The 72,089-nt window shown below is 47.8% G+C and overlaps 3 pseudogenes; 2 read left to right on the top strand and 1 right to left on the bottom strand.

Annotated features, from left to right (window-relative positions):
• The first annotated feature begins 33,348 nt into the window (after positions 1-33,348).
• LOC144108683 (uncharacterized) lies at positions 33,349-39,386 on the top strand (annotated as a pseudogene).
• A 2,045-nt stretch (positions 39,387-41,431) lies between these two features.
• On the bottom strand, positions 41,432-44,837 carry LOC144108682 (uncharacterized; annotated as a pseudogene).
• Positions 44,838-65,598: 20,761 nt separating this feature from the next.
• Positions 65,599-67,417, top strand: LOC144108889 (uncharacterized; annotated as a pseudogene).
• Positions 67,418-72,089: the final 4,672 nt, after the last annotated feature.

The following is a 72,089-nucleotide window of genomic DNA, read 5'->3' as shown; positions in this document are numbered from 1 at the left end:
TTGCTACATCAAAAGTGACAAAAGCTGAAACTTCTCTTCTGCGTAGCGAGAGCCGGATTCTGCTCTCTAGATCCACATGCGCGGACCATATAGAGCATCTACGGCGAAAGCCAATCTGGGCTGAGCTGAGACCGTTGATGTCATGAACATGTTTTGTGAGGCGACTGTGCACTATTCTTTCTATTAATTTCACTAAATTTGAAGTCAGAGCAATTGGCCGAATATTATCTAAGACGTATCCTTTTCCTACATCTTTCATTAATAAAATAATTTTCTCCGTCTTCCAAATGCTTGGAATCCATGCAATTTCCAGAGCAGCATTGACCATATCTAAGGGGGCGCTTGCAAACTCCTGGGCTAAAATTTTAATCATACCAACAGTGACACCATCTGGTCCAGGAGCTGCAGGATGCAACATTGCCAGGACTGAGAGAAGCTCTGATGCGTAAACCTCGGTATAATCCGAAGAGGGTGAAATTGTGCACAAAGGGACGTTTCTCTGCGTCTGGAAGAGTAACGCCAATCCCTGAGCAATACCCTGCAAGCTCTCCTGAGCCTTTTGTGGTGATAACACTGTTGAACTAGTGAGAAGAGGGACAGCAGAACTCTTGTTACGTTCCATGAATCTATACAGGGCATTCCAATGACGAGGATTTGAAAGATGTGTTTAAGTTTTGGTTGTACTCCTCCTTGGCTTTTGCAAGTGTTCTTTTGAAAAATGCAGAGAAGAATTTGTAATTTAACCAATTAGCTCTAGTTGCAGGACAGCCTCTTCCAGGCCGCTTTTCTGCGACGATAGGCCTTCTCACATTCTACTGTCTACCAAGGAGACGGCTGTTTATTAGAGGCTGCTGAGGGCACAGCGAATATTGAGTGGCCTATTGCATTTTGCAAAAATGAAACCGTCTACTGAGCTCTGTCATCCCGGCTTGTATTAACTATAGAGGCAAGTGTGGCGGACATCAGATTTTTATAAATTTTCTGGTTGACAAATTTATGGATTACACAACTAGTTTTAAGAGGAGATAAGCGGATAGTGAAAGTTATAGGAAAGTGATCACTAGACGTACCCTAATACTCTGTCGACCAATCAGTCACATCTAGCCTACCTGCTGATAATGTTAAGTCAATGGCTGAGCGAGCAACCCCTCTCATAAAGGTTATTTCTCTAGAATTGCAGCAGTGTACAGCATTTGCAGACAGCCACGACCACAGAAGCTGGCCGCAGGAATCAGTACGACTTCCCCAGTCACTATGGTGAGAATTAAAATCTCCTGCGATGACTGCACTGTTTGTGCCAGTCACCAAGCTGTCTAAACAGTCTGTGCTGTGTACACCTAAAGGAAAATAGACATTAGCAATTGTAATATCAGCACAATGCGAAAATGAAATTTTGATCGCTAAAAGCTCACAGTCAGGGAGAAGAATTTTCTTAGAGATAGATGCCTGATGACAGAAATTTTTAGATAGCATGGTTACCAATGCACCTCCCCTGCCAACATTTCGATCTGACCTGAAAACTCGAAAGTTTCTCATTGAAAATGATTTATACTGTGATAACCACGTTTCTTTTAAAAGTACAATATCAGGCTTATGCTTGTGAATAAGTATGTCTAGATCTGGAAGAGAAGACAAGACGGAACGGCAATTCCATTGTAGCACTTTGATACCTGCCATAATTATTGACCGATTGAAGAGGCCGAAACCGCCTCTTTACGGATATCAACATGGGGATGAAGTTTGGGTGGTCCCTTTTTAGCTTTCATCTGTCGAGAACTATAATTAGATGGTGATGACGAAGCCTGGCGCTTCTGCGTAGGGCATGACATTTCGACATCTGTTGTGCAGATGTCACTGCGACATTCACTGCTAGGAACAGAGATGTTAGGTGGGACCTGGGGAGCATCAGAAGGTGATGTAGAGCGGCTAGCGCTAGCTGCAGAAGTTGAAACAGATGCAGACGTTGGTGCTTGGACGGGTGTTGATGGTGACGCAGACTGAACTGCAACAAACTGAGCCAACGCCTCAGAGAAAGTGTTTAGCATTCGCTCAACCACATTATTAAGAGCTTTTTCTACTGTGGTCACAATTGAGGCAGTCAAGTTGGACTCAATGTCCCCAACAGAATTGCGCACACGACTAGCATATGAATCTTTTTTCCTGTTAAGAACAGCGTAAGCATCGGCTCTTGAGCACCGCTTCTCTTTGATAATGTCCAACAAGCTACGCTCTTCACTACGTTTTGCGCAGTTGGCATCATCAGCTGAGTGAATGTTGCTGCAGAGGCAACAATGAGGCTGCTCTGAGGTGCAGTTATCAGCAGAATGACCGTTTTCACATAAACGGCAGCGAGTCTCCGACTTGCATGCTTTGCCGCTATGCCCGAACCGCCAACAGTTGGTGCATTGAAAAGGGCGGGGTTCTAGAGGGTCAACACGGTATACAATCGGCCAGATTTTTAGTTCAGCAGGGCAGGAAGAGCCAGCAAAAGTTGTTATTACAGACTCAGTAGCAACACGCGAGCCGTTTACCTCTCTACTGCAGCGGTAGACTGAAAGGACCCCAACGTCTGCATCCTGAAATTCCTGTAGAATTTCTTGCGGGGACGATGCTGGGTCGACACCTCTTACGATACCCTTGACACATGCAAGCTGTTCGGGAATGAATGCTTTCACCGGCAGCGAGCTGAAAATTTTGCACTTAAGCAAGTCTGCAACACAAGCGATGTCCGAGGACTTGCACACAATTCCTCGACGGCCAAATGGACGCACTTCAGAGATCTGCAGGTATTGGGCAGTCAATGATCTTAGCTCCTTTTGAATTAGTTTGGGGGTTTTCATTTTGATCGCACCCACACCGGTTGGGACGATAGCCACGGGAGCCGCATCAATGCCATTTTTGTGGAAGGACTCAAGTGGCAGGCTTTGCGCTGGAAAGCTGGGAAACCAAGCTGCCGACCCTCCACCTGGGGATGTCAACGACATCTCTCAGCAAAACGCACTATCAGGTTCACATGAACTGCGTCTTAAACCACGCCTTGGCCAAAACCCCCCAACGTAGTACGGGCTCACCAAGGATGAACAAACCGGAACCACCAGAAGATGCAGAAAACAGCAGCGGCCAGCAAGAACACGTCAGCACGTCCGCTTCTCAGGCTCAAAGCGCAGTTTCAAAGCGTGGTCTTCATCTTCCATCCGTGCGCGTGGAAGCGTTATCAGACGAGCATGTTGCAAATCGCACGAAATGGCGGAAGATTAGAAGCAGTAAAATTCAGAAGACAGTGCAATCGCAATGTCATTGGGTAATGGTAATTAAGCGACCTACAAAATTTCCTTGTTCCGAGTCTGCTCTGTGCTTATATGGCACTTATTGTAATTGTCCTGGTAAGCGCTACTGAACAGTTCTCTAAATAATCTTGGCATAGATTAATTTTTGTACACAGACACAAGAACGCACTGAGTGATTTTAGCAGTCCATTTTAGCACAGCGGCCATGGCAGCAGCAAACGAGGCAGCATGCTAAGCAATCCTTTTCGAAAATAGAGCAGCGCGTAACAAAACAGGACACAAAGGAGTGACTCAGAACGACACGAGCGCTAACTGTCAACTGTTTATTTCTTGCTGTCGCTACGTATAAATAAGTGAGCCACAACGAGAAACGAAAACCAAAAAAGTTTGATAAGTCAGCCTTTCGCTGGTTGCCATCGATCTAGATAGGAGAGCTCTTTCGCTGACAGTGCCACTGATGCCACGCTCACACACTTGTTACCTGCACGCGAAATACTACGAGCCTCAATAATCTCTCGAACAATCTTATCATCGTGGCGGGTTATGATTTGGCTCTTCTTAAAAAGTGGCATGCACGAATTTGGACGGTCCCGTTTCTCATACTCGACCTTGCAGCGACGGCAGTGTTGGCTTAGGTGGTCCGATTTGTTTTCATTAACATTGTAGTCATGTTCTTTTAACCTGCTGTTCCCACATCTCCCTGTTTGCCCAATATACTCATGGCCACAAGACAACGGTACGCGATAAACACCCTCCTCACAAGTGACAAATTGTTTCTGATGGTCTATTACACATCTTTTTTTCTCCTAGATACCGCACGGATTGGTCTTTTAGCAAAGCATAGACAGTTCTACGGGTGCTGAAAATACAACTTCAACGCCTGCTCGTTTTCCTATTTTCTTTAGGTTGTGGGATGTATGATGAATGTAAGGGATGACAGCTACTTTCTTGCGATCCTGCTGATCATTGGTACCTTCCTGCTTGTTGAACAATTGGGCTTTTTTTATTTTTTTGGAGCAGGCCTTTAGCCAAAGAAACAATTAGTGGCCCAGGATACCCAGAATCAGGCAGTCGTCTAATCTGTGATGCCAAGCATTCTTGCATCAGGTGCTCACATGAGCTTTTGAGCGCATTTGCCAGGCAGTACTTGATAATGCCTCTCTTTACCAGTTTCCAATGCGCCGATACCGTTGGCAGTAGGCCATTTTTGCACGAGGTTCATAACAGTTAGTGTGAAAGTTAAGTCTAAGATCTAAGAACTTGATAGAGTTCTTGTCAGGAAGCTCATGCGTCAGAATTAATGAGTTTAAATGTTTTTTTAAAGGAGTCGAGCACGTTTGCAGCGTCAGTATAAAAATCTGCCTTAGAGTTGTCAATGATGATCAAAAAATCATCCACAAATCTAAAAATCTTTACAACTTTGGAGCTACTTAAGCTTTTCCCTAGGATCATATCATGCTTTGCAAGAAAGAGGTCGCTGAGAACAGGCGCAATACATGGACCAATACATATTCCACACTTTTGCAGGTGAACACCTTTGTCCCAGGTAGCCAACTCGCCCAACAAGCAACACTTCTGGCAGTCCTTTTTGCTTTGCTATCCAGGTTAGTGATTCCAGATCTGCACATCGCTACAGGAGGGACGATCGCTTTCTAGCGCTGCTGCCCTGCCCACTGTGTGTTCAGCATTTCCCTTTTTGCGTGACTGCATTATCAAAAATTCATTGGAGGCATTAGTTATCTCTTAACTGCGGAAGACGAAAGCCTTTGGCGACTCATTGCACTCATTTGAATTTGCCGCGCTTGAATTCATTTCACGACAGAGGAGAACGGCAGCTGGCGCGAGTGTGCCAGAAAATCGCGATACATCACAAGGTCACATGACCCCACAAGGTCACGTGACCTAGGTGGCGTGGTCACGTGACCTAAAATGTAACGAACGGACGTGAGCATGAGACATTAAAGGCCATCGCCTTAAAAGATCTGTTGTCTTGTGGCGGTGTTAAAACAAATCCTTGCCCGGTTGAAAAAAAAACAAATGCTATCGGAATTGCTAGAAGGCCAGAGCAAGATTAATTCATCAACTGCGGGGGGGGGGGGGGGGGGGGGGGCGCAGGCGTCTCAAAACATAACTGAGAATACATTTTCCTGTTTAGCTCAGCGAATTGATGGCACTGAAAAATAGTTATCGGGCCTAAATGTCTTACCCACGAAGGTAAAAGACACGAAATCGGCGATATTGGGACTTCAAGGGCAGCTTAGTACAGTCAGGAACCAGATAGACGATTTAGAAAACACAGGCAGGAGAAAGAACCTGATCATTTACGGAATAAAAGAGCTTAGCCAGGAGACAGCGAGGAACTGTAAAAAGATGTAATTGATGGTATTTTTCAGGGACAACTAAGTTTAACAGTGAGTGGTGTCGAAAGATGCCACAGGGCGCATAAAAAGGAAATAATGCGCGGCCAGTCGTTTTTAAACTCCTCGACTTCAGTGAAAAAATTCATTATTACGATCATGCTGTTAACTCAAAAACGCTAAAATCAGCTCAAAATCCAAAAACGAAAAACGTCAAGATCATTAGCTGAGGACTTTTCTAAACGAGTTAGGGAAATACGGAAACAACAGTGGAAAAGCTCTGAAGAGGGGAAAGAATTTTACCAGTCCCTGATGTACCCAATGTAAAGTGCATTTTTTTGTGCAACGTACTATGGAAGCGTTAGATATATTATTGGAGCAATGTACAGGCCCCCCAACTCTACCGTTTCCGTATTATAGGAACTGAAACAATATTTGTGCACGAATGGTAAACCAGATAATCGTATTATACTCTAAGGATATTTAAATTTGCTTGAAGTATACTGCTCAAATTTTTCAGTTAGAAACCACGACTATCAAGGTGAAGCAATGTTGGCCATTGCTTTTGGCTTCGACTTATTGCTGATTGTAGAACAAAATACCCCATTTCAGGGCAATTCTCAATCAGTGCTCGACCACTTTTTTTGTTAACGGACCAATTACTGCCAAAACAAACAGCCATAGTGTAGATATAATATCGAACCACAAAGCTGTACTGCTCACTACTGCAGACGCCGCATTAGATAAGAAACCTAAACATTCATCCTATCCAAACTTTTATCGAGCTTTTCTCGAGGTGCGTTATAAGTATCTCGGACTCTTGATCACTAATGACTTCACTTGGTCTAAGTACATCTGACTACATAATGGCTAATGTTAATCGCAATTTGTTCTTTCTGAGGAGAGCTTTGAGGCTTCCTACTTCTTCAGTACGACTGCTCGCATACAAAACATAATTCTGCCGATACTAAACTATGCATGCGTTATTTGGGGCACGGTCACTAAAACTTACACTAATACGATATAAATGGTGCAACGAAGAGCATCTCGCTTCATTTATAATAGATTTGGACGTACGTCAGTCAGCGAATTGTTAACTAAAGCGGACTTGAGCCCATTAACGCAAAGAAGCCGTGTGTCGCGACTAAAATTCCTTTTTCAACTTATTTCAGGGCATGTTAAAGAACACCAGGTGGCCAAAATTTCCGGAGCCCTGCACTACAGTGTCCCTCATAGCCAGAGTCGCTTTGGGACGTGAAGCCCCCAATACCAAACCATCTTTCAAGTTGTTAACAGCCAATATAAAACAGATCTCATGAGAATAATTCCTTTTTCAACTGGTTACGCCACTAGCCAAAAACATAGCCCCAGAGTAACGCCATTTACCGCGCTCAATAAGCGTTTTAAGCATTCTTTCTTTTCACGAGCAGTAATTGAAGAGACCTAACCAATGACCATGTTTCAAAATCATCTACGTTATTCTACTTTGTTCTTGTGTTCATTACCTGTGTTGTTACGTTGTGTTTACTTATCTGTATCCCACCCTGCAGTCCACAGAGGCGATTGCAGTGTAAGCAAAATAAATGTAGATAACAATGAAATTTATAAGTGCAGAGCACATGTATGCATGCAGTGCGTGCCAAAAGTAAAGGCCGAGTAATATTTTAGGGCCCAACTCGTAAATGTCTCGGTTTTGTCTCACGTATTAGCTCAAACAGCTCACACACACGTGCCCGCACACACACAACAGTATAAGCATCTGTCACATATATTAAGGAGCCGAAATTAAATTTTAAACGAAAGAGGTGTGAAGACGACGTGGATTAACCGAAGAATAAAAAGATGAAGAACCATTCTGTGAGGTGGAGAGAGATTATTGGTGGAGAAGAGAGGAAGGAGAAGACGACAAGGATTACGTAGACAAAGGCCAAGGCTATAAAAGGGGGAGGGAGAGCGAGGCACGTGGTTAACGGCAGAGAAGCGGAGGCTCCGGCGGGTCAGGGACACATCGGCTGGAAGAGAGCGACGCCGGCTACTGCTCCGGTGAGCTCGCGTTCTACGGCTTCGCACCGCGAACTTCGTGCCGTTCCTGAGCCCCGTTCCGGGGAGTCAACGGAGGACGCTACCACCTGCTACGGCCAGGGGTGTATCCAGCGCTGTTGCCACCCATCCGGGTGGTGCCCCCAACGCCATCAACACCGGCATCACCTCCACGGGCGCTTGGACCGGGAGCTTATACGACGCAGCCAGCGACGCCAGCCCAAGCACGTCGAACGCCGCCTCGACGTCGGCTACTGGATCTATACAACACCGCAGCCGCACCGAACCAACCATGAGCATGAACGCCGACAACTAATAGTAGAACGCCAGTAGTAGACGCTGGTAGCAGTGTGCCCGGGTCGTGTGTATTTATAGTCTTTGTGTTAGTTTTGTGTTCTAGTGGGTGTCACATAGGTGGCATTAAATGTGCGTCTGTGTGTGTACACCTGTCGCCTAGTCTATTCTTTCGCTCCGAGTGTTCTCCGGAGACATCCGTGACACTCACATATCTCGGTGGACACCCGAACCGCGCCGTAAGAGAAGGGATAAAGAAGGGAATGAGAGCGAACTCTGCAGCGCCTGCAGAAAGGAACTCTTTCGCGTCTTGCCGTAGTGAAACACTTTGATCCCAACAAGATTAGCGTTGCCTGCACATTCTTTCGGTACGAGTGTTATTCGGGGAGGTCCGTGACAAAGATAAATGGCGAGCCGGTGCCAGGATTCATTTCCTTTTTTTCCTTTTGCTTTGTCTCGGATCTTTCCGATCTCTTGACGGCAGAAATTATGGATTTGGCAAGAACGTTAGAACTGGCGCTCAAGCTAGGGTTAAGCAAGGAAGAGGCGATGCATCTCTATGAGGAGGAGGGAAAGAGGCAGAAAGAAGAAAGGGCGCAAGCACGCGCAGACGCTCGCGAGGCAGAAAAGCCAGAAAAGAAGAACTCGCGAAGCAAAAGAGCGCGAGGCGAAAAGAGTTCGTGAGGCAGAAGAGCGAGAAGAGAAAAGAGCTCGCGAGGCAGAAGAACAGGAGAAAAGAATGATAGAACATGAGGAGTTTATTTTGTGGAAACAGGCGCATGTCGCGGGAGGATATGAGTAGATCATGGACAATTATCAGCGTTCCTTAGCGCGAACAGAATCTCCTAGACCGGTCAGAGTTTGCCCAAGAAAGCTGATGGCTCCTTCCAATGACAAAACAGATGATCTGGACGCATATCTGCAAAGATTCGAGCGGATAGCTTTGGGGCAAGGCTGGGAGCGCAGTGAATGGGCCACGGCATTGATCATGTGCTTAGTCGGAAAGGCGCTGAATGTGTTTGGAAGGATGCCTGCTGCTGATTCCATGGACTACGAGAAAGTCCAAAAGGCGCTCCTTCAAAGATTCAGGCTTACGGCAGAGGATTTTCGTGAGAGATTTCGCACCGCGAAACCGGAGGATTCGGAAGCCGCTAAGAAGTTTTCCTGCAGGTTGACCAACTATTTTGATAGCTAGCTTGACTTTTCAAGCACAGAAGAGTTTTGAGGGGGTGCGTGGCAAGCTGTTCACAGAGCAATTTTTAGCGTGTTGAAGCTCAAAGCTAGTGCTATTCCTGAAAGAAAGTTGTGTTCATTGGAAGAGGTCGCCGACACTGCACTTCAATTCCTCAAGGCTCAGGGGCTAAGAAATTTGAGTAAGGCAAAGGAGGAAACCCAAACGATCCTAGAGACAGATGCGGCAAAACCAAGAGCATATGTCGGTGCATCTAAGGCACTAGTAAGGTGTTTTCTCTGCGGCAAGGTGGGACACCGTGCAGTTGACTGTCGGACTAGTAGCGCTGCCCAAAAAACACAGGTTATGTGTCAAGGTTGTAAGAGGAGGGGTCATACTCTGGATGAGTGCCGATACAGAACGCAAGACCGAGCTCAATGCGTTGTCGACTCTAGGGTAGAACTTGTCACGCCACCTGAAGTTCCACAGCTGAAAAAAGAGAAAACGCCGCTGCAAAATGAGGCAGTGAGTGGAACGCCCAAGTCGAAAGCAGCAATGCCGTTGGTGGTTGGGCAAATAGGGGACCGTCCTATATTGGTGCTTAGAGACAGCGGAGCCAACACAGCCTTGGTTCGGAGAAGCCTGGTGAAGGACGAGGATCTTACAGGGGCAGCGTCGGCCGTCACTCTTGTAGATAGCACAGTGAGGTACCTTCCTGAAGCCAGGATTCTAGTGTCCACGCAATATTATACTGGGCAGGTAGTGGCAAAATGCGTAGACCAACCCATCTACGATCTCATCTTGGCAAACATTACGGGTGCAAGAAGTGTCGAAGACCCCGATCCCGATTGGAGGATGCTCGACGTTGAAGAACATCCAAGGGAGGAAAAGCCCGCGAAAGCTCAGACGGGTGCAGTCAATTTCTCGTCGGCAGTGGAGACAAGAGGTCAAGCGACAGCCCGAGCAACGCAGCGTCCGCTCTCTACTCCCGTTACGATGTGCCTTAGCGTAACACCGGGCGAAATTGCAATTAGGCAAAATGAAGACCTGAGCCTGAAGGCCTGCTTGGAAAGAGTCTGGGAAAAAGTGAAAATGAAGAAGAGTAGTACGCCATTCAAATATCAATTGATAAATGGTCTTCTGCACAGGGAGTGCATATTTAGTTCAATAAGGCGGGTTCAACAGCTGGTTTTACCAAGAGATATGCGAGAGACCGTGCTACGCTGCGTTGCTCGGGCTGTCGGTTGAGCTCTTGTCTCCACTGCCGACCAGAAACTGACTGCACCCGCCTGAGCTTTCGCGGGCCTTTCCTCCTTTGGATGTTCTTGTACGTCTTTTACTCGGTAATATCGCGAGAAGTTGCAGACTAGAAAATATAACAGGAATTTTAAAATGACTTAGTAAGGGTTAGGGGGAGGGCCGACGATGTGAGGGTGAGGGCGAGGGAGGGCCACCAAACTTTTCCACGTGATTGTGAAGAAGGGCCGGATAACTTTTCAAATTGAGGGCGAGGGTGAGGGAGGGACATGGATTCAAAAGTGAGGGTGAGGGAGGAAAAGTAAAAATGGAGGCATTTGCCCACCTTTGTTAGCATCTTGATAATGCACTCTTCAGAGAGAAGCTTGTACGTGCGTCAGTGAACATCCTGCGTAGTACCTTGGGATTTGTCAGTACCAATAAACGAGCAGTTGGTTGTGATCGGCTAGGCTGACAACGGGTAGCTTGAAAAAGGGCATGACTGCACAGGGGCGAAAACAATTATAAGGATAAAAAAGAAAGTCAAGGTAAAATAAACAACAAAAACATTGGGCGAAACCCCCCACGAGTGGAGCTTCCGAATGGCCAGCCGCGCAAAAAATTGGTCTAAGCAGGGAAACATCAAGAAACATCGAAGGCGTGGAGAGCAAAAGCTATCTCTGAGCACAGCGGAGTGAGGCCGCCAACCAAGGCGCTCCAAGCAGAGCGCACTGAGTGTAGGGAAGCGGGTATGCGGGGGAGGAAAAAATTCCGGGGAAAATTTGTGGGCATGGTAGTTCTGTTCCAAATTTATCCGGAAAGGGGATTGATGATGCGGAAACAAACCCTGAAAAACAAACGACCAAAGTACCGGCGGGGGGTGAAGGGCTACCCCAAAAGAAGACAACCATACAAAGGAAAAAACACTGATAACTGAAGAAGGAAAAATACTCCCCGAAAGACCATGTTGCAGCGAAAGAAAAGCCTCCGTTCGATGGCACTCTCGCGAGCGGGAGGTGCGCCTTTTCTCTTTCAGTGACGCCGATCAAAGAGACGATCACGCAGCTGCCAATGATTTCTCAGGTAAGTCGATTACAGTTTTTTGTGCTTATGGACCAGTTTTCGAAGCACGGCAGGCCGCCGAAGTTCATGCAATGTACACCGATGTTCCCAGAAATCACTTTTTCCACGTTATGTTGGTATTAGTTCGAAAGCACTACATTGATGGGTAAACTCCAAGCAAGATCTTGCGATGTTTGTGGATCTGTGCCAAGCGAAATAAATAAATATAAATCAAATAAATATCCGCGACAGGGATTCTAACCCGCAGCGCCGCGACGAGATCAGCTCCTCTGGCCATTGCGCGAGAACACTAGACTATAGCCGCGGCCGAACACACCTCATGCGAAACTGCAACATACTCTCGCGCTATGCATTGCATATCGTCTTCTTCATCTACTAATACTACTGTCGAACTAATTCGCGCTTTGCGCCATACATGCTTGGCGTTAGTGACAGACGTACGCCGTATGCGTTGTGGCAGAAACGTGTTGGCGTTGACAACATTGCAACAGAAACGCGCCACTGCAGCATAGACCCTCAGCGAGCGTTGGGTAAATTAGCACTGACGATGAAACAGTTGAAGACGCGCATAGCTGAAACCGTGGGTCAGTGGACACCTCAATCGCTCTTTAAGGTACGTGGCGGTGGGGACCACCTGGAAACAGCTGTCTTGTGACGTGCATTTCATGTCATCTTCACCAACTTCCATCCATCCGCAATGAATCCAGAACACACCGCTATCGTCTACTGCCCTCTTAAAATCCGTCGGGGGGAGGGGGGGGCAAAATTTTACAGTGCTCTACCACTGAGTTCCGCAGTCACTGATTTCGCCGATCTTCGCATGAAGCCTGATCTTAAAACCATAGCCTCGAGCCGATAGCGAAATTAAACACGACGTGCTAGATCGTGAATGTACTGTTGCTGACGTGTAACGCTACTATAAAAGGGAACAGCGCAAAAACAGGACCCGCCGCTGTGGCTCAGTGGTTAGCGCGCTCGGCTATTCATCCGGAGTACCCGGGTTCGAACCCGACCGCTGCGGCCGCGTTTCGATGCAGGCGAAACGCAAAGGCACCCGTGTGCTCTGCGATGTCAGTGCACGTTAAAGATCCCCAGGTGGTCGAAATTATTCCGGAGCTCTCCCCACTACGGCACCTCTTCTTTCACTTCCTACTTTATCCCTTCCCTTACGGCGCGGTTCAGGTGTCCGCCAATAAGTGAGGCAGACACTGCGCCATTTCCTTTCCCCGAAAACAAATTTTCAATTTGAAACACACGACGAGGTAGAGACGAGGGAGAGATGAAGGACGCAGCGCTTGTGTCGTTTAGCCCTCATAATTCGCATTTGGCCGAATAAGCTAAACCGGCTGCATTTTTTCTTCTTTCTCTTTTCTTGTAGGAGCACCCTTCAACGAATACTTGCAAGCGAGCTGGTCACCTAACTGAGCTTTCATGTCCAGTACCATGGGAGGAAACCCGGCTGAGATGAATCGCTCAACGTGTTAACTTAAGCGAGACTCCATAGAATAAATGCAGGATCTGCTGTAGACATTCAGACGTCACCCTTTTACAGTGCTTCTTTTCGCTGGTTTGGAGTTAGCCAGCCGAATGGTACGATAAAACAGGTTTCGCCTACCTTGGTTCATAGGCCCAGAAATCATTGGCGGAATAAAACAACAGCCTTCGGTCAAGCAATACGACAGAGCGTTTAAAAGGAAATTCATGGGTCACATCAAGTGAGGTGATGGTGGCACGAAAAACCTCTTTAACATTAGATATATGCCGGTCAGGGAAGGTTCATGGGCATGATTCAAAAGTACAAGGCAGACATCGATTGGAAATCTTGACGATTGCTGGGAACACAAGGAACAAGTCGCTCAGAACAGCAGCAATGCAGGACCCAATACATATTCCATGCCTGAAAGAATACGCCTCTTCCCAAATGCAGAAGCTAGAACAAGGATAAAAGTTTAGTACTAAACTCAAGGAACCCATTGTCCGGAACATCGGGGTTGTTTCGAAAATCAGTGGGTTTCGGTGGGTTCATGAACGCCAGAATCAGTTCTTCCTGAAGAATGGAGTAAAATGATTCCTTGACGTTGATCAAAAAGGCTGAGAAGCACTGCGTCTGATCCTTACAAAATATCAGCTCCAAGCAGCTCTAGATCAAAAATACGACGCGACGTATTTCTGCCAAGATGCCTTTTCATTCACGATAACGCGAAACGGAGAAGCCATCTTTTTTTCAGCTTTAGCTGTGAAGAACACTTTCCTCCCGGAGAATGCGCTCTTAATCATGAATTATGCTAGGAGCTTGAGCTTAAGCTCGGCGCTCAGCTTCATTTCCCTATGTTTTATTAACACAAAAATAAACGGTGAAGGAATGGGAGCCCCAAGTCATGAAACAGCCATTGCACTCTGGGTGAAGGAACGCGGAGGTTTGAAACTAAGCTCTCAAGCACACTGGTCTTGAAGCGGTCTAAGTCTATGCAGCTGCGTATGTAGCCCCTGTAGACCACATCTGAAACAGTACCCGCGGCCGGACACCCGTGCGTGGGCGGCGTAAGCGAAGCGGCCATCGAGAAGCCTCTGGGAAACAAAACGGGCGTGTAAAGAAGACGTTACCTTTTATCACGGTCGCTAGACTACAGTGCTTTCTCAGTTGTTTCAATGCGAAGGCATTGTATGGCTCATCGGCAACGAAACCCAGCGTCAGCGTTGACCAGCAGCAGTGGTCCCGGAAATTCTGGATGACGTCACCATGGTATCAAAGAAAAAATAAATTTCCTTCCGAAGGTGCGGGGAATTGAATCCATGACTTTCAGGTAGCGAGAAGAGCATGCAACACATCGACCACAAAAACGCGTCGCTTCTTTGAGAACAAAGGTTAACCTATTATATGCCTTGCCTTAAATATGATTGGCTGTTGTGCCTTCCGGATGTGCAGGCCGGGCACTTTATATTTATTTTTTTCTGCCCAACCTAATCTCTGTATGCTACGGAGTAGGTGCGTGATTACAAGGTACTGCCCCATCTCGCCCAAGCTCGCACCTAAGATCGAAGACGCGCCAATCCAAAAGAACAAATACCCCGATCTCCGCCTGCCGTAGCACAGCCAGAGTCAAGGCTCGCCTGAGCCAATATGGCTGTGATGAAAACGTCCTATATGTCAACGCGGCGAAATTGCCATCCGGAACAGACGCTATATGGGATTATCAGTTACAAACACTACTGGCTGAATTCGTATTACGAGCTCCTTTCGGGGCATGAAATCTAGCACGACAACTGAGGAGACCGCCATAGCTATAGCCCTCACTTCTAGACGCCAAATGACCACGCATGACGAACACCACGCCAATCCGACATACACAATAATTACAGAATAGCAGACTGCGTGCCGCGCTTTCGCAAAGAGTACTTGATTTGTGCAGGCTGCGCGCACTCTCACCAATCCATCATGATGATACTCCCCTCCGTGCGCATCGCCTCGACCCTGCTCACGCCTCCCCTTCCCGGCAGCAACCTTCCGGACGCTGTCGACGGAAGCTAAGGATGAACCAGACACAAAGGGTGCCTGCGCGGCTGTGCGCACTGACACCCACATCACTAAATATTACCCTGCACAAAGAAGAACAACGCCACCACGGTTGTGTTGCGTGGTTCATGCGAAGGGGCAGACAAGTTTCCAGGGGCGAAGCGACGTTTATTGCCACATGCTCGTCGGTGCTTGGCTGGTCGAGATAAGCCCGCGCGCTAGTTGCGGCGCACGCCTTTTGTTCGTTTTTCGCGCCTGCGCATTACGGACTGCGGTGATAAGGCCAGACACCACATCCCTCCCCTTTAATATTGACTAATTTATCAAGCTAAACATCAGCTTCATACCTGTCCGGGGGTCGACGGTGTCTAGTCGGGTACCGTCTTGCACCCGCCGTCTGATTCCTTCGCGAAGCGGCAGGACCACTGGTGGTAGGAGCGGAGGATGTCACTGGGTGGACGCTTGGTGGAAACGCCAGGAACCCGCATCCCTCCTGGTCAGATGCCTCGCGGTCCGGATCAGTGGTCCGCGCGAGCAGCTGGTCATTGTGACGACGCCAGGTGAAACTGCCTCTGGGTGTGGTAGCACGAACGGCAAAAGGCAAAGGGCCGGACTGCCCCACAACAACACCAGGGGCCCAGTTTGGTCTGGCTCGATAATTGCGAGCCATCACTTGGTCATCGACTTCTATGTCACGATCACGACGTGTGCGAGCCACGGATTGCTTTAACTGACTACATGCAACCCTTCCTCCCACCGCTGGCTTAACAACATCGAGTCGATTTCGCAGCCGTCGTCCTAGTAACAAATTTTCTGGTGACTCATTTGTTGTCACATGGGGCGAGTTGCGATAGGTAAGCAAAAACTTGTGAAGCCTCAGATGTAATGTGTCCGCTCCGCTAGATTTACGAAGAGCGTTTTTAAGTGTCTGAATAAAACGCTCTGCAAGCCCGTTTGAGCAGGGATGATACGGTGCTGTAAGCACGTGACGACAGCCCAATTCTTTTATAAAAAGCTTGAACTCTTCGGAAGTGAACTGTGGGTTGTTATGAGCGACAATGGTTTCTGGGAAACCGAACCGCGCAAACAACTCTCTCAATTTGTCAACTGAAGCATCCGACGTAGTCGAGCGCATAACTAACACTTCCGGCCACTTGGAGTGCGCGTCCACGACTACAAGAAACATTGCGTGCAAAAAAGGGGCCAGTGAAATCCATATGTACGCGCTGCCATGGTGCTGTCGGCCAAGACCAAGGATGCAGGGGTGCTTTGCATGGCTCGCAACGTTGTTCTTGACAACCTACGCAGGCATGACACTACGCTCGAGGCCCGCCTTGATGGACGGCCACCACACGTAGCTGCGCGCCAGTTGCTTGCTGCGCACGATGCCTGGGTGCCCTTCGTGGAGTTCGTCCAGCAGCAAGTTGCGCAACTTTACCGGCACGATCACCCTCATCCCGAACATGATGCAGCCTTTGTGAACTGTAAGCTCGTTGTGTCTGTCAAAAAAAAAGCCCTTCAAATGTTTTTCAGTCACAGAGGCCGGCCACCCCACATTTATGAAATCTATCACTTTACAAAGCAAGGGGTCCCGAGCTGTTCGAGCAATGTCCTGGCTTGAAACTGGCATTGATTGCAACCGCATTGAATAAAAAGTTCTCTCTTGTGTTCCGTCTTTCACCATTGATAGCGGCAGGCCGGCGCGAACAGAAATCGGCTTCAGCATTCTTGCTTGATTTTCCGAAGATAAGCGAGTACCGGTAAGCTGGCAATGCGACAACCCAGCGCTGCAAACGCGCTGCTGCGATAGTAGGAAGGCCGGTTGTTGGGCCCCAAGATTGTTTGAAGCGGTTTATGGTCTGTGACTAATGTGAACGAACGACCGTAAACGTAGAAATGAAACACCAAATATTAACGCAAGGGCCTCTTTCTCTAGATGGCTGTATTTCTTTTCGGCATCGGTCAAGGTACGCGATGCTAAAGCTATTGGCTTTGCACTGCCATCATCCAAAACATAAGAAAGAACCGCGCCTAAACCATAGTGCGATGCGTCGCATGATAGCTGCAGCGGTGTGCACGGGTTGTAGTGCGCCAAAGTCGGCGGAGAGGCTAGCAAGCTCTTTATCTTGATGAACACTGCCTGGCAGCGCTCTTCCCAGCACCACGGGGCGTTTTTACATAGCAACCTGAAAAATGGTTGCGCCACCATTGCTAAGTTAGGTAGGAACTTGCCGTAGAAATTTACGACTCCCAGGAACGACTACAGCTGCTGCCTGTCTTTAGAGGCTGGAGCCTTGAGGAGTGCATCAACCTTCTCCTCGTTGGCGGGATGCCTTGTGCGCCGATTCTGTGTCCGAGGTAGCGTAGGTCCTTCTAATGTTGTTCAGGTTCCAGATTTTCGCCCACTCCAGCCGGACGGCGTGGAGCCACTCCCGGCCCAGTAGAGGTGGTCCCTTGTGGTCTACGACGTAGAGTGGAACTGCAGAATGGTCGCCGTGCTGCACGTTGACCGAAGAGACCCCCCTGGGGTCGTACCATTGCTCCTGTGTAGGTACGAAGTCTAACTGTAGTAGGCTCCAGTACGGCAGAGGGAAAGAGCTGGCGGAACTGCGTCTTTGACTATGACGGAAACAGCCGCACCCGTGTCTAGCTCCATGTTCCCCCAAGACGCCGTCGATGGTCATCAGTACGGCGACAGGGTCGCTCTGAGCTGCCGACAGGCCGTTTAGAGTGAGGGTCGAAGCTTTCCGCGACACAACCGTCATCATCTGCACATTCTTTTTCATCTGCTTTTTCTTATAAAAAGTCTTACCACTGCTTCGGCAGGCTCTCTAGATATTAACTTTTATTGTTGCAACTGAAACAGGTTGCGTCCAAGCGAGGGCATGCTTCACTTTTGTGTTTTGGCGAGCCACAGCGAAAAGAGCTTTTGCATGTTTTCTGCGCCTCAGCTGGCCCCTTGTGCACATCGCCGACTGCGGCGTCGATGCCGCGTGCCTCAGCAGCACTCTTTTCTGCCGCTTCCATTGCAAGAGCCCGCTCCACCGCTTTCTGGAACTTAAGCTTGCTATCTTCCGTGAAAAGCATTCGCTGAATATCTTCTCGTAGCAAGCCGCACACGAAGCAGTCCCGAAGAGACTCGTTAAGGGCACTTCCAAACTCGCACGTTTGCGACAGTTTACGAAGCTCGGCTACGTAACTAGGTAAGGACTCGCCTTCTCGTTGACACCTCCGGTGAAACTTGGCCCGTTCTCCGATGAAGGACGGCTTCGGGGACAGATGACCGCTCAAAACTTTCTTGAGGTCTTCAAAACTTAGTAGAAGGCAGTTCTGGAGCAGAAATTACTTCAACAACCCGTATGTCTTCGGACCGATAATGCTCAAGAAGGTGTGTACCTTGTAGCCGTCGGGTACTCGGTTAACAATCGGGAACGACGTAAGCTGCCCTTCGTACGAAGCCCAATAGCTGGCGGATTCGTCGAAAGGTTCGAGCTGCCCAGTCGCCCAGTGAAGTGTGTCACTGCAGCGTCGGCCCCAGTCATGGCGACAGTCTCAGGCTCCGCATACTGCAAAAAGACAGTTTTCTTCACCGAGCGAATTTCGGAAACACTTGCCTTCGAAACTGAAGAACGATGTCTTCAAATCCCATCTTCGTCGCCAGTTGTGGCGTTGCGTGGTTCATGCGAAGGAGGAGACAATTAGTTTCCAGGGGCGAAGCGACGTTTATTCCCACGTGTTCGTTGGTGCGTGGCTGGTCGAGATAAGCCAGCGCGCTGGTTGCGGCGCAAGCCTTTTATTCGTTTTGCGCGCCTGCGCATTACGACTGAGGTGATAGGGCGGACACCACAAAATTATTGTACGTAATGACCTCATGAAATTGTTTTTCTTGAACATAACCACAGGCATCATTGAGATTCAGTGCACAAGTGGATCCTCATTTCACTAACCGCTTTTTACCACAAATAACACCATCACAGAACATGAAAACAATAAATACGTGTGAGAAGAGGCCTCCAAATTCAGTTAGAGCTTCGTCGGTTTCGCACTTCTTGACCATGACCTCAGCCAGAAAAGCAATTGCAATACCTGCTACAGGAAACTGGTCTAAAAATAGCACGCGATCAAAATACAGACTTGACCTCGATATGAACGAATACACTTGAGCCCGGCACGCCACAGAGGCAAATAGCTACCAGATTCTTCAGATGTTATACGCTTCAAACGGGCATGCAACAAAGTTTCTGTATACTAAGAACAAAGCGAGTGCAGCTGCTTCCTTTACAATAGCACTCTCCGCCCATGTTATGGCAGCCGCCGCTAACACAAGCGCAATTCCAAACAACATTTGCAGTTGTATTATAATCAACACCAGTTGCAATCGCTGGAGCGTTACAAGAACACGTATTAGTAGCAACGAGGTTTCACTGCCGATGGAAACGGGAGCGCGAATGGCACACGCACATTGCACGCACAAGACGCGAAACGTTCGCACTACACGCCGTATTCAACCAATGGCGAACGCACAGCGCGAATGCTCCTCAGTGAACAGCGACGGTCTCCTGACGGCTCCGAGCAGTGTCGCAGCTGACGAAGTGCCCATGCTATCGTTGTCGCCAAGCGCGTTCAAATCCGGGCACGCAAAATGATTTTTGCGCAGAATTCCACCTTGAGATGTGGACGAACACCGTCAACGTCAGCCTGTGAGCACCACTAAAAACAGAAAATCGAGCAGTTACGTCAACGCCGGACCTCAAATGGTACGCCGCAGCCTGCTGCTGCCGCCCGGTTTGTAAACAAGCTGCCCGGACAAGACGGCCTCCCGAGCGGGCCACCCCTCCCCATTGAGCCGCCGCGGAGTGAGCACACAACCCAATATTCTAGTTCACTGTAGCCAGGCTGACGGATGGATGAATAAGGCTGAACCTTTAAATCTGGCGGTGGCTCAAGCCACCTAGCCATAATTTATAAAATTTTACTCTTTTCTTGATTTTAGCCGCCAATCAGATAACCTTCGCTTGGTTACTTCTGCCCGCTTAAAATCTACTTTCTCTTCTCCGTCCCTAAACCCCAATGCCTTGGACAAATCAGCCCCGCTGCTTTCCACTGTAGGGTGAAGCCCTTTACAGAAAAGTATCAAGTATTCAGCCGTTTCCTTCTCTCCGCACGCAACGCACAACGTGTCTATCTCGGGGTACCTGACTCAATATGTCTCTGTCCGCAAAACTCCCGTCCTGGCCTCAAACAACAAAGAGCTTCCCCTACAATTGTCATAGATATTTTCTGTGGCAATTTCCTGCCTAAGATCCTGTATGTTCCCAGCGCCGATTTCGTCAGCATCCCTGGTTTCCACTGAGCTCTCTCTGTTTCTTTAACCCTTCTCTTAACCGATAGTTGCTGATTTGACCCCATACTGCTGTTCAGGTATTTGCTTGTTAATTTTCTAGTTCGCTTTCTCCATTTCGTGTCAACATTCCTTATGTACAGGTATTTGAAAACTTTCCTAGCCCACTGCTTTTCCCCCATTTTCCTCAATCGCTGCTCAAATGCTACCTTACTGCTAGCTTCTTTGCTCTCAAACGACGCCCATCCCGTATCACCCTGTACCCCATGATTATTTGTATTGCCATGTGCTCCCAAAGCTAGCCTCCCCACGACGCGTTGTTTGATTGTTTGATTTCTAACCTTGCTTGAACGTCCGGTCTCATGCACAGGAGCGCTAAACCGAAGTCAGGCTAGGAACCATCGCCCCTTTCCAGATCCCTCTTACCACTTCATACCTATTGTATTTCCACAGTGCCCTATTTTTCATGACAGCTGCATTCCTACTAGCTTTATTTATTATATATTTTTCATGCTGTGTCAGATACTCAGCACCATTATTTATCCACACCCCAAGATACTTGTACTCACCCACTACTTCTAGCGTGAGCTCCTGTATTCTATGCTCGCCGCCCTCATCATTAAATATCATGACTGCAGATTTTTCCTTACCAAAACTTGAAACCTAATCCATCTCCCTCTGTACCACATATGTCTATCAACTTCTGCAAATCTTCCTTGTTGTCAGCCATTAGCACTATATCATCCGCGTATATTAGTCCGGTAATTACTGTTTAATCCATCCCCCTTGCTTGAAAAAAGAAAGGTTGAAGCCTATTCCGCTCTTCTCTAGCTTTGTCTGTAACCCTTGCAGGTACAACATGAACAACAAAGGAGACAGAGGACATCCTTGCCTAAGCCCCCGCTGTATCTCTACAGGCCCTGATATATTTTTCCCATTTTATGCACTCTGTTACCTTTATATATATATATATATATATATATATATATATATATATATATAATCTTTTAAAAGATTAATTACTCCACCTTCACCATCCAATGTGCCAGTATGTCCCACAAATACTATTGAATAACGTTGTCGTAGGCCCCCTAATATCCAGAAATGCTAGCCATAGGGGCCTGTGCTCCTTTTCGGCAATCTCTATACACTGCGTCAATGAAAACAGATTGTCCTCCAACCTCCTTTGTTTCCGGAACCCATTTTGTAGTTCCCCTAGCACCCCCTCATTCTCCACCCAAGCCTGCAATCTGTCCTTTATAATCTTCACCACCACCCTGTAATCCACAGATGTCACTGTTATGGGACGGTAGTTACTTATGCCAGCTTTGTCCCCCTTTCCCTTATATATCACGTTCATTCTACTTAATGGCCATTCATCGGGGACTGTCCTATCCACTATCATTTTATTCACAACATGTATTAATGTTTGCTTGGATTTTGGTTCTAGCTTCTTTATTTATTAACATAATCAGAATACCATCTGGTCCTGTTGACGTGCCACTAGGACTTCTTCTCTGCCCTTTCCCACTCTCTTTGCTCAAGTGAAGCAATTGCAGTAACCGGTCTATCCTCCTTCGGTAAATTGTGTGTAACGTTTCTTTCTTTAAACTTTTCTGTCATCCTTGTTCCTATGTGTTTCATTGCTTCACCGCCTACTAGTCGAATACCCTGAGCTGTAACTATAAACCGTTGCTCTAGCCTAGTCTTATTACTCACTGCATTTAGATGTTTCCAGAATTTTTGAGCTGCTTTTCTATCCCTATTTACTTTTTACATTCATTGGTCACCCTTCTAATTTTCTCATTAATCAAATAGGATGCTTCCCTTCTACACTTTATGAAGGTATCCCATTTTCTGTCTACTTTAACTTCTTGTTCCCCCTCTTCTTGGAATATCTGTGTTCCCTGGATGCTTCCCGACGTTTCTCTATCGCCCTCTTGACCTCCTCATCCCACTAACTCTTGGGTTTGCATTTTTTCCCTTTTGGCTTTACTCGCACCTTAGCTAGCTCTAGCTCAAGGAATCAAGTAAATTTGGTATAATTCCATTCTGTTTCATTATTCTCTAAACCTACTTTCTCAATTTGCTTGCCTGCGGCCTCCAAATTCTTTTCTGAGTAAATATTCCCCTCTGATTGTTCATCTCGCTTAAGTCCTGCATTGGTTTTTCTTCTGAAACTCAACTTGATACGCTTGTGGTCACTACCTAGACTTCTGGAACCATGTTCATCTATGCTCATTACCCCTAATCTATTATACATTCTCTGTGACATTAGTGCATAATCTATCGTCGAGTGCAGAATCCCTGCCTCCCATGTTATGAGCCCTTCACACTTCTCGGTACTGTTGCATACAACTAAATCATGCCTGCCACACATATCCTGCGGCATGCTTCCTATCGAATCTGTGTACCCATCCAGGTCTTCTATATGTGCGTTCATGTCGCCTAATATAATTATTTCGCCCTGTCCTCCTAGCTCATCAATGTCGCTTGCAATAAAGTCTAACATTTTCCTGTTTTGTTCTTTGGCATTAGATCCTGTCCACAGGTATACAAAGTCAAGGAGTGTTTGCTCCCCTGCCACTTTTCTTTTTAGCTATAACTGTTCCTTGCATCCCAGTTTAACACTTTGAAAATTCATACTTTTATGAATGAATGCCCCAATTCCACCCCCCTTTCTGCTGCCCTCTGTTCTATTGCGATTATTCATATGCGTAGTCCGGGTTACAGGGTGGTCGCTCCATGTCTCTATGATGCGTGCCCACTAAACCATATACCATTAATTCCTCCTGCCTAAACTGTTCTATTTCCTCCCATTGCAGTCTATTCCTGCCACCTTGCATCTTAATGAAACCTATATCTGAATTAACTTGGTCCTGGCACTTGTGTCCATTTCATCTCCTATAGTTCCATCGTCCCTTTGATCTTGGTTCTTCCTTCTCTACACTGGTTCCCTCAGAGCTCTCGGCCCCCCAAAAAAGCTGTTGTACTACCCACCCTGTTGCCAGTGGAACCACCGTAGTGAATGCCATCCTGTGCAAAAGGGTGGGGCCTGACCTCGTACACTTCCCTGTTAACTTCCATTACCCCGTATCCTAATCGTCGACTCATTAACCTAATTACACAGTTAGCCTCAACGACCCTCCTTTCTGTTTCGCTAGCCTGCCCCTGGACCTCTGGGATTGTGCATATGGTCGCAAGCGCACTCTCAGAGGCCTCTCTAAGACTACAAATCCCCACTTCTAACTGCTTCTCGAGATTTTGGCTCCTCCCCTTCAGCACATCGTTGAGACCAGCACGGATAACGACAAGGTGTTCGCCATCCATGTTCCCTGATGCTTACCACCTCCTGGGCTTTAGCCATTACATCTATCATTCACTTCTCTGACTGGGCCTCCACCTGTCCGCCTTCACTGTCGTCAAAACGCCTCCCTCAACCCTCGCTACCCAAGAAACACAAAATCTCCTCAAAATCTCCCAGAAATATCCCATCAGGACATTTGGAGTCTCCCCAGGAAGTCCTCATTTTTCCCGAAGACATCCAAAAAAGTCCCCACAACTAGCCGTGTCCAAAAAGTTGTGCGTCCCAGGGACAGCCCCAAAAGGTTAATGCTAGATTTCTCGGCTCTGCCTTGATAAAATTATTTCTTCTTTTTCATGCAGACTTCGGGCATCTAAGCGCACATATGTGCCAAATTTCAGCCACATGTTTACGTTTCAGGTGGTGTAATACACCTGTCCAATCGCGTGAATGCTTGCTGACCAGGCCATTTCGACTTACCTGTTTACATGAACTGTGCTTTAACAAGGTGAAAATGTGGGCCGATTGGTGCATGATCTTGTGACGGGAGCAGCGCAGCACGAGACAAAGAGAGAGGCAGGACACGACGCTGAATAACAACCAGATTTTTAATGCACGTTCATCGAATATATACATCTCGCTCGTATAAGAAGGAAAAGAAAGAAGCATGAAAAACACACACACAGGGTGAAAAGGACAAGCATCACAAACGCATCAGATGTACACGTGCTAAAATATTAGAGAAACGCACGCAGATAGCCAATTTCTCTGTCCCGAAGCGCTATCGAATGTATGCAAAGGCATACGTCGCTCTTTGGTCGGATGTTGAAGGCTTCTTCAATCTCCCTGGTCCGTAGATGAAAATATGACGGGATGACCATTGTGTTGATAAGCTTAAGAGCGCATTCATGCTCTCTGCAATGTTTTGCTAATTCACTGCTGATGGCGCCCTTCAGGGATCTTTTGTGCTCTCGCTGCCGTTTATTCAAACAGCGCACTGTTTGACCAATGTAGGTGCGCCCGCATGACAGAGGTATTTCATAAACCCCGCTTTTCACACATTTCACATGTTTTTTTTCAGTGTTTTTTCTTGCATTGATTTTTTTCTTTGCTCGCTGTTGGCTTTGGCGCACAGGGTTCATTTCATGGGTGCTGACATGAGCACTTTTACTCCACTCTTGCTTCTACCTTTTTGAGACTGTGGGAAATGCGATTAATGTAAGGAATGACCACGTACGGCTTCCTTTATTCTGATGTTGTTGTGACACATTTTCTGCCTCTAAGTGCTTGCAGAATCCCTTCTGCGACACTGGATAGCAGTCTCGTCGGGCAACCTGCTGCTTTCAGCCGAAGGTTCTGGGTGTCAAAACTGCCTCAAACTTCATGATGACAGGTTCTCGCCAATGCCGCTATCATTGCTGTTTTTTTCAACCCCCGCTTGATGATCTTGGAGTGCGCAGGTGTGTAGGGGAGCAGTCCCTTCTAGTTTCATGGTCCGTACCTTCAGCATATGTGAGCGCCTAGAAAGGCTAGCGTTAAGTCAAGAAATCGCATAACGTTGTTTTCTGGGAGTTCACTTGTTATTTCTAGTCCTAGTTCTTCTAGTCCTTAGAAAAAGCAGCAATGAGAGCCGCATTAGCGAGATCCTGTCATCATGAAGTTCAAGGCAGTTCTGACGCCTAGAACAGTCGGCTGAAAGCAGCAGGTTACCCGACGAGACTGCTATCCAGTGTCGCAGAAGGGATTCTGCAAGCACTTCGAGGCAGAAAATATTTCACAACCACATTATAAAAGAGGAAGCCATACGCGGTCATTCCTTACATTAATGGCATTTCCCACAGTCTCAAAAAGGTAGGCGCAAGAGCTGGTGTTAAAGTGCTCATATCAGCACCCAACAAATTAAGAAGCCTGTGCGCCAAAGTCAACAGCGAGCAAAGAAAAATCAATGCAAGAAAAAGCACCGGAAAAACATGTGAAATGTGTGAAAAGGAGGTTTATAAAACACCTCTGTCATGCAGACGCACCTACATTGGTCAAGCAGGGCGCTGTTTGAATAAACGGCTTCGAGAGCACAAAAGATCCCTAAAGGGCGCCATCAACAGTGAATTAGCAAAGCATTGCAGAGAGCATGAATGTGACCTGCAGCTTAGCAACACAATGGTCATCACGTCATATTTTGATCAACGGACCAGGGAGATTGAAAAAGCCTTCAACATCCTACAAAAGAGCGACGTACGCACCGGCATACTTTCGATAGCGTTTCGTGACAGCGAAATTGATTATCTGCGTGCGTTTCCCTAATATTTTACCACGTGTACATCTGATGCGTTTGTCATGCTTGTCCTTTCCTTATTGCACGAGCGAGATGTATATATTCGATCAACGTGCATTAAAAATCTGGTTGTTAGTCAGCGTCGATTCCAGCCTCTCTCTTCTTTGATTCGTGTTGCGCTGCTCCTGCCACAAGAACATGAAGTGTGCTAGAATTTTACACACAAAGGAAATATGAATTCAAAAAGTTGTCCGATCCCGCCCTTATAACAGGAAATAACAGCTCAATACAGATGTAATTTCAGTTTATTAGATGTGCTCTTTGCATTTAAATGAATACAAACAGGAGACGCATATATATCCACCATTTAACACACAATATACGGAGCACTACGGCACCAGCATATAATAATGGCCGAATTTTTCTGTAGCTCTGAAAAATCTGAAAGAATGAAGCAATAAAAACATAATACAGGCTGAAAGTTGATCCACCTTAAGCAAACATTCTAAAGGGTGCAAAAGCATATATGCACACGCAAAAGCAAACGCATGTAAAGAGCAACCTGCAGGCGCCAAAAGAAAAGACGATATGGGCGTACGATACAGATACGCGGTTTCAGGTCACGGATATTCTGCAGGATGAAACCTCCCTCTCGCTTTGCCTCTCGCACGAGCCTCGGACTAAGCTTGAGCGTGTTATCAAACAGGGAAAAATTTAATTCTACGAAGCGAAAATAAAAAAACGAGCATAAACCAACATACCTTGACGACGTTGCCAACGGAAACCCGAGGATGAAATAAAATGCTGCAACCATATATATAAATTCAACGCAGCCTTCTGTCCTGCGCCTTCTCACAGCACAGTGAACGCTCAGACAACCCGTTACATCCTCGTTACACCCCAGTTTTATTTTCTTGTGACTAAGTGTGGAGATAAGACTGCTTGGAGTCGGATGGAAAGGGGGGACGTCTTGAGGTAGGGGCCCTGGCGCGCCGCAATCATGGTACAGCAGACCACGCGTGCGGCACAATACGGCGTGGGAGGCGAGATCAAGGTGATCAAGGCACAAGTAATCTGGTGGGGGTGGGTAGGAAGACAGCGACGCGAACACAACACAAACAATACCGCTGCGACAGGACGGCAATGTAGGTAGAGCAGGTTAATCCATGGGCACTCGCAGCAAGAGTCTGGTGGGCCTCCGAAGATCTCTCCCGCCTATGACCGCTGTGGACGGTCACGCTGCCACCAACAACACGCCACGGTCGTCGGAGGCGCTGAGGGATGCAGAGTGCGGGCTATGAGTCGCCCATTGCCTTGAAATCCGCTGCCGCAAACTACGCCTGTAAGAGCGCCATTACGGTATAAAGCCGTGAAGCTGCGCAAAAGACTTGCGATGCGCCGCACGTCGCTGCACCAGTTCCAAAAGGAATTGTGGGCACGCCGAGTTGCGCGGGAAAGCTGGCATGAATCCGTAGCTACGAAGTTCACGACAGCCCAGTGATGAGAGCAAGAGCTGCCGCGCGCTGGGGCTTGCTCGCGAGCGGCTAGGCTCTGCGCGAATACGTGTGCCCAAGGTGGATTCCGTCCAGCGAGGAAGCCGGGCGAGCGACGGGAGGCCATTACTGCGTCTCTGCTAGACAGCGGCGCAACGATGACTGCTGGCAGTTGGAGATGCCTGCAGGGACCGCCGCACCGTGCAAAAGTTGGAAACACTATAGAAGACGGGCACGTTGGCGACCGCCGCTCCCGGCGGTGCGATGAAAAGGCAGTCCGTCGACGCCTGCCTGCCTGCAGCATGGAGCCGACGGCCCACGAGAGAGATGCGGGTGACCTGCGCTTCCTTCGGCTGTTCGAACAAAACTGCTTGGTCTCTCAAAACGGCGAGTTCAAGAGCAAAACCTTCTCTCCCCGTAGCTTTTGGCGCGATGGAGAGAGAAAAGGGAGCGAGGAGTCAATTTGTATTTTTTGTTGAAAAGCATTGGTCCCAAACACGTTCTCCCAGTTACCTTTCTGGCGCCAAAATGCTATGATTTGTTTTTGTTTCTGCTTAACACCCTCGAAAAAACGTTCCTAGGCCATTAATGGGCGCACTGCCCTTTTGCTTTTGTTTCTGTGTCCTGCCTCTACGGCCTGGAAATCTGCGATAAATGTTGTACTGGGACTGGGACATTCCATTTTTTTGGGCGCACCTGGGGAAGTACGTTGTTTGCTGGGTACGTTCGAGTCACCGACTACCAGAACTCTGCTGCGCTCTGACCGTTCGATTCCTAACTGCGACTGTTGCCCTCCGGATCGCACTTGCTCTCTCTCCCGACGCCGTATGCTATACTGTCGCGAGTCTCCGCGCCCGTTTTACCTCTCTGTCTTCCCCGCTCAAACCCTGCTGCGCTACAGCACTGTAGGATTGACGAGCCTCGTCCCCCACCTGACACTGTTCCAAACCGGGGTGCCCTGCAGGCCGCGACGTGAGCGCTTCTACCTGCTCTTCTAGCTGGGCCCGCTTTTCCCGCTCCTCTTTCAGCTCGCTAAGACGCGACGCGCGCGCAACCTGTCAACCTGTCAACGACACACGCTTGCTTGCACGGCCCGCTACGAAACTCTCACCTCTCCGTCAAGCCACCGTAATACAGGTCTATGCTGGCTCGCGCCTCGCATCGTCTGCGCAGGGCGCGGCTGCAAGCCGCGCTCGTCCACGTATTTGAAGTTCGCGTGCGCTCTACGCCTGCGGTACGAGAGGCCAGGATGCTCGGGGTTGAGCTTTTGGCTGTAGATTTCGGCCGAAACTTAAAGCCCTTCTTTCCGCGGTTCCAAACGGCAAAATTAGAGAAACACGACGTGCCGCTTCCCCCCTCGTAGTTTGGGTTCCTCGCGTGTGTAATATGCGGTTGTGTAAAGTAGACTGTAAACTTTCCTCTATTGATTAGATCACTAAAAGTTGAGTGTCTGTAAATAAAACCTGGCAAAAGGTTAAAAAGACACTATATGCTTTTTCGTTGTTTTTTTTCTTCTGGCAATACGCACATTTAATTTTTTCTTCAGCCACTTTCCCTGTTTTAATGAGTCGAGATGAAGATATGATAGTCCTGGTGGTTGAGGCATTTTCTATAAGTAAAGTGATCGATACTAAGAGCACGGCATCTTTACTTCTTGAACGCGTATTTAATACGCATTGGATAAGCTGTTTGACAACGCGTCTTCAACGTGCCCGGCTAGGGTTATGGTTATAAATGCCACTAAGCCGTCTTGTTTCATTATTACAAAAGAGATGAAGGCGCAACTTACGTTTGTATTCATTGTAAATACGTTTCTGTACGAACGCGAGTCACCGTCTGCTGACGCTCCTCAAGATGGAACAATGCCTCCTCTAGAAAGGTGCCTGCGGCGTCGCTCGCTAAACCATTGTAGCCGCCGTACCCTAAGTTGCGGTCGGTTGTTAAGAGATGGCGCTAGCTACTTCCCTATCTGCGTCAATGAGCGGGAGGCTGGTCAGGGTGGTGAGGTGCCGCGGCGGTAGCATCCAGTGCGGGCATCGACGGCGGTGCTCTAGGTGCTCGACAAGCGCGGCGCGACCCGTCGGTTCAATTGTATTTGAGCGAAGTCGTTGTGTTGTGGCCACTGGCAATAAAATTTTAGTTTCTTGCACGTATCACAGTTGTTGCAGTCAATGTAGTTAGCGTTCACAAGTAACGTAACAAGACGCCCTCAGAAAATATTTTATTTTGACAGATTTGCCTCGTCCTGGAATGTCACTTACGCAGCATGATGCGAGTCGCACGTAGCTTTGCTTAGTGGTAAACTCGGGGCAGCTTCAAAGACAACATAAAAGCAAATCATTCGAGCTTGGCATATGCTTATTAAGTCACCTACAATTTAAGCACTTTGCGGGAAATAGGCTTGCGGCCAAGAAACTTGACAACAGCATTCCTGTCGGTAGCGCTGGCGGCATAGTTGGTGAACAGCGGCTTCATGAACTTGTGCGCAATGAGTTCCAGGAGAACCTTGCGATGGTCGCTGTGTGTGTTTCCACAGCTGAGAACATTGAGTTCCATGAGGGCAGCCACACTTCTTTCGACGCAAACCTCCAAAGGTTTTGTGAAATACTTTCTATGGGGAAGCACGTAGTATACAAGCTTCCGAAGACCAATCAGCAGTTTTACGAGCTCCTGGCTCGGGTAGAAGAGCCCGCCCGGATCTTGGTGGGCAATAAGGCCAAGGAGAGGTGTGGTGCCTTTCTGACCCTGCAGTTGTGCGACGCAATTAGAGCAAGCAATGCTTTCACTTGCTGCCCTCACAATGAAACCTCCAACCATAGCGACGCTGGCTTCGTCCGGACATGTTATGTGTGGTGTCGATATTGTGCAGTGAGTCTTTAAGTCGTTCACTGCCTGATCGAAAAACTTGTTACCAGTGGCAGGCATGGTGGGGCTCCATTGAGTCGGCAGCAGCTACCTTGCGACGAATGATGTCGAGCTCTGAACGTTGCTCTGGTTAGAGGCAGCAACGATGCCGGTATTTAGCATTTTTATCAAGTCCGGAACGAAGCGGAGCTTCTTGACGGTCAGTAAGTGACGAATGCACCTCACATTTGACGTGGTCGCAAAAACACGAGCGTAATGAGTTTCCTTGCTCAAGAAGCTTACAGCCGGGTTTTCGTTCCAGAGGTCTTCGATGTAAGCAAGGAAAGAAACCTCAAGCCATTCTAATCTTGGGTCATCTGCGTCCGTAAACTGAAGGGCGTCAGGGTTATTGCAGTATATGTGTTGTTGGTAATTGCTGACGTCCATTATTGTGAACCAATTCTGTATCATTTGCATGCATTTGGCCCTGAGGGTTCAATAAATGAAATGAATTCATTTGTGGGTCCTACTGAAGCGAAGTCCAGATCACATGTGTGGCCGGCCTGATCTTTGAGGTAGCTAAGCCCGGCAGTTACAGGAACTGAAAACAACTGAACCGCTGATCTGACGTTCATTTTTTCTGTAAGATGGATACACGTGTTTTCGAGTCAAGAACCTAACCGGCTTCACTCTCGAGTTTTTCTGCATTCTGTAGAGACTTTTGACATACCGTGATGCGAGCTGCTTTTCTTTGCCGAAGTCCTTCACCAGTAACTATGACCTCACATTTTTTATTATGTGACTTTGGTCGAAAGAAAGAAAAAAGCTCCATAGAGGGATCGGAAGGGTGCGATGTCTGCATGTTCGCCTTGCCTCCGCACAGAATATCCATTGCCGCGACATTCACCTTGTGGTTGTCAGTCACGAGCCGGACGATGTTGAATCCTACATCGGCTGTCTTCTTGAGCACGTGGCGTACAACTACAGCCAGTTGTTCTCCTGTACAGCCTTTGGTAAAAAAAAATACCCTACAGGTATCTTAAACCCTGCGTGAAGACCACTCAGCAAAAAGCACGAAAGGGAGTTCGCTACGACCTCATCTTCTGAGCTGGGACGGATATCTTGAAGTTCTGGGCCCATGTCAACATCGCCTACAAATGTACCTCTTTGCTTGTTGTAGATGAGCTTCTCTTGAATCCTAATCTAGTCTACCACAAGTCCGCACACCTTCGACTGAGGGGTCTCCAGATTTTCTAGCTCGGCTTCCAGGCGGCAGCGGACCAGTTCGTTAAACCCAACTTCTCCGGCGACTGTTCCAATATATTTCTGTAGAGTGCTTCGACATGGCAGTCGGGGGAGTCCCTCGGACCTTATATGCTCGTACGACTTTGTCGACAGGTGTCGAATAACGATGCAGTGTCTGATTGTGACTTCAGACCACTGCGGTTTATTCTTTTTATAATTATTCACTTGATCTCGAAGTAGCACTGCTTTTGCACTTCCGTCTTCTGCATCGGCCGCAACTTCTAAAAATGCACTGACCAAGCAGTTTTCCTTCAGTTTCTGAAGCTCTTGCTTGTACGCGTCCACTGTTCTGTTCAGCCTGTCAATGTTCGCTCTGAGGGCGCGTTCTTTTTGTCGCCATCGTTTGCGCTGGACGAAAAAACTTGAAGAGGGTGTTGGCTCTGTTTGTGTTTGAAATGACCTTTTAGCATGAGCTTTGGTTTTTCGTTTCTTCTTCTCCACAGCTGTGAACGGTTCTTTGCCATGTTGCACAGGTTCATGCGATGCGCCAATCGGTGCAGTCACGTCATGTTCAAGTTGGAGTGCGCTGCTTCTACCGTCTGTAAATTGCCCGTTGGATGGCCCAGCAGCATCTGACGTTGCCGATAGCTCACCGTGTAGTTCAACTGCGTTGTCTTGCTCATCTTCACACGCGTCTAACACGCAAGGCACACATGGCGAAGGCCCGTGCTTGCGTTTTTCCGCTCCTCCACCTGGTTTCGTCGGAACGGCGGATTCCTTTGTGCGCGGCGTCCTGGCACTGAACACACAAGGCACTGCACCTGGCTTCCGTATAGACATCGCTTGCAGTCGTCTTGGAAATCAGATGGTTTGAAATGCAGGCTGCACACAACAGTGTAATCACATGCTGGCACCCAACCCTTTCTCACTATTGCCCCTATCCACCGGTCCCGCGTAGCGCTGTCGGATGGTAGCTCATGAAAAGAGACTCCGGGCTCCTTTCTTCGTTCGCGTGAGGTGCAGTTTTAGACGCAACAATCGCCCGTAGTGATTTACAAAACAAAATTCTTTTCGATGCGCACAATGCGCAAGTAAAACTGCTGCTGAAGTGCCAAAATGCCGGAACCGTTGCAAGCAGCGAGCGGCAGCAGTCAGCAGACGTGTTAAAAATTTCTTTGCTAATAGGTCTGCCAATGTATTTTCGTCAAAAGATTTAAACTTCATTTAAAGGGGGATTAAGTAGCCTATGAGAGAGTAAAATAAATTTATTTGCGACTTTTTACTTCCAGCTCGGCATGCTTTTGCTTTCGTTTGCTTAAACAGTCGAAAAGGTCGAAAACGCGCGGCAGGCGCCCTCTTGGGCAGAGACATGTCTGCTACGGCGCGGGCGCGCCACGACCGCGCGGTGATGTGCGCATGCGCGCATATGTTGCAAGCGGCCGCCACAAGGATAGCTAGCTACTGCCTGAAGTGGAAAGGAGGAAAAAGGAAACGGTAAGGGCAGCAGGTTTTTGGCGCATACGGCAGCAACGTTCTTAAACAGTTTCAGTTTCGCAGCTCCGTATACACCTTTTCAAGGCCTACCCTTGAACCAGCGCGCCTGCGCTGCCGTCCCTGGTGTTGAGGGTATCCTACCATAGCTGCCACCTCTCTCCGAGCTGTGACATCGCCGACTCGCCTAGCGGTTCCACGGCCCTGTGTGTGGTTTTCGAAGCGGCGTGCTTCTACTATGTCGTACTCTAATCGAAAATCATCTGGCCGGAACTGCGCTGTCTACGGCTGCACTAACAACCAGCGCAAAAGAAACATTCTAGGCATCATCGTGTGCCCACAGCACAGCGTTCCGCGAGAGGAGTGTCGATGCGATATGTTTACTTTGCATCGTTTCCCCACGTCGCCTGCACTGCGGCAGCAGTGGATCGCTGCCGTAAACAGGAAGAACTTTGACGCGCCAGAAGCCTCCCGTGTGTGCTCGCGACACTTCGTCGGAGGAAAGAAGACGGAGGAAAACGCTGTCCCCATGCTGGATATGGGCTACGAGAAGAAAGTAAGTTTCCGTCGTCTTTCGCTCGCGACCCAGATGAGCGCACACGCTTCTGCTACGACGATTTACCAGCATCTTTTTTCAGGTGGTTGTTGGACGCCGCCGCCTAGTCAGACAGACGTACACACCGCAACCGAAGAAGGTACGCTGTGATGTTTCACGTCCATATTTCACGTACATTTTGAAAGTGTGACAGCCCGTGCCTCTTTGTAGATGCGGAGATCGACTGGCGCCAAGACTGGGTTGTGCAGCGATGCTGGACAGATAACTGACGTTGGCGCGCAAGCGTGCCCAGATTTAGTAAGTTTATTATCTTCTGACTGTTACAGTGCAGGCGCAACGAAATAATCAAAAGAGAGAATGGCATGCTCGTTTAGGTTTTGGAGCTTGCGCGGTTGAGCGACATCGCGAATCGCCGAAACCAGACGCACGTTACTTTACTTTTTCATGTGCTTCGGAAATTACCTGCCGTTTTTTTTTTGCACTGTTTCATAGCCAGACAAGTACCATTGAAAGGCCTCTACCTCGTGGGCAGAAGAGTTTATAAGTGCACGTGCAGCATTAAGTGAATGCCCTGAAAAATGTTCTCTTCCTCTCCTGTACGTGGGTGCATAATTTACATACTAGACTGTGCTGGTATTATGTTTCGGCGTAGTTAACTTACCAGAGGGTGCTTCTTTCAGACAAATTCTTTCCTCCAGCTGAAATGACACATAGTTATCCATCTAGGGTGAAATTGACATTTTTAATGATGCCTCTGCATTCATGGTGAATGTGGCTGTGTAAATGTCACAGGTTACGAGGAAAGCACTAAATGGTAAAATTGTTATTTTTGTGCAGTCCATGGCTGATGATAAGGATGCTGATACACCACTTGAGGAGTACGAGGCTTGCTTGGTAAGTGAAAACCTTGCATACCACTTAATGTCCACAACTTTCACATTCTGGAGCACATTTGTGTGCATGTCATGGCATCATTAATTGCTCGCAGCTACACCCTCCTAAGTCATTAAATCATGCCCTTGTGATACGTTTGTAATCATTGTTAGGTCTAAAGTAATGCAAATGAAAGCTCTTCTAAACATTTTTTCTTTTGTAGAAAGTTGCGCAGGCATATCAAGTAGGAACTATCTGTACTGTCGAGGACAAAAGTTTGCGGGATGAGAGTTTTTGGAAAAACGTTTATTGTAGCTTCACCTCGCTGCCAAGTCGCCCGATATTGCTACCGGCGGAAGGGGCATTTAGGCCTTTAACACCTTCATGCAATATTCATTCATTCATTAATTCATTCCAAGAACTCAAGTCCCACAAAAATTTGTCTGCGATAGTACAGCTTGCGTCAGTATATCCACTAAGGCAGGATGCAGTCATCCTAATGTTTCCTTCCGCAGTCCGCATCTAACGCTTAAGGTGCCAGAAGGCAGCGTCATTAAATGCCTTATATGATACAAGCTGAGAGAGAAGTTCATACTCATGCGGGCATATCTCAACTGCTAATAAATACAGACTTTGTTCAGAATGGAAACTTTGAAATACAACACCATTGTGTAGTTTGGAGCAAGGGCTAGTTTCACTTCATAACTGCATGGTGGCCGACTTTGTGCATCATAGCAACACATACCGATATGTCACTGGCTCATAGGCAGAGGTGTTTCTGTATAAGTGCACACACAGCATTAGGTGAATACCCTTTTTTATTTTTGCTGCCTTGTATGTATGCATGTAACTTGCGCACCTTAGTGTATTGGTATTTTATTCGGCCCTGTTCATCCACCCAACAGTACACGTGAATACCCTTTTTTATTTTTGCTGCCTTGTATGTATGCATGTAACTTGCGCACCTTAGTGTATTGGCATTTTATTCGGCCCTGTTCATCCACCCAACAGTACACGTTCCAGCTTTCAATGCATCTAGAGTAAAATGTGGGTTGCCTGACTGACAGCGCATTGACATCTAGGTTAGGTGTAAAGGCCAGTTTCACCACAGAACTGCATAAATGGTTGAGCTGGTGCTAGATAGCAACATTATAAGCATAACTCTGACCAAAAGGCCACTGGTCATCAATATGCAATGCTCATACCGATAAAATAGTAATAAAAATCTGAAGTGCTGCTGTAACCCTTTTCTCCTGGCGCTAAATCAGACATTGGGTCCCAACACTATGATGCATTAAACTGCTAATACCCATCTGTAACCTATCTTAGTGCATATTAGATAAAAAGTAGTCAGTGTGAAGCGAAACACTGTAAAATATGTCTTGCATTTTGTCAAGGGTTGAATTCTGTACCAGAAAATGGATTTAGCTTGCATAATGGAAACTAGCGGCGACAAATATGCATGCTGCAACACATTTTTTATTTTATAAATGAATTAAAACCACACATTGGTAACTGCACTTTAATCTGAATTGATACAGGCACCCGATGACATGGTCGAGGAGCCAAAATCAGATGAAGTGGCAACTGCCGTGGTAAGTGCTTTCCCAGGTGCCTATGTTAGCACTAAGTTCCACATTAGTTCTAACAAGCGAATGTGCTTAGTACTATGATCAACAGTTGGTGCGCATTTTTCTTCGATGCAGGTAGTGCCCGACATGGCCGAGGAGGCAATTCTAGACCAAGTACTAATACCTACTATGGCAAGTGCACTCCTATAATCTGCAATCTGTTGTTTTAGTTGGCTGCGCTCAGAATGCACGTGCCGTGACATATTCAGCACTTGTGCTTCAATTTATGATATGGAGGTAACAAGGACTTTAGTGCGTAAGCCCTAATCCAATGGGTACAAATCCCGAGCAAAATTGTTCGTTGTCTGTCTTCCGTGAGCTCTCCGTCCCGCGACATTGTTCACTCTGTAATCTCCTACAAAGAAAAAAATGTGTGCTTTCGCACTGACTTGAATGTAGTAAACGTTCTCCGTGTGCTTTTGTATATGTTTAGTAGACGACACTTGTAAGGTCGCGCTAAAATGTAAAGATTTGCGGCTAGGTAAATAAGTTCTCTTCCCATACCTGTCTTCAAATGTTTGGGGAAAAAGCTCGAAGGTCATCTTGCATATCAGAAAGCATACTGGGTGCTACTGCACATAACACTGCTGCTCACACTGAATGCACAACATTTTTCCATAATGCAGGCAGCTGCTGAAACGGCCGAGGAGATGACGGAGGATGAATTGACACCTGCCGTGGTAAGTGCCCGCCTGCCTCCAGCTGTGTGCTCTTCTCTGAGTGTTAATGTCATGGCTAAGGGCAGACGGTTACACCCAGAACGCGCCCTCCCCGAAATCCAATTACAGTGCGTCTCTTTGAGATGCTGATGATTGGTGCCTCAGCCTGTGTAGAACTAGTCTGTGCATTGAAGATAATAGCAGCACGCAATATGACAAGCGTGCACTCTAGGACAAGTATCACACTGCCAGAAATACTCGATGCACATTGTTTTTTATTATTCAGGCAGCACCAGAAATGGCTGATGACGGGATCCCAGATGAAGCAGCACCTGCCATGGTAAGTGGCAACATGCATATGTGCCCTCCATGGTACAAAGCTTTCATCAAAGCTGATGGAAAATGGTTGCATTCATTATGCACAAGCTGTGACATGCACAAATATGTATCATTGACAAAATACAGGTTGCCAGCGCCAGTACGTTTTCCCAGTGCTAAAGAGCTGAGCATGTAGAAGCGTATCCGCACTAACAACACACAGCAGTGAAGTCTCGTGTAAGGCACTAGCAACTCACCATGACAGGTGCAGTGCGCTCACAAAGAAATTAAGAGAGATTAAGAGCTTCATTTCATATAAAATTCATATACAAGAGAAGTAAATAATTCAAAATGTAAACTTATGAAAGGGTGGTTGCCAAGTGATATTTGGGCCAAGCAGTTTTATTGGTTTAAGAAATAAAATCAGGATGATCTCTGTTCATGGAGATTACCTTTTAGTGCGCTAAATGTGGCGTGATGTGGAGGCAATGATTTTTGAACTCGTATGACTAAAGGTATTGCTGGAGATCATATCGTAAGCTTTTTAGTGAGCACATTTTCCACAAGCCTCCATCATGTTCTGATGATGAGAAGTGCCAGTCCCCAATGTGCGCCACAGTTCTTTACACCTCAGCAGAAACAATTTTGCTACCAATTTTATGAATAGAACCTTTGGCACGCGTAGAGAAACTTAAGGAGTGGTCTATTGTCGAATTGTCATGGTTGCCACGGGTTGGGTCCACTATGAAAGCAAACAAGTTCATGCTGATGGAAGTCCAAGCGGCCACAAATAGCTGCTGCGCAGCTGAAGAATTCAAGGCGCTAGTTTGAAATGGAGGAGCCATTTTATTACTGGAATGCATTTAAAATGTGTCCTCCAATGGTTCAGCCTCTAAGGTGTTACTTAGGGCTCAGAAAAAACTCAAAAGCTGATTCAAAAATATGTGCAGCTCACAAGCTGTAGTCGGGGAATGCAGCTCTGCGTAGGTTTACCATCCACACCAACATGCAGACCTGGCAACTTACAGCCCCTTTTTCTTTGCAATAAGAAGAGATTTGTTTATGGCCAACGAGTTTCTTATTACTAGTCAGGGAGGAGGTAAAAGGGTTCCGGCAGATGTGGCATGCTGATGACTTTTGTGCTTGAACTTATGCCTAGCTTGCCTAGTGGGATGCAGATGTTTCGAAAGTACTTCAGGACTATTTCTGGCAAAGGTGCATGTGTAGTTTTGGATAATCACGAGACTGTAACCAATGTATTGGTGCATTGTTTTGTTATTTCATGCGCTAGTAACTCTTGCAACTTTCTTTCTATGCAGGAGCAATCTCCTGAAGTGAGAACTGCTTCAACTCAGTGGGAGGACCAGAACAATGAACATAGTTACTGCCAACGTGGTCTAGGCACATTGTCAAATAAACAGCAGCTATCTGCTGCAACGTTAGGAGAAGACGACTGTGTCTTTTATACAGGGCTGGGTAAAACACACTTCCAAAATTTGGTCACAGCAGTGAAAGTAGAGTCGAGGAAGCTCTTCACTGTGCTCCCCTATGAATATCGGCTGCTGCTCACTCTAATGCGACTGCGCCTTGGCCTTCTCTATGGGCACTTGGCTAGAATATTTCAAATATCAGTAGGGAGTGTCTGCAACATTTTCAGGCATGTACTGTCGGTGCTGTGCACCATTATGGAAAAAGTCGTAACTTGGCTACCGCGATCAATAATCCGAAACAGTATGCCCAAGTCATTCATTGACAACGGATACGACACAACAACATGCATTGTCGACTGCTCCGAAATAAACCTGCAGCGGTCAAAAAAAACTGATGCCAAGGGCGCAAACCTATAGTAGCTACAAGGCGCACAATACTGTGAAGTTCCTTATTGCCATAGCACCAGATGGGTACATAATGTATGTGTCTCCAGCTTATGGAGGACGTGCATCAGTCAAATATATTACAAAAGACTGCAAGCTGGAGGACTATCTCGGCCCAGGAGATGAAGTCATGGCTGAAAGAGGCTTCACCCTGACAACAAGCATGATTATTCAAGGGGTGAAGCTTAACGTGCCTGCGTTCACAAAAGGTAAGGGTATCGTGTAAACATGCTATAATGAATGGCTCGATTGCCTCATGGATATGTCATTTTGCAGGGAAATCTCAACTCAGTGAAGAGGAAGTCACCAGGACGAGAAGGATAGCTTCCGTGCGCATTCACGTGGAGCGCGCCATAAACAGGATTAAAACCTACAGAATATTTAAGCAGGCCCTGCCCATCATGTCCAAGAAGACGATAAGCGATATGATTCTTGTTTGTGTAGGGCTTTGCAATCTCAAAGTCCCTTTAATTGCTACCAGAAGAGAGCCCACAACTGAGTAGATTTGTGCCATGTACCAGGGGCGTAGCCAGGGAAGTGGGGGGGGGGGTCTTACGGGGCTTCAGCCCCTCCCTCCCGACTCCCTCCCGAAATTTTTTCGAACTGTCCCGCACCGCTGACCAAAACAACCACCGGCGCCCGAAGTCATTCTGGATTTTGTCATCAAGTGTTTTTCAGACTAGAAAAGACATTTTGGCGCGCACATGGCTAACTCTGGTTGGATTTCTTGGCAACGCCCGTGCACCTGGAGTCATGTAACGCAAGGGGCCCCATCCTAGCACTAACTTTCAAGGACCTATCGATGGCTCGCTGTTGCGACTAAAATTTCGGTGCAATTACTCGCAATACATGACCGGTGACAGCTGCTGCTGCGCAGTACACAGGAACGAAGGACAGCGTCATTCAGAATTTTTCCTGCCCGTTGCATATGTGCAAAAATGTAAAGGTTCTTGAACGACAAACATTCATTAAAAGATTCGTCCTCTACTTGCTAATTTCATCGCCTTTACGTTTTTTCATATCAGCGGCATGCATGCACTGCTTTGCTGGTTCCATATAGTTTTAGACTTCGTGTGATTTTTTCTTTACCTCTTAAATACGCAAAAACATGGAAGCACTGGTATTCGTTATGTCTCCCACGAGTGAACGGTAAGGGGACAGTTGGTATGACATGATTACAAGACATAAAACTGAGCAGGGACAAGACACAGAAGGGAAGCATAAAGGACGAGCTCGTCCTGTTTGCTTCCCTGTTGTGTCTTGTCCCCTGCTCAGGTTTATGTTTTGTAATCATGTCTGCCACGATTTTTAAGACATACGAATACATTCTTTTATTTTAAAAAAATACATATTACACTTGTCTAGACAGTGCGCAGCGTTATCTAATACACAATAGCATTGTCAATGGCAATACAGTTATTATTGTTGCATTTGATTCTTCCACAAATTCTGTGAGGAGGCCGCGCTGCAACATGAGCCCCCGCCCCCCCCCCCCTCCGGAACAAAATTTCTGGCTATGCCACTACCAAGTACAAGAGTATGTGTGGAAAGTGGACGAAATAAAGTAGCCATACCATATGGCTGGAGCCATGTTGCAGTAGCCTTCCAAACTGAAACTTGGAAAGGACCTCATTCAAAGCAATGACGTAGCTGGCATTTCAAAAATTGCACCTTACACGTACTCAAAATTTGTCACTAATACCTTAAAGAAGAGGTCATTCTAATCCCCAATGTGCATATGAAGCAAAGAACCGGCAATGCAAATGTGGGGACACTGCACACGTGCACGTGGCCTTACTTCACATCATTTTCTAGATTGGTACTGCTCGCAGCCAATGTCAACACTGGTCCCAGCTGACTGGACTGCAAGGTATTTGAACTTGAGGTGTTTCACACACACAGTTTTCCAGTTTATGAATGCACAATAACTGTGGAACTAAATGGATTCATCTGTTATTAAAAGGCCTTATTATGGTGCTACACTCATTGAAATGGGTTTGGTCACTTTCTAATAACATTGTGCCATTTGTGCAAGCAATGCAATGTGCACTTATTTACACATATATCCCAAATGGTGAACACAATGGCCATAAGCAATGCACACACGAAACAAGTGGAAACTCTAGACATCATTACACGTAACAGTGCATTGGTCATAGAGATATGGATTATAACAATGGTTTGGCACTGAGCAGATCTGACGCTCTATAGATCACACAGAGCAACAATTAGGCCACAACTTTTGAATACCTGTCTTGAACCTGGAATCAATTCATGAATTGCAGGGTTTGTTTATGGTTTATGGGGGTTTAACGTCCCAAAGCGACTCAGGCTATGAGAGACGCCGTAGTGAAGGGCTCCGGAAATTTCGGCCACCTGGGGTTCTTTAACGTGCACTGACATCGCACAGTACACGGGCCTCTAGAATTTCGCCTCCGAATTGCAGGGTTGCCTACTGTGCAAGCACACTTCAGATATACAGTATCTCGCACTTTAAAGGAGGTACTGGATAATACTCAAGAATATTTATTCCAGTAGCAATCCCATTTCAAACACCAAGTTCACAGAACCTTGAGTATTCTGCGGAAATAATGAGCCGTCCAGACACATGGCGCCTTTCCAGTTCTGGCAGGAGGTCACGGAAGTAAAACTGTTGGAGTCGTGGCAAGTTTGATTTCACAAACATGGGTGCAAAAGGCACTTCAACAACAACTTCAGCCTCTATACTCCACATGTAAAAATAACAGAGTTCACTGCCTGTGCACAGCATCTGCAGCTGAACTTGGCCATAATAACCGTTCGGCCCATTTTCAGACAGCGTGTACTTTCCATCAACGTCCTTAACGTCGTGCCTTCCAGAACGCACAAGGTCCAGACAGTTCATCACATGCGGACACTATTTCTAGCACAGCGGCAGCTGCCTCAAGGAGGCCATCGGGAGACGCAGAGAGCCAGGGCATATCCGGACATAATATTGTGCCGCACCGTGTCACACTGTGCCCTGTTTTTTTTACAAATTGTGCACGAGCCACTGCTTCAAATTTCTGGCCATATTTCGTGGCTGCATTGCCAGTAAACGTAGGGCTGATTATGGCATTCACTGCTTTATCACCTGGTGTGCCGCTTTTTTCGGTACTTTTCTCATGCAAGATGCTGTCAATCTAAGGCACCGTGCCATTAGCCAAAGTGGCGCAAATACTGCGCCATTTCCTTTCCCCCAAAAAACCAATTATTATTATTATTATTATTATTTGGCTCCTTGTTTCTTTCTCCAGAGATGCTGCAGCCTTTGGCGATAAGTTAACAAACTTGTTATAAAAGGCGCAGCATCGAAGGCAGCTGGCTGGTAAGTCACTTATGACTTCATGGCTGCCATGTGGTGCTGCCTCTTGCCGAAGTCTGCTGGGCTGCCGTGGTGCTGCATTGAACGTTGCATAAAGCTGTGTGCCTGGAAGTGGAATGAAAGAGCACACCACACTGAAACGAAAATGACTCTGTAACCTCGATCCAGATAGCCTACATTAAGAGGTTAAACTTTTTATGAGCTCTAAATATGCAATAAGGCTGACGTGCTAGCAATACCAAGTTAGGTTTTTCAGCCTGCAAAGACCTAGAAGCATTTCCAAGTAGCAAGGAAAATTGTACTACAAAACACATGAGAGGAATCTGAGGCCAAACGTGCATTTGGCTTTGCACAAAACCATGCATGGGAATATTTAGCATGTGCCATTTACTCAGCACGCAGCCAAGTAAGACAGCAGTTTAAAAAAGCTGAGCACAATAATAAAATGGATGATACCTGGACTATTGAAGAGCTCGGGATATCCTGACTCCTCATGCATTTTCTTCAATTCCTCTTCTGATAGTGGCGCTTTAACAGGCACAGTCTTTGCCTGAACTTCAGGGTCGACTGTTTTTTCCTTCAACTTGAAGTTTATCTGGTCAAGTCTACTGGGCTCAACGTTGCGTTTTGTACCTCTGTTCCACTTTGCGGCAGCGTCTGTACAGGCCCTTCCAGTGAAGCCACGAGAAACGGCACAGTCCACTTTCCACAGTACCGCTCCCACGTGGCTACACACTCTTGCCTGTCCAGCCATGCAGGAGCAACCATCACGCAGAACTTCGCCTGTGCTCTTTGCCGACAGCCACACTTGATGTGGCATGCTACTTACAGCCTGTGAAGGCGTCACTTCAGATTTTAGCACCACAATGTCACCACTCACTCTGTGTGCAAGTACTTTCCTCACCCACCCTGACTGCAAGTAATTGTATGACTCTAATGATTTGTATGCTCTTACTTCAAACAGGTCACATGCTTTTGTCTGCACTAAGTAGAACACAATGTCGGGCCCCCTAATCTCTGACCAGTCGCGCATGTCTTCTGACCAGTCTTTGATGTCATCTGGGTGGGTGTACGTCATGGTTTCTGCAAATGAAAAGAGCACATAATCACTGTTGGATTACTCTTCCATAATAGTTTCTAGATGTTGAATTAAGAAAACTGCTTTTTACTAAGCAATGCAAATCAGCTGTCTCGAGGAGACAATTTCAACAAAGCATTGTAATCATAACCTGTATCAAACATGATAAGAACATTATCTCCAAGTTATGCACATGTTGTGGGCAGACATTCTTTTCAACATAACCACTGCGAATTTCTCACTATGCCTTATGGCACACTTCATGAATAAAAAAAATGCATGGGCCAGCCCACCTTGCCTTCTAGACATTATTAGTGGTTAAATGCCCAATGCAGTACCTTACCCTTTATCCAACTATGCAGTTAAATGAAGCAATGTACCAGTACACACAGCAATCTCGTAGCAGCCATTACTAGCTACCAGCAAACTTTGCGGCAAAGAAACTTCCATTCAAAGACATTTTTCAAGGAACACTTTTCAGTCACACGAAGCATTATCACCACGCACCAACTTTCGCTTCTCCAGCCGTACGGCACGCAAAAAACGCGAGTACGTGTAAACAAACTCTCATTTCGCTGACATGAACACACGGGTGTGGCAGCGACGTTTGCGTTTTTTACTCAAGAATATGCGTCCATTAAAGTACGCTCGGCATACCAGCACTAACAAGATTAAGTGCAAGCAAGAGCGTGCTCTTTCTTGACGCCGTGGCGTTCACAGGTTATGCGAAAGCGGGTGCCATTCTTCTCGGTGTCTTAAATCGGCGTTACCCTGCGCGGGGGCTCGCTGGTTAGGACGCTTGACTGCTAATCACGAGGCAACGGGGTCGATACCGGACGCGGCGGCCACGTTTCCATCGGAACAAAACGCAAAGTTCTCGTGTACTGTGCATGTTAACGAGCCACAAGTGATCGAAACTATCTGAAACCTTCCACTATGGCGTCCCTCATAGCCGATGTCGCATTGGAACGTTAAATTCCTTAAAAAAAATCTGTCTCACCCCTAACGCTTCGTCTCCCAAAGATCGTTAGCGAGTTTCTCTCCTTGGCGACTAATACTATGTTACTTTTGCAACACATCATCCAAAAGCGCAACTATTCACTGATTACTTAGCTAGTTGTGCCCGCAGAATTAGTGTCTGCCAGCACATTCACTTCCTCAAACCGAAGAGTGGCTACACTAAACAATAGCTATCAATGTGTCTCCGTTATGCGCATTATTAATACATCATGAACCTGCACCTGGGCTATCAGCCAAAAGATGACTCAAGAATAGTTTCGAACGTTACTGAATGCGCACAATGGATAAATTTGCTCCCGAATATGCGCAGCTTCGCAACATGATGAGGCGTGGCTGCACACAAACACTGCTGCCCACAAAGGAATGAGTACGCAGTAAAAACACTCACCACTGATCAGCACATGTCGCGACGAACTCGACGCACTCGACGAGGCGCAGGCACCGCGGGCTTCGTTCTCGGTGCCCATCACGATCGCGTTATCAGAGAGCACCTAGTTGTTATTCACGCCCCGCGCAGGGCAAAGGCAGTGGACAACACATCAGCAAAAACAAACGGCAAAAATCAGGGATGCTGAGCGGTCACAGAAACTTTGGTTGCGCATGCGAAGCGAGGCACGCCAGCAGTAGTAAATTTGCTGTCACAGCTCAAAATGGCACTCATACTTCTTTTTGACGTTAGGCGGCGCCAAAATGCTAACATGGCGCTGCGCAGAAGGGGGATTTTGAAAAGGTCTATACTCGCCGCTTGCTGGCGTGCCTATCGTGGACGTCGCTGGAACTAACGGCGCTGCAGTCGCGCTTTTCTTAGGGTGCCTCGGGCGCTGGCATCGAGGCACCCTAGCTTTTCTACACATCTTGCGCGTCGTCCGCTATGCCCTCGTAAAGGCGGGTGGCGGCGCGCCCATACCTGCAAGTAAATTATTTTTTTTTCCGGCGTGACCGATCAATAATATGGCATAACTGCCTTTGATACGTGGCGAAAATCTGTTCCGCTTGGAGGGCACAAGGGTGGAACCACAGGGGCTGGGACGAGCGATATTTGAACGAGGCACAAGACGATTCGCGCTTCGCCTTTTAGGTGTCTATCGTCCCAACCTTCTCGTGTGTGTCACTATATATATATGTGTGTGTGTTTTTTCGCGGTTTTAGCACTTCACACTAATCAGTACTTATGACAAAACTGTTTCAGTCCGTAAGTGCTAAGTTGTGTTCTGAACACCCTATTGTACACCGTGCGGCCTACTGATCTGTGCAGCGAAAAAATCTTCTGTTTGTTGTGTACATTAGGTTCAAATAATTGAAGTTTATATGAACAAGGAAAGGCAAACTTGTTTAAATATTTTATTGTGCAGTTCTTTTACGACGCTTCGTTCGTTGAACTGCGCCATTTTTAAAAACAACTAATTTATCCGGCTCTTGAGGAGAAATTAATTTCAAATGTCAGACGCCTCCATTGAAGGAGAAACAAAAACATCTTGCTGCAAAAAGCGTTCCATTTATGGGTGCCTAAAGGGACTATGCAACGAATAAAAACTCACTTGTAAATGTTTTCAATGCTTAGAAATGATGCTAAGAAACATTCACACCAAGTATGAGTATTCAGAACTGAGCCGGAAATTTATTATGAACTTTTAAAAACCATGTTTTTTAAAATTCGCAGGCCGATTGGTGTGCACGTAGTGACCGATTTTGGAACTAAAATCTTGAAACAAAGACGTCACACTACCCATGACGTCGCCAGGCCACCACACGCTCTCCACCACGGCAGCCACGACGTCACGGGCACATTTCGGGTAGCCGTGAAAATCGTCTGCTCGTGCCGTCGCGCGACCCTCTCGGGCAAGCGCAAGCCAGGGCATTGCTTTCGCGCATATGGTTTCAATTTTCCTCTGCTGCCTCCTTCTGTCGGGAGTTCCGGAGCCACACGCACGGCTCTTCGTGCGCACGCATAGGGCTCGATGCCCATCGCGGCCGTAAAGGCGAGCAGTCGCTCCTCGAGGTCCGGATTTATTACTGCTAACTACCACAGATGGCAAGCAAAGAAACCCGACGCGCGCCGCAATCCAGGAAGGCGAAGAGACTGGAGAGATGCCGCCACGCCACCGACGCTGTGCTAACTACCACAGATGGCAAGCAAAGAAACCCGACGCGCGCCGCAATCCAGGAAGGCGAAGAGACTGGAGAGATGCCGCCACGCCACCGATGCTGTGCTGGGGGGCTAGGAGCGATAACCGGAAGTTGCAAAATAAACGTCAGCTGATGACGTTTTCATGGGCGGGGCCCAGTCCCAGAGCTGTTTTCTTTATTTTTTTTTCTGGTGCTCCTCGTGTACGAATTGAGGAGGGAGAAGAGGAGCGTAATTTTTAATCGTCTATATCTTCGCTGTTATTGATGCTAGCTCAAACATTCTTGCACTGAGGTGGCGAGTAATCGAATGCTTATCTCTCGTCTGCTTTACGTAATCTCAATTAACTTATTGCATAGTCCCTTTAAAACAGTTTTGCTCTCTTTCTTGCTGACTGCACTTGAGCAGCTACCAACATTTCAGAGTTCACTTTCCTGGAAAAAAGTGCATCCTCATGATAATGTAAAACTTGATCACTTTAGCAGTGACTTCTTCGCAGTGATGATCACAACCGACTGCAGGCACAGAGGACTCTTCAAGTCTGTCTAGCACCTCCCAGAACAGGTCACCAAATACAACGCATTTCTCAGGGGCTTTGTGAACAATGCTCTCCATCTTCTTTATGACTCTGTACAGCCTTAGTGACGGCTCGCGAAGGCATCCTGGCTTGAACGACCTCAGGTAAGTCAAGTGCCTCTGAACAACATCACTTGGGCTGGCGTGTTCAGGAGCCGCCGTCAGCATGACCTGGCAATTGTTACAATACATTGCCTTAGTTATCTTCTTATGCACATATCCTCCTAAGTAATAGAGAACCATTTCTTCTGGTCCGGCTCTTTCATATCCATGGTCGCCCAGGTCATCACTTTCACCCGAAAGGTAGCGGATGCTAAGAAGCTTCCTGCACTGCTTTTTTTCCGCAGCATTCCTGAGCTCCGCAGCAGCCTTTGCCTTTTCTGCGAGGCTGTCATGCAACGACACGAGGACACTTTCAGCGGCTCCAGAACAGTTCCCTTTCACTGCATTCTTCACAGGAGTGAGCAGGGACAAAAGCCTATAAATCTGGCTGAACTGTATGATCGTGGGATGATCATCATTGCCGTGAAAAGAGCGAACAATGCCAAAGAATGTCTGAAAAAGAAAGAAGAAAGCAGGCGAAAAGTTTGTTAGTAATTGCACCCATTTGCAACTTAATTTTCTTTAGAACAGGCTGCCGCTTCTACGCTTCTACTTCAAGAAAATTGCGCTCTTTAGAACAGGCCGCCGCTTACCCAGTGAGCAATAAATCTCATATGGATGTCTTACGGACGTTCAGAACGTCCGCAGAATGTCGAAGGGAGTTCCAGTGCCCATGGGGTTATACTCTGCTACTTCAAGAAAATTACGCAATGTTCACCCTTTCATCATTATGCACGCGTGTGTTACCTCCAAGGGATCTTGGTTCAGCTTGGCCGTCAGCAAATAAGGCACGCCTGCTTTGTGCGGCTCATCAATTATGTCTAAAGCCGACAGCAAGGTCACTCGTAGAGATTCTGTCGTTTGCTGTGAAGCAAATAGGAGCATGTTCCGATGTTGGTGGTTGTGCTCTGTTTCGTCAAGTAGATGGAGGAAGTCCTTGATGACCTGCCCAAAAAAATCAATGATTACTGAGTCAAACCCTTGAGAAGCAAAAGTGTATATCACGACGAAAAGCAACTCAGAGCGCTCCGACTGACATCACATTAAGGAAAAGTACCTCAATCTTCGGCGAGTTCACTCGGATCCCTTCCGCAGGGTGTTTTGTGGTCAGTGCATTGAAAAGATCGTTCATTCTTCTCGTAAAGGCCTCTGTTCCCTCCGTGTGAACGAGTCCTTCAACACGCCCTGTAGACCTGCAGCCCAATGGCAGTGCTCCGACTGAAGAGCTGCAGGGAAAGTATATGTTTGATAACACTATTCCCAACAGTGAACGCGTTGAAATATTTATAAATCTTTGTATAGTTCCCCTCGTAGCTAACCTGCACAGCAAGCCGCACGTTCATTCTCTCCATGTTCGTCGGTTGAACATGAGCTGCCGTCAGTTTATAGACGACCTTTAGGTGTTTCTTCCTTTCTGTCTTGAAGAGCAGTTGATAGTGACTGAAGTCAATATTGCAGTCTCCAGCCTGGAAGTATAGTTGAAAAAATAAGTCGCAAATACAGATTTTCACCTCATTACCTTAAAAGAGCACTGACCCCAAATTTTATTCGTGAGTTACTTGTTTGGTATCATGTGCTGCTTATGCTGCACATGTGGAAATATGGGGGGACAAACCTTTCGCCCCGCCCGCACTCCCACTCCGCGGATGCTGCGTTCCCATTCGCTAACCGCGGAGGGGTTCGTGCTCCAGGGACAAATGGAAGGAACGACACAGCGTTAAGACTCATATGCTATTTATTACACTTGCGATCAATACACAGAGCGGGCCAGCTAGCTACAAAGCATCAACGAAGCATTCCTCGGAAATAGAAGGCTACGTAAGAAGGACTTCCGACTTACCGGCTGGGGCGGGGGCGCGACTTCGGAGGTATTGGCGGCAAACGTTTGTATGTGCCGATAATGGCGGCAGGGTTTTCCCGTGCGCGCCGCATTCTTGAGGCAAATCCATTCCCTAGCATTTGCTGGGGAAGGCAACCAGAGCGCGCGTCTGCTACGCTCGCTTCGCTGCCTGGAACCAGAAGTCCAGCGGCAAGGCGCCACGGATCCCCGTGCGCCTGCCGCGGAAGGTGGCGGGAGCGTGCGGCCGCAACCCTAGCCGCAACCGGTCACGACGCTGGCCGGATCCCGAAGAGCCTCTCTCGTCTCTCCGGTCACGGCCACCTAAATCGGCGCGCGCGGGGCCGCGCGCGCGTGATCGAGGCGGCCGTGCTCCGTTTCCGCAGAATTCCGCGTAACCTACGAGGTGGCGCTCCCGTCGCCGTTCTCTTTCCCTCATGAGGGAGACTTCCCTCCTCGCCCAGCCGGGGGCTGTCCGTCTCGACGGCCGACGATGAAGATGGGCCGCATCGAAATGGAGGGGGGAAACAGGTTCTCCACACACATTAGAAAACATGGACAGCCGTGAGGATTGCGCCAAGATGCTGTTTCGGTTTTCGTTTTCAACAGTCGAACGACGGCTGTGACATAACAGACGCGTTGAGGTCGAGGCATAGAAAAAACTTTAGTATGGTTGCTATACTTCGTCTATTAATTCACATAAACTTTTACGCAAGCCTGCTCAAGAGTCGGAATCCCCAAAAAATGAATAAGCAGCAATTATAGTGCAGTTTTTGCATGACTCACGTGACCTCAGATCGTCTGCTTGTTCGGCTGTTGAAACCGAAACAGCATGAGAGAAAAAAAAACAATCACAGATTATTGAGCTGGCGTAGGTGAATGCCATGTCATGGCTTATATATACTAGTGTCTTGCGCACCATTCCGAATAAAAAAAACATTCAACCAAAAAAATTTGTTTCTCTACTTCAGTTGACGTATTATTATTGAAAGTGTGATCCTTCATGCATACCTGGCAATATCTGTGCTTGAGTAGAAGGTTCAGCACCCATTTTACGATGTGAGGAATGTCACACATAAAATGAAGGTACTTCCCCTCAGGTAGACAAGGATGTTGAATCTTGTGACAAGGAGATGCAATGTTGCCACTGATTTCCATGTGCTGCCACATTGAACGATTATTCCAGCACCATCGCTGACCACCGATATGACAGTCGCTCCATACTTGTGCAGTTGGATAACTGCCTCCAACACAAGTTGCGCCAAAATGTTCCCAGGTGCAGCTCTTTTCGTGGCACCGGTCGCTATAGTTTGCACCCAGATTTCAAGCACAGGCACAAACATAAGAACAAGAGCATGGTCCGCAAGCACTAGTGCTTCCTTCTGAAATGTCACCACAATCGACCAAGCCGTCAATCTTATATGTCGACTTGCTGAAGTTGTACGCCTGGCGCAGTTTTGTTTCATCTAATATCAGAGTTCCAAATCCCTAGCCACCCATTCTCCCACCTAACTGTTTTTTCTGTTGCTTCCAAACAAATGGAGTTGAACCCAAACTTGCAAGGTATGCCTTTAAGGACTTGAGTAAGACGACTCATAGAGGGCAGAGGCATTATCTTCATGTCATAAATAAGCCTGTAAACTCGTGGGCTGGCTATCCACAGTATTAAACAGTTTAACAACCACTCAGCATTCTAGCGCATGCCACATGCTGACTTTGATTTCAGCTGCTTTAATGGTGTCATGAACGCCAGGCACTGCAAAGGTGGAAGATCAACCAGTGCTCTTTCAATTCCTTGATCTGTAACCTTTGAGAGCACTGCTTTCAGTGCCACGACCTTGCTCTGTTTTCTCCAACGCGGCAGTTGCTTGGCAAGCTTCCTCTTCAAGTTCTGCAGCTTCTGGTCCTTCTTAGGTGCTGCCGTTTTCTTCCTCGCGCGCACCTGCCTTCGCAAACGCAACCAACACGCACAGATTAGCTGCTTAGAAAAGCATAAGTGTTTGTGATGAACAGCTTCCGACTTCGTCAGCTGTTCATCAAGATTTGTATTTACTCCTGCACATATATTGAAGCCACCTGTTTCCATCAAAACGTTTTCAAGGTCAGTTACAGAAGCTACAAATTTAAACAGCTGCTTGTGCAGCTTGTTGTAGCCGTTCACGAAGCAGCTATCATTTTCTTCAACAATAACAGCCTTGGGAATCACTAGACGGCTTACCGCTAGCTTTCTGCAGTAGAAAACTGCGCACACCTTCCCAGTTCTTTCGTCCAGTATAATTTCATCTTGCCAGTCCGTAGTTGGTAGAGTCGCAGTGGCCAGGTCACCAATCGTCAGTGCAGTCGACGTAGCACTGGTTTCCGCCGAGCGGGAAAGAGGCTCTTTCGGGATGACTGCCTCTACGCAAGGCTCGCTTGAGGAGGACTACTGTCGCTGCAAGGATATTCACACTTATCCGTCTGCATGACATCACGCGTTTTTGCTGACTTTCGCCTGTATTTCGCAATTTTTGGCTTTGAGAATCGGTCTGGAAGGCCGGGAAAGAGTCGAGGGACGGCACCAGGCGCTAGCGCCCAGTTCTCACGGGGAATTCGGACCTCTTGCCCGTTCACAACGTGCTTGTACTCCTTGATAGTATCTTCATGCTCAAAATGACGCTCACATATCTTAGACGTGTGAGAGAGCCGTCTGTCCTTGTGATGCAACATCTGCTCCCACCTTTCAAATGCGCTTTCATCGTGAGGCGGTTTAAAAAAATGATGACCGGTGGCATTGCTTCTGTTCCGACTTGTGCAGCCGGGCGCAAAGCAGGATGGCATGTTTGTCTCTCGCTTGAAGTCACCAAGTGCACATATTTCACCACAAACACGTTTTCACAACACTAGCAGCACCATAACACGAAAATCCAGCTTGAAAATCTGACTAGCCTGTCGTAACTGCCGCGAGCGAAACTCCCGCGACAGCAGACGATATAGAAAAGCTAGGGTGCCTCGATGCCAGCGCCGCCCGAGGCACCCTACAGAAAAGCTCGACTGTAGCGCCACTAGTTCCCGCGACCGCCACTTTAGCCACCTCCCGAGTGGAGCTGCGAAACTGAAACTATTATGGTGTCTTCGACCGGTCGCTTCACATCGCTCTAGAGCGCTTTGAGAGACGACCGCACATTCGGCTGGTCGAAACCGGGCGCTCTGACTACATTCGGCTGGTTCTTTCTGAGCGCTCGCCTACAGCTCAGAGCGCTCTGACGCGCTCCAAGATGAGCTCACGTGACAGAGCCACTTCCGCTACGTCGCGAAAGCGGTGCGAGTTAACCGCGACGTCCCCTACTCGTAGGCAGAAGCAAGTGTCTGCTTTTGGTGTAGTCACGCAGTTGTAGAGTCCTTGCTGAGTTGTGTTTTGCGTGGGCCGCGCTGTGTGAAACAAAAAATGCCCAAGAGGCGCCGGTTAACTATATACGCTTGGAATGCCGTCTGTGTTGCTGTCACATCTAGCACATGAGAACAGCGATTCCAGCAGCAGCTCAGACAAGGACGACAGTGCTGTCTACAAGGCGATGTTTAAAGAAATCTTCAGCGTGCCACAGTGTGTGCCGAAGGTTGCTGACTACGTCTGCACAGTGGTGCAACACTACTCCGGAGGAGAGGTAAGTGTTTACGCGAGTATGTTCCGATGAGTAATGATGTTTTACAGTTCCGCAGGAATTTCCGCCTGAGACGCCAGGCATGCTATGACCTCATTGCGAAGTTCCAGGAGTCTGAATGCTTCCCGTCGAATAGACACCACGGCGGTTCTCCGGCAAAGACGCCGGAGGAACACATTCTTTCCTTTGTCTGGTGAGCTCCATTTTAAGCACCAAGAAAATGAGAAACGTTAGGTGCGGATGCGAATAATGCGCGTGAAAGATGAAACATTTTTCTGAGCTGCGTGGCTGTTTGTGGATACAAAACAAGATATGCAACCTCACTACTGTATTCATGTCGTACTCATGTTTGCTATAGTTTCTTCCAGTTGAATATGTATTTAATTATAGTATAGTAATAATAGAGTTTATTCCCATCAAAGAGGTATTGTATGCCCTTGAAAAGAGTGCTGAGGAAAAAGAAATCGATGATACCTCTTATTAGATCCCAGCATGTTTTTATTTGGCACACAAGGACATGCTATGAACAAATTTTTAAAGACTGGATGAAAGTAGCAAGGCTTGCTCAGAATAGCTCTACTAAATTAGCATGATTTCTATTCATCTTGTAACTGCAAGAGTGTTTGATAGTGACTGCCGGTTTGGTAAATTATAATTACTGCATTTATTTAACAGGTATGCCGCCAACAAGGCATCGATGCGAGAGTGTTCTGTCCTGTTCAACATGGCATAGTCAACCCAGCTAGGGGTCATAAATAGGGTCCTGGATTTTCTGTGCCAGATAGCTCCGAATGTGATTCACTTTTCATCAGATAAGGACACGTTGGCCGAAGATTTCCGGAAAGTGAGTGTTTAAATCCCTCTTAGCCTACTGTTAAACTTTGAATAACTGATTGCACCAATGCCATGTTCATGATCATTGGGCTTAATGCAGTGTAAACAATGCATATATTTAAATGTTGCAGCATTTCATGCATTAAATTTTCTAGCTTTTGACTTAAGCATGCTGAAGAATGCTCCTTTCTTGCATGTAAAACTGAGGCAAATAGAAAATGCTCAGAAGCAAAAAGTAGTTACCGGTTGGTTTTGCCTAAGCTTGCACACTGCTGTCATGTAACTAAATTGCCCCATTTGCCGCAAAGTTATACCACCATGCTTGAGCAGTTTCACTGACCCACTGACCAACCACGCCGAAGGTCCTGGCTTTCCCATTGTAACTGTGGCTGTCTCATCTTTTACAGCTTGCAGGCTTTCCAAATGTCATTGGATGTATTGATGGAACCTACATACCAATATGATGCCCTAGCAACAAGATCCGGTCTACTTACATAAATAGACATGATCAGGTATCAATAACTATGCAAGGAATATGCGATGCAAGAGAAGGATTTATGGATGTGTTCACCGGGCCACCAAGCAAAGTGCATGATGCACGAGTGTTGAGGCTGTCTCCAGTGCACGAAGACTTGCCTACACTGTGCGAAGTCAACAAGTTCCACATTTTAGGTGATGCCGCTTACCCCATTAGAGAACACTTGTTGACACCATTCAAGCACTACGGGCCAATGACAGCAGCCAAAATTAATTACAACCAGTGCCATGCAACTACAAAGGTGATCATTGAAAATGCTTTTGGAATGCTGAAGCAAAGGTTTCGGCAGCTTCGCTACGTCGAGTTTACAACTGTAGACAAAATAACAAAGTTCGTCGTAGCATCCTGTGTGCTCCATAACATATGCTTGGATGGTGGTGACTTTGACGTCAATGATTTGCTCGCAGATGATGAAAGAAAAGAAAGAAGAATTGATGCTGCCCTTCACAACAGACTCAGCCTAGCAGAGTTAAGGGCAAGTCGACAGCCTGTGTCCGAAATCGAAGGCGCTCTTCGCCGTCTGGGCGAATTGAAGAGAAATTCCTTGGCCGATAACCTCTAAGCTGCATTCACAGAGATCAAATTTTTGTTGTAGAAACATTTATTGCACATCAAATGTTTTTTTTCTTGTCAAATTTGCTTCATCATGAACTCGCCATGCATGCAACCCGTACATATTATTGTATAAAAAGTTTTTGTGTATACTACGTCTTCTCCTTATCCTCTATTCCTGTCCCCTCATCTCTTTCATTTCGTTTCTCCATTCGGCCTACTATCCTTTACTTCTGCTGCCCCAGCTCGGGTGCTTCAGTATTGATGTCAGATGCCGGGGCTAGCAAAAATATTTTTCTTCCTTTTTATTAATATTTTAATAAACCATTTACTATTACTACTTGTTAAAGCGTTTTACAAATGACATGCTTTGATTGTATGAAAAATAATATCAAAGCAAACATTTATTGCATGCTAGAAAAAGTGTTGTATAAATTAATTAGAATCAGTTTCGACGGGGGATGTATCTCCCGTCAAAAGTATTCGGCCCAAGGGGTTTGCTTGTGAGGCCTCCTGTATGCACCCTCAGTTACCATAACCTCTCGAAAAAGGTATGGCTTCACGTCCTCAGTCCTTCCAAGCTTTGGACTGCTAGATGCGCTAGGGAGCCCAACTAAATAGCTTAAAAGCAAACCCCTTGGGGTATAATCTTTTGACAGGGGCTGTACATCTCAAAGCAAGTTCTGGATGCTACTCCTTTTCTGCTAGAGTTTTCAAAAGTGCCTTATGCTCCGAATGAGCTTTTAGCAGCTCTCGATGCCTTCACTTCTTCCTTTGTTCTATATCTTCCTATTTTTAACTTTCTCGCTGTGCAGTTTGTTCATTTCTTCAAAGAACAACTGCATGTGTTGCGTTCTAGAGTTGCTTGGGCGCAACCTCCTGTCGGCTCTTTTTTTCTTGGGCTCTTCGTCCCGCGAATCTGTACCGGCTTAGAATGAACAGTCTCCCCCCAATGATATCAAAGACAGGGTATCATCACAGAACTCTGAGTTTTCCTGGACGTCTGCGCTGGTTGATGGTCGAGGACTCGCTTTACGAGCCGACGCTTTCTTATACCTCACGGTGTCCACACCGCGCAAGACTCCCGGCTCCAAGCTGTCATCTAAAGCCTTCATGGCATCGAACTCTGCTCATATTCCACGCGGCAGCGGAAATTTCCTGGTGTATTATAGTGCTTCTCTTCGTTCCTCTTCCGCTTTGACACAGTCTTGAAGCACGTTTCGCACTGCACAGCAGTGCGGTGAACGCCGAGAATGCCGAACATATCGCACGCAATTTGCTCAAACATAGCTCGCTTGCTGCGAAATTTCTGAAGTGGGCCCACGTCTCTGGCATAGCCTGCATAATAGTCGAGAAGCAGCTCTGTTTGCCGTTCATCCCATGAAGCTGCGTTGGAAAAGGAATAGGTGAAACAAGCTTCTCTGGGCATTTTTGAATTCAAAGTCTCACAATGAAGTTTGAGTGTTGTTTATTTGGTTTAAATATACATTATACCTGGAAATTTATCTTTATTGAGACCTGTTTTATGTATGTTGTTTAACTCCAGGTTAAACTTTCAAGCATGACCAAACAGATATATATTGCCGCGAACATTTGGAGTGTTTGTTCATTCTTCAAATCTGCCGCCACACAACTTTATCGCTTTGTTTGCGACGCAAGACGCGACTAGTATTATCTCGATTGATCGCAGCCAGGTAGAGCTGATTCTATGTTGTTCCGGAATGCTCTAATAACTTTGCACGCTTTATCTCGAACGTTCGCTATCAGCTTTAAATTCAGCACAGCCGACAGCGGCGGGCATTCTGTTCGACGACCGCCGAGCACGCTTGTCGCTTCGCCGCCGCCGAGTGATTCAGTCCCTTTTGGGTGCAAGTCAGCCCAATAAAAAGTTTTCTTTTAGAAGACTCTTTTGTCCGTCTTCATCGCTGCTTCGACTGCCGTCACCACTACGTGACATCTGATGGAGGTGCGGGGTAGCCTTCCATGTTCCGGACGCCCCCTTCAAGTCGTGAAGCCAGCCCTCAGCGCTTCGCACCCGAGGACGAGACAGCAGCTCAGCGAGCCAGCCGACGTCTCCAAGGAGAGGAGCCTGAGTTCGGGACCCTGCCGGACCGCACCAGACAGCGAAAAGACGCTGCTACGAGCACCGCAACCTCGCCGATGATGTCGACACCGATCATACTGCAGCAGCCGCGGGTGCCGCCAACTTTCAATGGATCCCTAGGCGAAGACCCTGAAGAATGGTTGGACAAATTTGAGCGCGTGACGTCATTCAACAAGTTGGATGATGCGGCAAAAATTGAACGTATTTTTCTCATTGGATGGCTCCGCACGCACGTGGTACAAAAACTACGCATCGTCCCTTACGACATGGGAGCTAGTCAAGAGAAAACAATTGAAGGTATTCACCAGTGTCGTGAGGAAAGAAAGAGCCGAACGACTCCTCGAGTCCAGGATCCAGCTTCCGAATGAGCCAGTCCGCGGTTACGTCGAGGAGATGAAGCGCCTATTTCGCCGCGCCGACCCCGAGATGACTGAGCAAAAGAAAGTTCAGTTTTTAATGCGCGGCTTAAAAGAACAACTCCTTGGCAGCCTCGTCCACTAATCCGCCAAAAACAGTCGAGAAAATCGTGCAGGAAGCCTGCACGATTGAGAAGACCCTCGATGTCCGAGCTCGGCAGTACAATCGCCCCTTCCTCTGCCTGTGCAATCCGTTCGGAAATGACGGCCACCACCAGCGACAGCTTGCGGGAAGTTATCCGCGAAATCGTCCGAGAGGAGCTACGCCGATTACTGCCATCCTCCCCACAGCCACAAGCAGTGACTTGATGGATGTGGTACGGGAAGAAGTGCAACAGGCACTTGGCACCCCGGCGGCCACAGAACCCCAGACTATGACCTACGCCGCTGCAGTAATGACTCCTTAGCCGCAATGACAACCCCTGCCTCCTGTCAGACATGAACAACTTGTTCCCGAACGCCACCTCCCTACCCCCGTCCGCCCAGCCTACGTTCGACGCTCAAGACCCAGGAAATGCGACGCCTGGACGACTTCCGACAACCGGCCATTGTGCTTTCATTGCGGTGAGGCCGGCCATATTCTTCGTCCCTGCCCGTACCGACGTATCGGTCTTCGATGATTTGCCGTTAACGACCCACGACCACGCTTCGGCCAACGTCCGCAGGAAATCGACGAGTACCTGCGTCGAGAGGAGCACGAGCCGAACCGCTTTTCGCGCTCACCATCTCCGTCAACCTCGCGCTTTGCGTCGCCACGCCGCAGTTACGCAGCCGCGGTACGCGGTAGGAGGAAGGTCTCCCAGCCCCCGTAGGGGAACTAAAGACAGCAACCTCTGGAGGTGAGGTTGCTCACGAGCGAAATGCCGAATATCCTCCACCGACCACGCCCCATGGAGACGCTGCACCCGCGACGCCGCATGAAGAACCTACACTCGCTGCACCGACGCCGCACAAAATGACAACCCCGGCCACGACGCAAACTGCCTTCAAAACGACGCCGCCACCAGAAAAGCTCCGACCAAACGCGCCATCCGCGAATCGCATATGCGACAAAGCCGTGACCCGACGCCAAGAGCGACATCCAATGCAAGAGCCAGGACCTCAGACTTCGAAGTGACCATCGACGGCCGGAAAGTTAGCGCTCTAGTCGACACAGGAGCCGATTGCTCGGTGATGAATGGAACATTCGCTGCGCATCTGAGAAAAGTCACAACGGCTAGGGACGGCCCACAAATTCGCACCGCGGGGGTCACCTCATTACGCCATCAAAACGATGCATAGAAGGACATACATATCCTGCTACCTTTGTTGTGCTACCGCAATGCTACCGCGAAGTGATCTTGGGTATGGATTTCCTCAATGGGCATCAGGCGATCATCGACCTGCGATCCAAGCTGATCACGCTTTCGACGGACGAAGCCATCCCATCGATGAAACTGGGGAAAAACACGTTGCCCTGAGTGTCCTGGAGGAAGAAGTGAGCGTCCCACCCCGTTCAAGCGTTATCGTGACCGTAGGCGCCACGAAAGCCATTAACGCTGAAATCATCATCAAGGGGAACATGCAGTTGCTTGTAGACCGAGGAATCAGCATCGCAAGAGGCATCGCACATTCCCGCAATGGCCAGGCCGAAGTACTGCTAACTTCAGCGAAGAATACCGGCACATTAACAGAGGAACGACGATTCCTTTCTTCGACGAAATATCTGACGTACGAGACTCCTCCGCCCTCTCCGACTCCTCCGCAGAAAATTCGCCTGACCAAGAGAATTCGCCCACTTTCGACATCAACCCAGCCCTGCCCCGGAACAGACAAGACCAGATCCGCAATCTGCTTCGAAGCTACAGTGAGTGTTTTTCGACATCGCCGAAGGTGCGAATGACGCTAATTGCCAAGCATAACTTGCCAACCATAAATTGCCAACCATAACTGTCTCAGTTTTGTCGGTGGACGTCACCGTTTACTCGCAAAACGGTTCATGTGTCCGCCGACCCAGTTACGCTTTTTAATCAGAGGCTTCGCGCAGACACACACTGCTGAAACCCCGGGGAGTGTGCTGTGTAGCGACACGCGAGGTAAGTGCAGGGTGCTAGACATGCAGTTGACACGGGTGTTATGAACACGGACTTCATACGTTGATTACGCATTTCTGCTGGCCACGGGAAAAAATTTATCTGCCGCGCCAGTAGTGTTATTGGTGAAGGCTTATTCCAACGGCCGACCTAAGACCTTTATTCATTCTCGGGCAGGCAGATTGCACTGAAGTTTGTCTGGAGAAAATAAGGCAAGGAATAGACATGCACAAGCGTCCTCCGTGAGCTGCTACAAAATGTGCAGTGCGTGCGCACGGAGCACGAGGGAAGGAATAAACGCAATGTCGAGAACAGTCACACCACAGCAAAAGTTATTGCCATTTTTTTTTTGCACTAGCAATCGCACGCCAACGCGCAGGATATTAGGACAAAACCACAATGCTGCTTTCGGCGTCCGCCGCGGTCGGGTTCGAACCCGGGAACTCCGCTCGACTACTGATCCGGAGTTCCCGGGTTCGAACCCGACCGCGGCGGCTGCGTTTTTGTGGAGGAAAAGCGCTAAAGCGTCCGTGTGCTGTGCGATGTCAGTGCACGTTAAAGATCCCCAGGTGGTCGAAATTATTCCGGAGCCCTCCACTACGGCACCTCTTCTTCCTTTCTTCTTTCATTCCCTCCTTTATCCCATCCCTTACGGCGCGGTTCAGGTGTCCAACGATATATGAGACAGATACTGCGCCATTTCCTTTCCCAAAAAACCAATTATATATTATATTATTTCGGCGTCGTACGTCGCTGGAAACTTCCACAGCCCTCAAAACTACGCCGCTGCGAAAATGCGCGAAAGCGCGTCGTTCGTCCCGAAGACAAATTATGCCTGATTTACCGTCGATCATTGTAGTCAACACGACTTCGGCTGGTGAGGTATATCGAGAATGGTCCCATGGGGAGCTCATTTTTGCCGGAGACTGACAGCCGAAGTAGCGACATGCACACGTGAAGCGGAAGCGGCGACTCAATGCAGACTGTGTCATTAATGACTCTGTGCGACCACGTGCGGCTACTGTTGACACTAACGGTGCCGCGTCGGGGTTCCGGAAGTTACGGCCCCTTCTGCCTCCTGCGCTTCCGCTCTAAGAATTCGCAGACCATTCGGCTTGACCAGTCTCACTATGCGCTCTGAGCGAGAGCGGCTCCCACTGTGGCCTCCGCGATCAGCTCCGGCGGCGCGCCGTTGCTCCGGCCGTCCCATTCGGCGCGTAGCGCCGCGGAGAAGTGTAATTATGCTAACTCCGTAACACGCCGCGAGGTGGCGACCTTAGCCCAAGGCTCAGGAGAGGAGAGGAGGAGGAAACGGCTGAACACTTGATACTTTTCTGTAAAGGGCTTCACCCTACAGCGGAAAGCAGCGGGGCTGATTTATCCAAGGCATTAGGGTTTAAGGACAGTGAAGGGAAAGTAGATTTTATGCGGGTATGAGTAACCAAGCGAAGGTTATCAGATTGGTGGCTAAAATCAAGAGAAGAGTAAAATTTAATAAGTCATGGCTAGGTGGCTTGAGCCACCGCGCGATTTAAAGCGGCAGCATTTCCCGCTTCCTATAGGCGCGAAGATTTGGAAGCCCGTTTAACCAATGCCGCGTACCACTTGACGAGCGCACATCTAAGATCTGCACTTTCTCTTCACCGTGTGGGAGATACTGTTTTTTTCGTCTGCCCTTCGGCATTTCGTCCGCACCGGAGGAATTTCAACAAACTATGAGTCAAGTATTCGAGGGCCTACCTGGGGTGCTGGTATATATCGGACGAAATTTTAGTTTGGGGTGCCAGTAAAAAAGAACACGATGAACGGTTGACGGAAGTGCTTAAGGCTGCCAAGAAAGCAGGGTTGACTTTCAACGCGCAGAAATGCAAGTTCGGTGTGAAATCAGTCAAATTCCTTGGTGACGTCATAAGCCGAACGGGCATATCGCCTGACCCAAAGCTTATCGAAAGCCTGGCGAACATGCCGACACCAACGTCCAAGACTGACGTCCAGCGGATGCTGGGAGTGCTGAACTATTTCAGCAAATTCGTGCCACGGTTGTCCGAGCGAACGATGCTTTTACGAGAGCTTATCAAGTCCCGCGCAGAGTTCCAATGGACAGAAAACCACGCGAAAGAGTGGCAAATCTTGACGAAAGTTTTGACTACCGCCCCCTACTTGGAATCTTCGATCCGCAACGGGAAACTAATGTTGAATTCCAATAGCAGATCCGGATCAAGTTTTTCTGCTCTGTTGGGAGCAATCGTATTCCAATGGCAAAATGGGAGTGCGAGTTGTCTGTTCCAATGGCAGATCGGGATCAGACGTCGATCCCGGATCGCTCCGTGGAGCAGCGATATTTGCTCCGCCGAAATCGGCAGATTTGACCGGAACCCCGCGCGACGTTTTACTTTCCCGCGTCTGCTTCCGGTCACGACCGGCTGCTGCCTTCCTGTCGTCGCTACGCGGTGATCCGGGCAACGTACAAGCAGTATTTTTGACTTTTTTTAAAATTGAATTCTCCCAAATGTAATTATTTTCCGTTTTGTTCGCGTCCGCACAAGTTAAAACAAAAAAATTTCTTAACAGGATGTCAATTCCATCGCGGTCAATTCTTTGTGACCGCTTTTTAGACCAAAATCGTTGACTTGTTTGATCCTCCCGCGCTCTCTGATGTCAGATGACTCGTACTCTCTAAGCCTAGCAGCTCTGTAAATAAGGAAGCAATCTGAAAATTTGGCGCGTTTCATCACTGTAATTTTGTGGTGCGGGCATCATCACACAAAGCGATAGCTTCGTGCGCCTTTTGTTTGCCGTGAACGCGAGAGACAGAGTGGCGGCAAGGACGAATTGCTGGTGAAGCGAGAGGCCGCGCTTCGATGGGCTCCGCCATGTTGCCTGAACTTGGAGCTATTCTTACGCTGAAGTGCCCCCGCGGGAGCGCATGCATTCCAATATTGGGCAAAATGGGAGCGAGTGATCTCCGCCTGAACTACGCGCTCCGTTTGTGATCCGGAGGAGCGCTCTCGATCTGCCATTGGAATTCAACATAAGATAACGTGCGACGCATCAAAGGAAGGTGTGGGTGCAGCATTATTGCAAGGCTGCAATGGTGATTGGCGACCGGTAGCGTATGCATCTCGTGTATTAACCCGAGCCGAGCAAAGCTATGCACAAATTGAAAAGGAGGCACTCGGAATTTGTTTTGGCTGTGAGAGGTTTCACGAGTTGGTGTACGGAAGAAAAGTGCTTATCGAAACAGACCATAAGCCGCTTATAGCGATCGCGCAAAAGGAAATCGCCGACATGCCACCGCGAGTGCAAAGATTCTTTTTTCGGCTACTCAAATACAACTTTGTCTTGCAGTACATTCCCGGGAAACAGCTAGTTCTCGCTGACATGTTGTCACGCTCAACGGCTGACCAGGGCAAAGCTCAAGTTGGCACTACTTGGGATACCACCGACGACGTGGAGATCCATGCGGTACAGTCCTTAGGATACATGGCCACTTCCGAAACGCAGCGCGCTGTACACACCGCTCTGTACGCACTGTACACCCGCGCTGATATAATCAGTACACGTGTCCGATACAGTATCCATCCATCCATCCATCAAGCGGCGCTCGTCTGGCCGGCACTGCCTGCAATTTCAGTTGTGACATCAACCCTGTTGGCACGTTTTCACGTAGAAGAACAGTGAATACGAAGTCAATTTCTTTAGACTCCTTCTTGCAGATACAAAGAAGTCGAGGTACGTTGTTAAACAGTTACGGATTGCTTTTGCATGCAGCTTTATTGGTCGTCTAAAAGCCGACTAGGGCAACCGAGGCTTTTACCGCGCAACATTTCGTCCAGATTACATGCCATCGTGCTAAATGGTGTGTGTGTGTGTGTGTGTGTGTGTGTGTGTGTGTGTGTGTGTGTGTGTGTGTGTGTGTGTGTGTGTGTGTGTGTGTGTGTGTGTGTGTGTGTGTGTGTGTGTGTGTGTGTGTGTGTGTGTGTGTGTGTGCGTGTGTGCGTGTGTGCGTGTGTGCGTGTGTGCGTGCGTGCGTGCGTGCGTGTGTGTGTGTGTGTGTGTGTGTGTGTGTGTGTGTGTGTGTGTGTGTGTGTGTGTGTGTGTGTGTGTGTGTGTGTGTGTGTGTGTGTGTGTGTGTGTGTGTGTGTGTGTGTGTGTGTGTGTGTGTGTGTGTGTGTGTGTGTGTGTGTGTGTGTGTGTGTGTGTGTGTGTGTGTGTGTGTGTGTGTGTGTGTGTGTGTGTGTGTGTGTTGCAAAAGTTGCCGCGCTGTATGACGAAACTCAGGTATGCTTTTTGTGCCTTTCACTCGATTTTTAAAGTACTGGGCAGCTACTCTACAGCGAAGCTCTCTTTGGCTCGAACAACATAATTAATTACGATAAGCGCTCGTGCATTGTTTATACGTCACCACGAGAGTCAGAAGTTCTGAGCTCTGCTTTTTTGCTCTTGAAGCGAGAACTTTTTGCTGGGCTTTGTTTTGCTATGTTGCATGCGTTCCTGGTAGGTGCGAGTGGTTTCGTGTAGCTAATGTGATCCCACAATTAAATTATTTGCTTTATGATGAAAACTGCATCGGTTCTCTGTCATGAGCTTCGCACCACAATCCTATCTGCTTCTGTATTTTTCAGATAAATGTACTGCTGCGTACATTTCTTCCACTCTGACAGAAAAAAAAAAACTTGAAATAAGTTTTCACGAATTTCCCGCGAATGGTGATCGCCGCCAAGCATGGCTGAAGACCATATCAAGAAAAGATTTTGTCCCAAATGACAAGTCTGCAAGCAGTGTCGTCTGCACCCTTCACTTTTTAGATTCGGATTATACTTTGGGGTCCACAAAGCTGCGGCGCCTGAAACGGGATGCTGTTCCGAGCGTGTTCGCGGGTTACCCAAGCTACATAAAATCCGCATAAAACCAAGCTACATGCAGCCACAACAGCCACAAAAAAGACGTAAGTTGGAGCGATTGACGCAGAATTCTACTCCAAACCAAGAAAGGACATCAAATTTATCGAGCGGCCCTGATGAAGCTGCTGGTTCAGCCTTTGGTCGCGAAAAAAGCACAGGCCATTCGGCAACTTCTGCCTGCTCGTTTCATGTAGTGTATGAAGATAGCCTGATTAATGCACCCTTGTTAGGAGATGAAGAAGCAAGTTCTAAAGGCGCAGGATATGAGAAACCAAGTGCACAAGATGCAGTCGGTGAATTACAGCGGTCTAGTGAGGCACTTGATTGCGCAACGCAAACTACCGATGACCTTCTTCCGGGCAAGCAGTCGGATTCAAGGAATATAAACCGAATGAGAGTGCAATTGTTCAGGAAAGCAGATGCTATCGGTAGACTGCAGCGAGAAAACAGCCGCCTAAAAAAGAAGCTCAGTGGTTTTGAAAACCACACTCTCCACTCGGCGTTGAGAAAGTGCTTGGACAAGGTAGGCAATGCCCAGTTCTGCTTAGAAGACTGCCTAGCGGAACACATCGCCAATGCGTCAAGGCAACGGCCCGTGTGGTCTCCAGACTTTGTCCGGGAATGTGTAGTTTTGTACTACTTGTCCCCTAAGGCATACCGTTACATACGCAACAGAGGACTATTGAAAATGCCTTCAAAAAACACGCTACTTCGCTATGTTGGCAAATCCAACAGTGAAAGTGGGATCGCACCATTAATGAAAGTACGCCTGAAGCAAGAGGTGGGGCAGCTGAAAGAGCAAGCGCGGTTTTCCTCAATTATTGTGTATAAAATGGCTATAAGCTCCAAATACATCTACGATCGTAAAATGGACTGCTTTTTTGGTCAGCGAACTGTGAGAGAAGACGCTGGGACAGGAGAGAATGAAAAGGTCGCGCTTGCCAACAAGCTGCTGTGTTTCGTTGCAACAGGCCTGTCCACGTCGTACAAAATTCCTTGCGGCTTTTTCTTCACTAACCGATTAAGTGGCAAGCTCCTGTATCAGCTGACAAAAGAAATGATCCCTGAAGTTGAAAAGTGTGGCCTCTACGTCGTCCGGATCGTCACGGATAACCTCAAGATTAATGTCACAATGATGCGCCACCTGGGCAATGGCTCCCTCAAGCCAGTGGTCAGTCATCCATGTGATCCAGAAAGAAGCCTATTCTTCTCCTTTGACCAGTGTCATATTTTAAAGAAGCGTGCGAAGCCTTCTTCTGGACGGGGAAATGACAGATGGCAGACAGCCAATAACTGGAGAGTTTGTGAAGCAGCTCTATGTCCTTCAAAAAAACGAGATTGTGAAACCAGTTCTATTCCTGACACAGAAGCACATAGAGCCAACTTATTTTGAGAAGATGCATGTGGGCAGAGCAGTGCAGCTGTTATCTCGGCGCTTTCTTTTTTGAAAGAATACCCCAGTTACCACCCTCAGGCAGAACAGTTCAGGAACGCAGACGCAACAATACTGTTTATGAAGATGACGCAGAAGTCGTTTGCCATCCACAATGTGGCCAACCGAACAGCACATGTGCATATGAGAAAGCCTGACCAAATGCACTTTTTTTGCGCCACCGACGAACGCCTACAATGGCTGGAGAAGGAGTTCCCAGACTACCTCGAAACTTTCTACAATGCCTGTAAAAGGAGCGGGAAAAAGTTTCTTAGTGCTGAAACCTACGAAGGTATCTTGCTGACAAGCAAATCTACGGTACTATGCATTAAGTACCTTCTCGAGAGCGGCTTCTTTTATGTTTTAACAAGGAACTTCTCGAGCGACCCCGTCGAACTACTCTTCAGTTCTTTGCGGAAAATGGCTGGCGGAAACGACTGTCTGGATGCAAGAGCCGTGACATTTAGCCTGGAGAGGATCTTGCGGATTGGCAGCCTGTGACCATCCCAAGCTTCAAACGTTGAAAACGGACAGACTGTTTTGAGGTAGGTGCATGTTATTTGAGCTCCGGGACGAGTGCTCATAGTTGTGAACTGGTTGTCTCTTGTTTCAAAATAGAAAGCTTATCACAATTCAGGTCCATGCACAACTAAGATTTCACGATGCGAGCAGCTCCTAGTGTTGTAGCCTGCCTGCTGACTGGAATTTTTTACAGTTCAGAACACACGAGCACGCAAATCCTGCTGTGCCGGTGGGCATGGTGTTACAAGCAGTTTTTGCTTTTATGTGGCTGCTGCTTAGTAGTGGTGGTAAATGTTTTACATGTATTGCAGTATGCGTGGTGCCTCCCTGAATGTGACGTCCTCCGAACTTGACGTTCCGGCTGAAGCAACAGCACGGGAAACCACGCATGATTCGACCGAGACAGCGCAAGTTGCCCCAGCGGGTATATCTTGCATCAAATGTTTCTCAAGAGCTTACGCTTGGCTGCCTCGCTGGACTACTAGTGCTGTTCTTTTGCAGCCAACAGCAATTTGTCTAATACATATATTTGGCTGATATGAATAGTGTGCATATTTTTGTTTGAGGTTCACGGGAACTGAAGATTTTGTGATGCACATTGACGAGCTCTTCACATCCCTGAAAGCGATGCCTCGTGAGTGCACACTCTTTCACCTACTCCACCTATGTGAAGTGCCACCAAAAAGCGATCATTTCACGTTATGTCAAAGCTATAACAACTGAGTGGTGGTATCCATGCCCAAAATGTGAAAATTTTGAGGGAATGCATGTTGAGTGGCGACATGATAAATGTCATATTTGGTTTATGCACAAGCTTTCTCTCTACATGCTGTCTAAAATTTGCTCTGCGGAAATTTATAGCTTATTGCCAAAAGCTGTTTTTTTTTGTGCTCTCACAAATGGGAATACATTTCAGAATGTCTAGCTCCATATACTAATATGGGTATGTTCTATTTCAGTGCAGCGGCCCCCATCAACCATAGCAAATGCCAGCATCGCTTATATAGCAGGGTTCGTGGCGAGAGCAGTTGAGGAGCGGAGGACATGCAGCTTCTGCCCTCACCTCCACCAGTTGGATGGACCCAGTCCCCTGCTCATGGGGTTTATTGACCTGCAATCAAGGGGTGGGCTAACATTCCCAAAGTCAGAATTTGTTACGGTCCTTGTGACCGTTAAGAAGGCTGTTGACATTGCCCTGCCGCACATAAAAAAGAGCAACGTGCGTCAGCAGCTGGCTGAACTGTTATTGCCTCGACTGGAGCAGTGCCCCCTTTTCGTTTGCCCAGCAAGGGATGACCACGCCTCAAGCACACTATCAGTAGTGTTTGATAAGTACATGAGGCCACTCTTAGCCAACGTCGGCGCTACTGTGACAGACAGGGCTGCTTACCGCAAAAAGCTGGCCTGCAAGCCACTGCACAGGAAAGTGCTCCGTGTTTAAAATAAACACAATGTAAAAACGGATGCCGAACAATATGGCTCCGATTTTGTCTTTGTAAATAAAAAGTAATTTATCCTCAAATGGTTTTATCTGTCCTCCTGCCAAGCTGTAGCTTTGGCGCTTTAAACCCTCTTTTTTGCTTGCCGCGCACGAAAGAAAAAAAAACGAGACTAAATTCTCCTCAGTTCCAACCATACACAACGTAAAAAAACCTTATGCATTGCAGGCTTTTATTTATTTGGGGAAACTGCTAGCCTCTTTCGAGGCTGTAGCAGGATTGGGATAAAATATGATACATTTGAACACGTCACAAAAGAGCCATCCATAAAAAGGAAGCCCAACATTTGAGTGGGACAATGCATTCAGTGGCATCTGCAAGCGTTGAAAGCTAAATATATTACGCGCATGTAAGTACAAATCACATTTGTACCATTTCTAGAGGAAAATTGACAGAACTCCTTCATCTCTATATATCAAAAGTAATTTCAGGTTCTAAACTAATGTGTAAAAAAACTGCAGAATTAAAATAATCCTCCCCGCTCAACTGTAAAATGTTTCGTGTTTTGAAACCATGCACGGCTACAGAAATAAAGAAAATTGCCTGCGTGTTGTTAAACGAACGCTCTCATGACGATCTGCCTCACCCCGGTACTAAGTCTGCGTCATAATTTAAAAAAATCAATTGCCTAATTGCACCAGTCAGCTACTTGTCCTGTGCGATAATTTTCTAGTGCGCGTCACACACAGACAGCGAAAACTGCGTTTTTGTCCTCTGCGCCCGTCGAGGGGTGAAGAGGAAGACGACGCTGCTCGAACTGTTGTCACCTCAGCTCAGTAATTTTGCCTTGTTTTCTAGTTATTACCTAGGTTATTTCCATCCTTGGAAGACGGCCGCGTCTTTAAGGCGGTACTGTCCCTACGGGAAGGGTACGGCAGCTGCGGCGTCGGTATCCTTAAAGGGACAGCGCCATCCGAAGGAGCCGAGTGGGGCGGAGGCGGCCATCTTTGATCTCCAAGTTTACTGGACCCCTTTCCTTCCCTCTTCCAATCTATCAGACTACATACTATTACCACTCCTTTTCCCGTCAAAACTTTCCTGTATCCAGTAATTAACCGCCTGTGTCTTGGCCACTCCCCCGTAGTGGGTATGTGCCAGCAACGTCTGAGGCCTTCCTTCCTTCCTTCCTGCCAGTCATCAGGGACGTCCAGCAGTGCAGTGCGTCATCATCGCTCAGTGGGGACGACTCAGCTATCGTCGCCTCTGACGAGGAAGTGGCTGACATGGCGGAAATGGACAACGATCGCTTCAAAGTGGTGAGTCATCGGAAGCACCGGAAAGTCGGCATCCCAGTAATAGTTCAGCCAAAAGAGAAAGGTGTTGACTTCAGAGAGTGGAACCCTATCAGGCTGTTCGATGATATTAAAGTACTACTGGGATCTGCTCCGATTCGCAGTCGTTTCGCAACGCAAGGGGCTCTTCATCTAGATATCTCAACGGAAGAGCAAGTAGACATTCTTCTGCGGTGCTCTCGGATCGGTGGCATACGAGTTCAAGCCCGGTTGCCACACTCGTACATGACTAACACGTGTTATAAGGGGAGTACCAGTGTGGTATTCGGAAAGTGCCCTTCTTGACTACTTGAAACCGCAAGGAGTTCTGCACGTGCGACGGTTAATGCGCCGGGTGGAGCCTGGAGAACACTGGGCAGCGAAGCCTACAAACTCTATTGTGCTAACGTTTGCTCCCAACACCGAGCGCCCTGGAATAATTGACCTTGGTTTCACCAAACATGCAGTCCACGAGTTCGTTGAAACTCCTCCCCGGTGCTTCAGGTGCCAACGCTTTGGACATGTAGCGAGAGTTTGCAACAAAGATCAACGTTGCAAGCAGTGTGGCGGTGGCCATGATTACAAAGAGTGCAAGGCAGACTTTGCTTGCGCTAATTGTGGAGGCGACCATCCAGCGAGTTTCAGTGGCTGCACATTCCGTGTAAGCGCCTTACACCGTCGCAAGTCCTTCATTAGTGGCCCCAAACCACAACTTACTGAGAAGCCGATACATGGAAGTGAAGAGTTCCCTGCGCTCGAGTCAGAAGCTCGGGACGTGGTAGCAAGCGACGTCGCTGCACGACCTGATCCGAGCAAGTCGGCAACGGCCTCCGAGGGTGAGCTGGCTGTTCGATCTGCTTCTGCAAAAAGTGTCCATGTTCCTCAGCGACCAGATCACAGCAAGCCTCGACAACATGGAGGACATCCCCTTGCCTTAAAAGAGATGCAGACACCAGCTACCGTGGCCAAGAGTGGGTCCCAGTCCCCGTCTTTTGTCGAAGTGGTGCGCCAGTGCGTGCAGCAAAACAAGGAGCTCAAAAGCCGGAATCTCTCCGACCTTCTACGCGTTTTGTTTGATGTCCTGCGTTCATACAGCCAAGCGATGCAGCCTGGCACGTTGAAGAACTTTATACAGCTGGTGCTTTCCTTTGAGACCTTGATCACCGCCTTCGCAGAGAACTTCAACTCCTAGATGGCTGGCTTTCTTCAACCTGTTGCAACTAAAAACTCTAGAAAAGTGCCGTTTATCATGCAATGGAACTGCGCTGGGATTATAACTCGATTAGCAGAACTAAAATTGTTCTTGAAAGAGACCTGTGTTCCAGTACTGGCCCTCTCGGAGGCTGGCTTGCCAAGCGGGACGTTTTTGCCGAGATACGTCGCCCACAAGAATTGCAGCATAAAGTCTTTTCCCGCAGGAAGTGCCGCCCTTTACATACGAAGGGAGATTCCTCATGTGGCTTTGAACGTCACCGATCTTTGCACCTACAGTATTGAGGTAGTGGCTGTGAGGATTCGGCTTGCCTTCCGAACTCTGTCCATTGCATCAGTATACGTGTCCCCGCGGAAGAAGGTCGATATGGCTTTGTTCCTCCAGCAACATTGTGACCGCTGCCCAGCACCCAGAATCATCTGCGGTGACTTCAACGCCCACCACCCTGCCTGGGGTGACAGGAACATAGATCCTCGCGGACGCCAACTTGTAGAAGTCATCGACAGTTTGGACCTGTGCGTGGCCAATGACGAAGTCCCACTTTCTTTCGGCCTCCAACCTCACCCACATCTATAGACCTAACCTTACATTCACCTGACGTCCGTGTGCAGTGGTCAACTAGAGCTGACCGAATGGGAAGTGATCACTACCCGATATTTGTGTTTACTGCCGACTTCCATCTGCGTGGTCCTAAAATTTGCCATGTTGTTAATTGGGACAAATACAGGGAGCACATAGCCTGTGTTTCCGGTGATGTGACAGACAAAATGATTTATGCAAAGATGGCTGCTACCACGGCGCTCAAGCTACCTGATCATTTTCCGACTCCGGATTTAAAACTCAGGAACCTCAGCGCAGCTCGCAGAAGGGCGGAGCGACAACTGTTGCGGAAGAAGGACGACAGAGCCTTGAAGACAACTTTCAACAGGCTCAACTCTGCCATTAGACGTCATGCGAACAAGCTCTGTAGGTCCCAGTGGGCATCCTTTTGCGCTAGTTGGACTGTTTTCTCACCGATAACGAGAATTTGGCGTGTCGTTGGCAGTCATGCTGGTGGCTCTCGTCCGATTAAACCTTTCGAGGCGCTTGCATTGCGCACGCAGAAACATCTCGTGTGCTTGGCAGAGGAATTTGCGGATGCATTTATAAATTCCAGACCAGGCATTCATCCCTGCGCTCTGCCTGCTACGTCTCCGTCTGTTATGGACGCCCCGTTCACACTTCGAGAACTACAGACAGCGCTCCGCAGCCTGCAGCGTCGCTGTGCACCAGATCCTGACGGCATTACCAATCAAATGTTACAGAAGCTGCCTCTGGAATACCGGAAGATGCTCCTAACCTATCTCAATCGAGTGTGGGAGTCTGGTGACGTTCCCCCTTCATGGAAGGTGGCTTGTGTAGTCCCACTGCTGAAGGCCAGCAAAGAGATGACAGACGCGGCCTCGTATCGTCCTGTATCGCTGACGTCGTGTGTGGCTAAGCTCATGGAGAAGATGGCAAGTAAGCGTTTGTCTTGGTTGCTTGAGGATAGAATGGCACTATCAACATGCATGACTGTATTCCGCACAGGTTTAAGCGCGCAAGATAGCGTCCTAGACTTGATAAGCCACATTGAACATCAGAGTGCTTTTGGGCTTTCAACACTAGCTATTTTCCTAGACCTATCAAAGGCTTATGACAGCGTCCTCCAGAGCTCAATACTGAATAGTCTGCAGGTCATAGGCGTACAGGGCTATCTTCTGCGATTCATTCACTCATTTCTCAGTGATCGTAAATTTCGAGTGCGGTTAGGCAGTACAATGAGCTCCGAAAGGGCGCTATCGCGAGGGGTACCTCAGGGTAGTGTCCTGTCCCCAACGCTCTTTAATGTTGTCATGGCTGGTCTTCCTGCAAAAGTGCAAAAACATTGTAGGCATATCCATATGTCGATATATGCAGACGACATTTATCTTTGGTTAAGCGGATATCAACACAAACGCTTAGCTCTATTAGCGCGACAGGCCGTGATTTCAGTTAAAAGTTACCTTCAAGGTGTACGGTTGACTCTCTCGGTGGAAAAATCTGGCTTCGTCCTGTTTCCAGGTAGGGGACGACGGTATGCGCGGCTGAGCATAGACCTTGATCAGTCTT

This window comes from Amblyomma americanum, chromosome 10 (assembly GCF_052857255.1).
Source record: "Amblyomma americanum isolate KBUSLIRL-KWMA chromosome 10, ASM5285725v1, whole genome shotgun sequence".
Classification (NCBI taxonomy): domain Eukaryota; kingdom Metazoa; phylum Arthropoda; class Arachnida; order Ixodida; family Ixodidae; genus Amblyomma; species Amblyomma americanum.
The sequence above is the reverse complement of the archived record's forward strand: the minus strand, read 5'-3'. Positions and strand labels throughout refer to the sequence as shown.